This window comes from Apostichopus japonicus, chromosome 14 (assembly GCF_037975245.1).
Source record: "Apostichopus japonicus isolate 1M-3 chromosome 14, ASM3797524v1, whole genome shotgun sequence".
NCBI lineage: Eukaryota > Metazoa > Echinodermata > Holothuroidea > Aspidochirotida > Stichopodidae > Apostichopus > Apostichopus japonicus.
This window is the reverse complement of record NC_092574.1, coordinates 14,145,376-14,217,464: the sequence shown is the minus strand read 5'-3', so window position 1 is coordinate 14,217,464 and position 72,089 is coordinate 14,145,376. Positions and strand designations below refer to the sequence as shown.

The 72,089-nt window shown below is 37.9% G+C and overlaps 3 protein-coding genes across 6 annotated transcripts in view; 1 reads left to right on the top strand and 2 right to left on the bottom strand.

Annotated features, from left to right (window-relative positions):
• LOC139980386 (uncharacterized) overlaps positions 1 to 6,732 on the bottom strand; it is a 32,251-nt gene extending 25,519 nt beyond the window's left edge. For all 3 annotated transcript variants that reach the window (XM_071992024.1, XM_071992026.1, XM_071992025.1), the window contains exon 1: positions 6,206 to 6,732. In XM_071992024.1, the coding sequence (XP_071848125.1) occupies positions 6,206 to 6,325 (120 nt within the window). In that variant the 5' untranslated portion in view covers positions 6,326 to 6,732. The remainder of the gene's footprint in view (positions 1 to 6,205) is intronic.
• Positions 6,733 to 12,073: 5,341 nt separating this feature from the next.
• On the top strand, positions 12,074 to 64,199 carry LOC139979604 (uncharacterized). 2 transcript variants are annotated; one of them, XM_071990571.1, is made up of 25 exons: positions 12,074 to 12,254; positions 13,163 to 13,499; positions 13,874 to 14,015; positions 14,763 to 15,019; positions 15,812 to 15,826; positions 16,950 to 17,117; positions 17,979 to 20,697; positions 21,607 to 26,295; positions 26,677 to 26,781; positions 28,104 to 28,188; positions 30,480 to 30,627; positions 31,216 to 31,332; positions 32,284 to 32,471; positions 34,393 to 34,521; positions 48,407 to 48,632; positions 51,850 to 52,002; positions 53,041 to 53,220; positions 54,407 to 54,557; positions 56,184 to 56,305; positions 56,951 to 57,070; positions 57,431 to 57,615; positions 58,680 to 58,886; positions 59,077 to 59,149; positions 60,172 to 60,345; positions 61,535 to 64,199. In XM_071990571.1, exons 2-25 carry the CDS (start codon positions 13,185 to 13,187, stop codon positions 62,999 to 63,001), a joined length of 12,135 nt encoding a protein of 4,044 aa, XP_071846672.1. In that variant the 5' UTR covers positions 12,074 to 12,254; positions 13,163 to 13,184; the 3' UTR covers positions 63,002 to 64,199. The 2 variants fall into 2 exon arrangements, with proteins under 2 accessions (XP_071846672.1, XP_071846673.1); XM_071990572.1 differs by lacking the exon at positions 15,812 to 15,826.
• On the bottom strand, positions 34,590 to 45,643 carry LOC139979605 (uncharacterized). Its single transcript, XM_071990573.1, has 3 exons — positions 45,256 to 45,643; positions 37,337 to 37,636; positions 34,590 to 36,043 (listed from the first exon to the last, which is right to left on the bottom strand). The coding sequence occupies exons 1-3, from the start codon at positions 45,311 to 45,313 to the stop codon at positions 35,685 to 35,687; spliced, it is 717 nt and encodes a 238-aa protein (XP_071846674.1). The 5' UTR covers positions 45,314 to 45,643; the 3' UTR covers positions 34,590 to 35,684.
• Positions 64,200 to 72,089: the final 7,890 nt, after the last annotated feature.

Here is a 72,089-nt window from a genome sequence, read left to right as displayed (position 1 = left end):
TCCTGTAGGAAAAAGGACAGGATAGCAGTCAGGTGGCAAGGTGGAAGACAGGCGAGGGAGTTGGTGGGGTATGCTCTTGCCTGCTGGACAAGAATAGAAGGACCCAACATGCCAGCTAGCTTGTGATTCCTTGAAATACAGAACTTTTGCTCAAAATTCAAATAACTATCATACTAATATATTTAGAGCAAGTTAGTTAAATTGTCAAAGAATTAAGTGAGAACCAGAAAAGATTTATATCAACCCCTTGTGGGCATCAACCATGTAATTCACTGATAAGGATTTTACAACATAGAATTTTAAACCAAAATGTTTCAATATCCAGAAAGAAGTCTGCCTATAGACATATTTTATAGTGTATGCACTATGAAGCAGATTTCATTACCTGGATGCCCAGTATGTTTCGTTGAAGGCCTATAGAGCCCCTTCACAGAACTATAACTGAACTGAATTTTAACCAAACTATGTTCACCAAAAGAAAGTCATAAATTTGCAGAATTCACAGAATACTTGTAGCTTCAATTTTGGATTATCATGTTTAAATGGTTTTCAGCATTTGATGCCTGTTGACCTCATGTGACCTTTGACCTCTACCAATTTCAACAGGATTCTTTAACTCACCAAGTTGGATCTACATACTAAGTATGAAGTTAAAGATAGATGTATCTTGTTCACAAAGTTTGATCATTGAACTACAGAGAAAACAATAGGCTTCTCGTACTCAATAAGACGGATCCACATACAAGTATGAAGTTAATCCATCATTAACTTTTTGAGTTATCGCTTTTACACACAAGTGTCACATACATATATACACACAGCCATCACCATTGCATAGATTCCTTTGCCTCTGGCAAATGAAATATGAACACATGAACAATGTAAGTTTGCATCATCAAATATCACATATCATCAAATAGGACTAAAAATGGGGAAAAACATCTTTCCTAACCCTTAGGATTCATTAGCCTATGAGTCACCAACTGTTTTGTACAAGCACTGACACCTATGTATTAGAACACGCGAGACTAGTAGTCTAGATCTATTGTACTGGCTGGGATACAAAGTCGAGAGTAACTCCAAAGTCCATGATCAATGGTACTTACTATAATGGCAATAGTTCTGTTCAATTTGTGTCAAGAATTCAACATGCTCAAACAAGGTCAAACTTTACATTCACAACAGTTTGAAATACTTTAATGTTTACTGTAGGTATTGTCCCTGTATCACAATTGGTCTCAGTTATGGATATAATGAATGAAATGCAGTATGTTGTTTCTTACTTCAATAATATGTAAGGTATGTAGAGGTTACAAGAAAACTAGTAACATTGTAAGACTCGATGCACGCTTTTAACATCCACAACACTTTTGTCTACAAATTGTGCCACACTCACCTCAATTCCCATTAACAGAATTGATTATCAGGGAATACTTTAGTTTCCAACTTTTTGTAGCAATTTTTGTAGACCCTGAATTTTGTCTCTTATAAAACACATTCTTGTGTACTAAAAACTGCTATGCATCTTTTGACATATACTAGTGCTGAAAATCAACTCTTTCCTTTGTAGTCGACTAATCGCATAGCTCTTCTCGTGATTACGGTGATTACTCGGTCACAGTTATGACGTCATCACTGTCATTTTTACATTGCCAAAATACAGTCAAAACAAATCTTTCTTCATGGTGCAGTCTTTATTTTCTTTTTAAAGTGTCTTAATGTGTGTTGTCTAAATCATGTTAAAACATCTACCCAACTAAAACTGTGAACAATTTTCAATCTAAAACGTGCTTAAAATCCTTCATAATAAATAAAAAACTTAAGAATGAATCTACGAGGCTACTACAACTACTAGCACTAATAAAAGCAAATGTGCAAACAATGAATAGATGTAACACCTTGTAGTGGTGTGATGATTAGTATGCAAGAGTTTTCTGTAGGACATTCAACATTCTAGGCTAGGCTCTAGCCTAGTGCAATATTTAGCAGGCACATATTTTGCTCATTGAAATTAAACTACACTGCAATCGACATACTCGATCAGACATCCGATAATTTATGTGAGCCAGGCTAGTAATGAAGTAAATGTAAACATGTTTGAAGACATGACTAATACTTTGGCAATCGCAAAAGATCTATAACTTATGAATTTGCGATTAGGCGCAAGGATTAAACATTGCTAGGACTGAATGTTGCACTGCAGAACAAGCGATATAATATACTGACAAGCAAATATAACGGGGGCAGGTGCTTGCCGATTTTTAACACAGCACAGTGCTAGTGTAGCATTGTGAGAACCAGTACTTTGTGATTTTTGCTGACAAACTGCTTTAGTGTTGTTTTTGATAGGTTAGGCTATTTTTCAAAAGCAAGTTTTGTGTAGTGCTAGCTTGTAGTCGATTAAATCAAACTTCCAAAGTGTAATCGCGACTACTGGTGATGAATCGATTACGACTATTAGCAATAATATATACATCTATTCACTTCTGTAAAGCAGTTTCAACATTTTAGCATGCGATACTGGAGGATTTTATTCCCAGATTAGCGGTCAGTAGCTATTTGCAAAACAGTAAAGTTTGCCTCCAAAAGGCACAGCAGCCAATATCCCCCCTTATTTTTATTCCCTCCCCCACCCATACACATGCTAAAAATGTCCAAAAGGAAGCAGATAGAGAGAACTCTTGAAGATAAGGTGAACATTGGTTCAAGTACTTTAAGTACTGCACAGTACTATTGGAAACTTGATTTCAATTTTGAATTGAAATTGTCCCATTAAAAAGAATTGCAATAGATGTATTGTAATTTATACATGGAAACTGATATCTGAAGGAATCCTTGTAGCGATATCATGCATACTTCATAGATTGTGTTCTATTTCACTGACATGGAAGAACCATTGAACTCCACTCACTACTGTAGAACTTAGGCACTTTGCACTTCAGTAGACTTTGACACAACTGATGAGAAGATGTCACACACCATACAAGAAAACCATCCGATATAGTCTATGTTTACAACAGATCATAAAAATATTCCAGATAAACTGTTGTTTGTCTTGTAAACTGTTACTCCATGCTCTGTGCAATAACACAAGCTTGTCAAAACCTACAAAGGTTACAATACCTTTGAAAGGGGAACACTTTCAAAGATTTTGTGAAGCTTAGCTCTGCTTTGAACTGATATGTTGTTGGCTTGAATTTGCATGCTGTGAATTGTACAGTTTTGCAATTCTTACCCATTTGCAGGTCCAAAGTTCATTCACCCCTGTATAATACCATATGCTAACAAAGTATCAACAACCTGCCCTCGGTTGGTGGCTCTAGAACTCATAACATCACACACAAACCTTCCAATGAAAACAACCTCTCCCACTCTTTGTGACAAAATGCTGAGAAAACAACTACAGTTAACTAGTAGCTATCAGTGTATAAATTTAAGAAATTTCAAGTGGTTGTCCCCAGAACAACCAGCTCACCAATTTTTGGTTGTCCTGCTGCAATTTTGGTTGTCCTGCAGTGGAAACATGTAAAGTAGGTTATATGTTTTTGGGATAGCCATAGGTACTCCAATAAGGAGAAGATAAATTAGTTTACGTCCATGTTGCTAACGTATCGCCACATGTTGCTATTTCGCTCTGATTCGTGCGTACAATCTTCTGTGAAGTGTAATGCTTGAGTATTTGTAGGCTAATGATGTTAACTTTGCATTGCAGACATACCTCTATTGGCTTCACAGAAATATGAGAGATGAGTATAAATTACATGATGTATTAAACTTTGGGGGGGGGGGGGAATGACTAGTTGGTATAAGTTTTCCTAAGTTGACCACTTTTAATATTTCATTTTTTATCAAAACACCAACCATATTGCTTACATAGAACTGCAGGCTTGTTACAAGACTGAGGGCAAAACTTTAACTGAATTGCCCAGAAAAGATTCCAGTCATATTAACCGTATCTTTTAAGAACCAACCTTCCGATGAATAACACACAACTCAAATCATACATATGGTTGTAATACACAGAGTCATGTCTCTTGACACAAGTTGACAGTAACCTTCTGTACATGCATTAGTACTTTATGTTGTCAGATTCATGACAAAACTTCATTGACTTTAGCGTGCTGCTTCATTGCATGCTGCCAACAGGCTACTCTATGTACATATTGCAAGTACAAAGTACAAAAGGGGTCTGGATAGCCCCTGCAAAGGCAGATCCTGGTTTTAAGCAATCATCTGTGACTTTCAAGTTTCAACACAAACCAAGTGGATACACACCTTTCCTGGGCAAATTCTTGTTGCTCAAATTAACAGTCAAACCAATACAAATCACATGCATGCTTTGACTGCAATATACAATAATGAAAAACGTTGTAGTCAACACAGTGAACAATATTTTTCTGGCACAGATCGAGCTATGTAATCAACTGGCGGTGGAGAATATGACTGGAGAGTATGTGTCCATACACCCGCTCTCTCTGCTAGAGAAGTGTTACTTGAAAGGTCCTTGATTATGTAAAATATGCAGCCATCATAGAGCCTAGTTTACATTTTTCAAGGTCAAACATTTGCCCCTGCATGCATCCAAGTATTATAACAAAAATATTCCCAAATCTATGCAAACAAGTACATGGTCATCTTTGTGTGCTTATATACTAGGCTTAAACAATAGTATGATGGTATAAATTTGCAATTAGTCTTTGGCATTGATGTTCTTTAACAAGATAGAGGTGATGAGGCTGATTTTGCGGTTAAGTTCTATCATCCAGCTATGTTACTTTTCAATAGTTTGACCAGATTCCCTCCAAAGAAACACCTATGTATACTTGTAAGGTCAGGAGTCAAACTGCTCAAAGTAAGGAAAAATATCCCTTACTTTGTGCATGTGTTTTATTTTACTGTATAATTCCGCTAATTGGGAAGAATAATCCACGAAAGTGTCTCAAGATACAATATTAATGTATCGTTGTATCATTATGGTAATTTCGGCCATTTTAGCTAAGACTGTGTACAGTAGATTAAGATTGCAATTGAAAAAGTGGTTACAAATTGACTTACGAACACAGCAACTACAGTGTCTATCAGTGCAGTTACATATACTGCATGTAAAACACACTACCCAGAGTAAGGAGTCACACAAATTTCTTGTACATCAGCATACCATAAAAACATTGTTTAAACTTTCAAGATTGAAATGCATAAGGAGGAATAAAACTACATTGAACTTTAAGCGAGCTGCATCATTTTATCAAAAGTTTGGATTTTAATCAAATTTTAGGAATTCTTGACATAGTTTTACTCTTGGAATGAAGGATATTAATTTGTAGTGATGCAATACAATCAAAATAGTTTTCGCTGTTTCGATAGTCACCCTCACTCTTTTGTACTGTAATTCCTCCAGTGTACCCCTCTGAGTCATGGATGACGCTGCCTTTTTTAAGGATTTCGAAGAAAAGAAAAATGACCAATTTTAATGTGGCTGCATGATATATAGAGGTTTATTTAGCACCCTCTCGTCTGTGTAACATATAACCTACAGGAAATATGTGTTTTCCTTGGAAATTACACTTGCCACCAATCTAATCTTTACTGGAGAGTCACAACCTTCATAATTTGTTTTCATCGCTGATATTGTTATAATGTTTATTTCGTGCCGGCTGGGACACTCTTCCTATTTCTGGACTTCGGAAGGTCTGCTGTAATTATTCAAGAGGCTATCTAAATTGTAACTTGGTTAGTTACAGTTAAGTTAATAGAATATCCCCTAGTAATACCTCTAGGCTACTATCCATTTCACTAAAACTTAGACATTTCTTGCTGATTTGGTAAGACTGACTGAAAAGTGAAATTAATACTATGTCGATCCTGTGGAATTGGTACCAATACTGACAGAACTGTAGCCAAATTAGCTTTGATCAGTTTTTGTACTGTCACTTGTGAAAACATAGCTTAAAATTGTCTGCCAATCTGCATATATAGCAATTTTAACCTGGCTTAAGCATTTGCAACTTAAAATTAAAAGTCTATTCAGACCGAAAACGGCTTAAAAACTTGTCAGACAATGATAATACTAGGTCTAACCTATGTCAATATATATGCCAAGAAAGTTTGTAAAGCGAATGCCAAGAAAGCCTGTTAGGCTGATATCAGGCTATAACTAAAACTAATGTTTAACCTATACTGTAAGCCTAATGTTAAGTTCATGTACCTGCTCTGCGACAGCCCTAAATAGGCAAGAGCCATCCTTTGCTGTTATCTTCCTGTACAACCCAACGGAGCTGAGATACTGGTCGATAGGTTCCGTCTTGTAATTGTAATTACGTCTCATTGTGAATTGTACTACTGTAGCTATATTAAAATGGCAAATTCCCTACATAAAATGGAGGCTGCGATCATTGTGCGAAGGCCACTGAAAGTTAAAAAATTAAAAAAATGAAACTCAGGGAAAAGGGAATTTCCAGCTAGTCTGCGGTGTCTGTACCTCCTCGCATGGCTCTTCACGTGTGGGGACAGTGTTTACATTATCCGCATGCACTGTGCTAAGCAGGTATGGTCTAGTTTCGTGATTGGTCATGAAAAACAGTGTAAACGAACATCACTGTTGCAATTTTAGAAAAGCCACAAATGAGGAACACTCGCATTTATAGACTAAGAAGTTATTTTACATCTTTTCTTTACAAAAATAGATATCACTGCTATGTAATAGTGCAATATGCAATTTTGACGACCGCAATGTCCATTCCCAATAGCCAATGAGATCTCACGTTTGTAGGAAATTAAAGGGGATTTTATGTGTTGCAATACCTTCCTTGGTCTGCTTTGGATGCACAGCAGACGACAGATGTCGTCTGATAACGTTACTCCACAGTGTTTTACATTGCACAGTGTTCCTACATTACGTATGAATAAGTAAATCGAACATGTTACATTGACACATCTATTCTCGAAAGACACAAAACTATCCAAATTGTGAAGAAGGTTTTGGCCTCAGCCTTGATTTCTCAGCTTACTGCTTACAATTTTTGCTTTTAATTTCCTTCAGTGTATCGAAAAGACGCATATGAAGTAATATCTATATTCTTTGGCTTGCCTCCATTGCTTGAACCTCTATACTTCTTTTACATGTCTTGATATACTGCGATGAAAGTTGGCAATGGTTTTATTATTAAAACGAGGTCGTCCAGTTAGGTCCCTCATAAAGTGTATGGACTTTTGTCGAGCTTGGAGGGTATAGTTTGGAAGCCGCAATTGTATACAGACGTTCTATTAAGTATAGCATGCTGATAAAACGTATTTAGGTGATCTCAAATGATGGATATGAGCCTCTCAAGTGCAAATCGTCATACAATATGGCATACAGAAAGGAATATGTACTACCAGAGACATATTTAAAAATGCAGGTGTATGGTTAGCATAACAATAAAACTACTATACTTAAAATATAGGCGGTACCAACACTGTTCCTACCTACCTTACAATATCATCATTGGGGATCAGATCTTGTTCGGCCAATATTTTATAATGACTTTTGTGTTTGCATGCCAAAATTGTTATGCATGGTATTTTAATAATGCCTATCAAAAGCCCGATGATCCCTTAAACAGAAATTTTATCACAATTAATAGGTGTTTGGTTCTATGACGTAGTGACTCCATGACTAATCGTGCTACTGACATCCAATACAGTGAAGTATATTATCTGATAACGTAACAATGAGACCATGTTGTGGTTTACCGTCTTGTTTAAGCATAACTTACTCAGTAAACATATGCAAGATCACAACTGATCTATAGTTACTGTTCGACGGAGAAACCGTAAGAAGCCTGGACAGGGGTGGATTAGCCTAAAGTACCACGGTTTACCTGCTTAGAACTGGTACACCGCTTGGTGACTAAAGGCCTCTAAGTATGGAACGCCAAAAGGACCACATCTGGCGCTACTACTCTAAACTGGAGGTGCTACTACCCTAAACAGGAGGTGCTACTACCCTAAACAGGGGTGCTACTACTCTTATTAGGAAGTGCTACTACTCTAAACAGGAGGTGCTACTACTCTAAACAGGAGGTGCTACTACTCTAAATAGGAGGTGCTACTACTCCTAAGTGACGATACTGCTAAGGTCAATGTGCCTCAATGCAGCACCTCTACAGGGTGAGATGGCGAAGGCGTCAATTTCATGATGCGCCATCGCTTCCCAGGGCCGCCGTTTGGATAACTGAGCCGTGTAACAATTAATTTGGTCCCTTGTTACATTAGTAACGTCCGGCCAGACAATATATACCACGAAAAAATGTCCGTCCGGACACTATTTAACTGGAAAGTATGTCCCGGCCTATGTAGCAGTATATTTTGTCCCTTGTAGAAAGTATTCATATTTGCTAAGGAAATATTGTCCGGTGAGACTAACTATCAGGTGTGTAGCGAGGAATTTACCAAGGGAGGAGCGAAGCATGTAGGCAAACTATCTAAGCGTAGCGCCATCATAAGTTGGCACGAAGCGTACAAGAAAATTTAGCCGGAAATGCCCCCCAGATCGCTGGAAATGGCACTTCCCAGGCCTTTTAATTTGCATCTAACCATTTTTGTTGTTGAAATTACTAGCGATATCAAAAAATCATTAAAAAAATATGCTCAAGGGGGGGGGGGGGCGGTCGCCCCCTTCGCCCCCTTGGCTACGCGCCTGCTAAATATCCTTGTAAATTTGGTCCACATTCAATAGTACACAACAGTGCATGTAAGCATGACTCCATGTTTTCCTACTAAAATGATGTTTTGCAACAATTCAAGTCAGGCATGTGTGTCGATAACACACAACGAAGGAACGAGAAACATGTTCTCTATTGCAATAAGAGAAAGAAACATATTGTCCGTACAGTAGGCTAGCTCACTCGATCAGTATAACAACAGGTATGAGTTGTGATTGAATGTCGTGATAATTGTTTCAAATGAAACAACATGTAAATAGTTCTTTCATTCAAAATGCAATCACCGCTCACCATGAATGATATGGATTTAATCGTGAATAACTTGCTATTGAGACACATTAATAGCATCAATACCAATATATTTAATGTCATTGTACGACCTGGGAGCCTTATTCAAATCACAAAATCTAAAGCTGGAATTCGGTTGCACATAAGAACGTCCTAGTTCAGAACATGATGTTTGGTCCGTCAAAAGGCAGGTTGAAGCAGCAAACACAATCCCCCTCTTTGACCAACTTATTGTTTCAAACCAACAATATTTAAAAAAAAAACCTTTTCCTCGACCCCTTAATTCAAAATCTCCTTAAGGAGAGGATTTCAAATATTTTTGAGTAGGTGTTCAATAACACCTACTCAAAAATAATTTGAAATCCTCTCTAGATAAGCTAGATTATTTAAACTGGGAGGAGGCTTCAGCTTTAGCAGAGGGAGGGGCCTCCTGCTTAGGAACCCGGTGTCCAGAGGGCTTCTGAGTAAACCTCTGGAAGCATGCTCTTCCGGGGAACAGCCCATCCACCAGAGACGGATTTCTTTTTTTTCTTTGCTTAGTTCTCCTCCCGGGAGGATGGGGTTGCCACGTCTGGAGCGGCCTCTCAATATTTAAGCTTCCCCTCATTGTAGTTTTAAATCTTCCATCATGTGAATATTGCTTGTTTTCTTTACCCTTTACGTTGTATCAATATTTAATAGTCTGCATTAAAATATTTATTGCTAATTCCCCACCCACCCCCTCTCACAATATGTTTGGTCCGTATACTGCACAACTATATATCACCATATATATACACCTGCAATATGTACAAAGCTGTGCATTTGTTTGGGAATGTTAGGTCTACACTCATGGTTGTGTAGATTAAACAGTTCCATTTCTCGTGTGAGTTTGAAAGGGGAGGGGTGTACAGGCGCGTATCCAGGATTTTCAAATCCTGGGGGCGCGAATTACTATCTAAGCGGAGCGCCACCATCGGTTGGCGCGCAGCGTACAAGAAAATTTCTGGTTTTGAAACCCCCCAGATCACCGGAAACGGCACTTCTCGGGCTTGAAATGACCAACCAGATGTACACTTTTTGCCTGAGAACCAAGTATTTCCTAATAGTTTTTTTTTCCATCCATAACCTTTTTGAAGATTGTCAACTCGGCACACATCATGTTCGACCTGATCGCATCTCCTGTGGGTCTTTGCTTTTGTAGGTGATTCTACGTCGCGGCCCACAATACCCATCAGCCCCACTTTTCAAGGTTTTAAGCCCCATATTTGTTCAGAATTTGAAAATTCACATTTCTCGTGAATACACTCACTTCAAAACATACCCATAATGTTGTACAAAATTTCATCTATGGACAACCAATATAGAAAAAACTTCCTTCAACCCCTAACAGACCGGTCAAAATTGCACGAGTAGAGGGAAGTGTGATGTAGAATGTTGGTCAGAAATTTTCTAAAATTCAGACACAGTTAATTTATTGGTGTACAAATATTAAAACCTGTTATAACGGCTATCATAAAACTTGGTTGAAGGAAATGAAAAAATAGCAGATATTTCCGAAACCGAACACTACACACATAGGCGTAGGAGGCGCGGCGGCAGTGGCGGAGATAGGGGTATTGGTCAGGAGTGGCGAGAATGGTCTGAATGGGCCCTTTCGACACTATCTAAGCGGAGCGCCACCACTGGTTGGCGCGTAGCGTACAGAAAATTTTTGAGTAAAGATACTCCCTAGATCGCCGGAAATGACCCTTTCCGGGCCTGGCTAATTTGCAGATAAACGAAGAATAAGGTTTCATCGCCAAATTACACCAACAAAATGTGACAAATGTCAATAAGTAGATGAGAGCGCAATAAAAAAGTCAATGATCTAGAATAAGTAAAAAGTGGTAAAGAGCTGAAAAAGGCGTCAGCAGTCCATTTGAGTCCGTCAGGGGGGCATCCGCCCCCCTGACCATATGGACGCTCCACCACTGCGCGGCGGGGGTGTAGGCCCTAATTCGCCATTACTAATATAAAAGAGAGTTTTGACATAATTGGACCTCCATGCTTTTTATACATCTACTTGAGACATGTCGTTGTTTACATTAGCATCCCGCGATATACTGCGCAATTTGAACGGACCGTACGGTACATGATGGCATGCGATGTAATAACCGATGCTTGCGTATATGATATTGACATGAACACGTTGAACGCGCGCTTCGCGCGCGAAAATTTTTGGTTATTTTTTCAGGCAAGTCGGACAGTTTTGAGGCTTTTCATCCTGGAACGCCATTTTCATGCTCACTGATATGATGTGATATCTGCTGTTTGCGTTACAAATTCGAACAGGCGCGTAGCGAGGAATTTGCCAAGGGAGGGGCGAAGCCTGTAGGCAAATTATCTAAGCGTAGCGCCACCATAGGTTGGCGCGAAGCGTACAAGCAAATTTTGGCCGAAAATGTCTCCCAGATCGCTGGAAATGACACTTCCCATGCCTTGTAAGTTGCCTCTAAGCACTTTCTATTTTGAAATTACTTAGCGATATCATTTAAAAAATGCTGAATGGGGGGGGGGCGGGCGGTTGCCCCCATCCCAAAATGCGTCATGTTCCCCGACGACACGGTCGAGTTCGAGACCAGCCACAGTTGGTTTCATAGCACAATTCTACACACGCGTTATGATAGACCATATATAGTATATATATAGATCATTAGTGACAGAGGAAAATGGAAACGTCAAAAACTGGAGTTGTCGGTGTAAGGGGTAGGGTGAGTCACACTTTTACGAAATCATTGATCCGTCACTGGCTGCCCTTCAGTGCTGTAATGATGTCACTGTTCTTCTTTCTCTTCCCGGTGTCTTCGCGTTTTGCTTTTACTCCCTCTTTTTCTCTCTTTCTTCTTTTTCTTTTCCCTTCCTTCCTCTCCTCCTCCTCTTTTTCCCCCTCTTTTTTCCTTTTTTCTTCTCTGTTTTTCTCTTCTCTTTTTCTTACCCGGGGGGCGCGCGCCCCCAACGCCCCCCCCCCCCTGGATACGCACCTGGTGTATACCTCCACACATCCCTGAGTCCGCGTCTGATATATCGTAAATATATTTGTATACTCATACGTTGTTAAAACGGCATCCCATATATCGAGATTAGACTTACATGTACGATGGCGCGAGTTCTAAAACTTGTGGAAATCAGACGATGGGCACCCAGATAAGCAAACTCATGAGTGCAACAATTAATCTCAACCCTGATATTAGTCATATTGTGCTGCTAATTTGTTATTTCGAAGTTTGCTTAGGGTACAGCAAGGTAATTAGGCAAGACATGTATATCTAAGAACATAAGTCACACGTTTTCGCAACGTACTTACAGTTACACTATGTTCTAGGCCTTACATAAAATAAATAGCCTAAGCTGGATATAGCATAGGCGTATGCATCTGTAGGTATATCTCAGCGGTTGCTATACGCAATACCGTTGGTTTAATCACCTTTGGTTAGGAAATCCATGTTAGGCAGTTACAGTAGCCTTACTCCAGTGTCTAACTTTTGAAACATCTCTGGGTGTTAGGTTCTAAACCTTAAGTGCAAGTCTACTGTGCAACATAGCATCTAGGCTAGATCTGAATCCTGAAGGGATCCTAATTTTGTTGTTATTGGTTCAACATGCCGTTGGGAGACTTTCATCCAGATGATAGGGTGTAAATACCCTTCCCCCTTTTCAATATCCCCCTCCCATAATACATAAAAGTATAAAGCCCATTTACTGACTAATTATGCCTCAGAAAGTCAGAACATTGCACTATTTCACATCATTTGTTTTCATTGGGAGGATCCCATAACACCATAGCCTACACTGGAGTCTGCTTCACGGACCTCAGGGCCATACCTCCTCCTAGTGCTTACAATCATAGTTGATAAAATATATAATTTCTTTGGGCATGCTCTTTGGTATTTTGTACAATACACTAAAATTTATGCAATACAAGATAGTTTGATGCATCTGAACAGTACACACAACTCTCTGGCTTGATGAATCTCTCAGCTCACAGACCGTGATCGGGTGAATAAGCAATTAAGGCATTAACCATTGCTCCCAAATATGCTTAACAGCCAAATAATGATCACATCAACAAAAACAAATATGGCAGAGTGTAGTTTGCCCTGACAGATTAGCTTGCTATGTCATCAATTTCTATATCTTATAATATATCTTAGGATACCAAGGATGTGACAAGCAATGCAACGGTTTTCACCGCACAGTTTCTTCCTAAACACTGAAATCTTGGATGTGACTTCAGACAGTTCCAAGCTAGTTCAGTTTTGTCAGCTCGAAACCAGAAATGACAAACTCGGCTCTGTGCTGACAGAGAGGGATCGTTGCCATTTAGGGGAGATCAGCAAATCTTGGTTTGAAGATGTGAATGCCCAAAGACAGCTGTCAGTTGGTAAAGAAGACACCAAGCATGAATTAACAGAATTGGAGAATAATGAGGAGGTGAAACTGGACAGGAGTGAATCAATTGGGAGAAAGCAAAATGCAGTGCCTGTGCAGGTGAGCATACTCCAGTGTATTTTCAAGCCTAATTATTAATGAAAACATATGCATGAATCATATACATATATATCTATATATATATATATATCTATATATATATATCTATATATATATATATATATACATATATATATATATATATATAGAGTTGGTTGGTTGGTGTCTATCTTGGCGCAGAGTGCTCTATGTTCGGTGGACAGAGCGTGATATATGTTGAGACTAGTGGAACACTAGTAGTTGTAACTCAGAGTTTCACGCGTTGAGCGATCATCAGACAACTCTTGTTTCAGACAACTCATGTTTTAATATAAATGGGGTGTAATTATAGTTAGTATCTAAGACCAGGCTGATTCTTTTGTCACTTTTAACAGACACCACTAAAGACAGATGAAGGTTTGCTCCCTCATGAGGTCTTTTCTTCGCAACCTCTCTTCACTCCTGACCAACGAGACAAGACAGGAGTCAGCGAAACTGTCAGTGATGAAAATAATACAAAGGATGATGGAATCAGTGGTAATCTGAATTTTGCTATTAACTTTCTCTCTGTCAAATACAGGCTTTTTTATAATTTACTTAGGTAATAAGGATATTGAATCAAATCAGTTTGTTTTTGTTTACTCTGTAGTTTATTGTAAGGAACATCACCTGCTCACAGGATGAAGTTCACCATTCAAGTTATCATGAAACTGATAGGGTTCCTCATTTATAGAAAACTTGAAATTTTGAATACTAAGCTTAAGAGAAATTAAGCAATACAGACTAGATATGTCACTAGTCATGGAAAACTGAATGATTTCCTTAAGTTGTTCCTTACCAAGTCTTTAAATTTTGTCACAGAAATTTGACAGTACAGACATATTCCCTGCAGAAGGTGATAGATCCTCATTGTTTTGTCATCGAAAAATCATGAACTTTTAATTTTCAAGAAAAACTTAGGAACCCTTGAAACTAGAAAGAGAAAAATTTCAAACTCGGACTCATGTCTTTGGACATGATAAGTGTTTATGCAACACAGTGGTTGGAACTGTCTACTGTCTTATCAAGTCCAAGAACCCTATTCCTTTCTGTGAAGTTCAATGGTCATTTGGGGTCAACAGAGGTCAAAGTCTGAAATTTTCTAAACCCGATAACTCAAGAAGTACATCTTTGTTGAACACTAATACTTGGTATGTTGATCCAGCTTGATGAGTACAAGAACTGTATTGAAATAAGTGCAGGTTATTTCTAATCGTTGCCTTTCATTGTTTCATCTTCGATTAGGTTCATCCTCCGCAGCCTGCCACAGCACTCCGGAAGTGGAGTCACAAAATTTTACGCTGTCGACCAGCCACAGACAAGGCTCAGTGGTACATAGGACTGAGTCTGCTGTAAAGCTTCCAGCACTAGCTATCAGCCCTTTGCACCGTCAACAGGAGGAGACCCCTCAGTTTGTCAGAGGTTTGCTTCAGCTACAGACACCGTCTACCATCAATAAAACCCAGGAAACCTTGTCATTTAGTGCTTTTCAAGCCAGTCAGGTAACTTAGCTATTTATTATTCATTGTAGATTGTTTTCCATCTATAAACTATTCATTATAGCGATACGCAGTGTGTAAGGTCAAAATGTTTGGCCTTTAATCTTGAAGTAAATTGAATGATCCCAGAAAGCCTACAGTATATGTTTGCGTTGCAATATGTCAGTATAAATCTTGAAAAGGCATTTTTTCATTTAGTGTTTTTGGACCTTATTTTAGTCATTCAAACAATATTTGTGTTTTTGATGTGACACAGGGTATAATTTATCCGGTATCTAAAGCAAAATGCTAGATTAATGGTCAAATTGCTACACAAGTATAACAGGTTTGTACAAAGTATCCATCGTATTTAATGAGAGACCAAATTCAGAGCCCAAAAAACTGCTACACAAAATTGGATCTCCAAATTAACCTGTATCCTTAGTCTTATCCTACCCCAATTTATATTTTGGTCTTAGAAGCTGTACTCTTACTACAATGGTCCATCCATTGCAGGCTAACCTTATCCATTTACCTATAAAATCATGTTTACCTGAATCATTCATTCAAGTCTAAGAAGTCTATACTAAAAACTGTTCTGATTTATATTGTAAAAATAGATGTATTTAGACTTGTAAGGTAACATTTTATTCTTGAGAAATAAACCATTAAAAGGTATAAAAGACACATTGATAGCTCTTAGTTTATGGAGCTGTTGATATTTAAATTCTAAACTAACTTGCTTTCATGCTATGTATAGACATTTCATTTATTTTACCATTTCCTCCTCTCTTCTGCAATCATTTTGAACACAAGGCTAAACATTTCAGGGTAAGAAGTCTTCATATCACATGTTTGTGCATGATGTGAGTGTGCCTGTAGATAGTAATGTGTGCCAGATGCCTTGCGTGCTGTAACTTCTCCTTTGCCTTTTAGGAGAATATTTATTTCTCTCAGTCCTTGTCTCTTCTGCACTCTCATTCTACTGTGCGTCGAGCATTTGATGACCTGATTGACCAGTCTACCCCTGTTGACCGACCCATTTTGAACCACCAACTTCCTTCTCTTTCTAAAGAAGTCTTTGAGTCTTGAGCCTTTTAGAAGAGGAAGATTGTGATATGGAGGGGGGGGGGGGTGTTGAGGAGAAGTCCACCTAAAACTGTGTAGTGGGACCAGGGAGTTGTTCCATAACAACTCCCTGATAGAACCAACAATGTTTACAGCAGACTCAATCTTTGTTGATATGTTCAGTATCATTATCTGAAGAAAAGTAGCATTGTTAGTAAAGTTTCCCTACACACCAGTGAGTTTCATTTTTCGTAAATATGGTAGAGGGAACTTGGTACTCTGTGAGCCTCATTTTCTTTTTCTGCTTGCCGTGCTCAATGTTGCTTTGCATGCACCTTCCACCATGCAGTCTAATCTGCTCTCCTCATGTTGAATATTACTTTGAGAATGTATCAGTCCGGTCATGGTAAATAGACAGGGTTACACCTAAAGATGGTTTACTCACTGACCCAAACTTCTAGCAATTAAAAATTACATTGTGATTAGAAAAACTCAAAAATTCATGCATTTTCAACACCCCCCACAATGAATCTCATATGCGATGACTAGTTGTTTACACCAAATTCAGATTGAATTGTTCAACTAAAAAAGAAAAGAGTTTTACTAGACCAAAGCTAGTGTTCCTACCCATCTCTCCTAGGAGTACATATTGGTCATTATTTGTTATTTTGCTAACTAGATTTGCTGTTTAGACAACCATCGATAAGACCTGATATTCTAACTGTCCATCCAGAAAAAGAAATGCTTAAAAATGTGCCCTGAAAAGGATGACAAGATAATAACCAGTTTAAAAGTCAGACAACATCCATGGTAGGGTATGATGATGATGATGATGATGATGATAAATCGAAATGCTTTTGATCTTCATCTGATTTCACTTTTACAGCCCACACCTCAAAGGTTATTAAAGAGTCTTGGTGCTGAACATGACCTGAACCTATCATGGACCAGTTCCATGGCCACACCACAGTCTGCAAGAGAGACTACCATTATCAACACATCCTATGCTCACCTGTCATGTACAAATATGGATAGCCCTCAAACTTGGAAACCTGTAAGTTTGCTGCATCATGTGTTTATACTGGTCTTGACAATCAATTAACATCAAAATCCACCCTGAATGGAGAAGTGTGTGAGGTTGCCCACTGCCTGTCAGAGATTTGTCCAATGTGTTTGTATTCAGATGTTCTCTAGTTGTGGCAAAAATAGGAAGTTTTCAGATGCCATTCTACCCTCAAGCAGTTCATTCTGTTGCCATTTCAAAGCCTCAAGAAAGCCTCCTTTACCTTTTTCAACTCATCAATGAGCACTTAACCGATGTAGAGTCCTAGAACACTTTTTCAGCAGATCTGCACATAACCTTATTAGCATATTAGAATTGGGTTGAAGTTACTATTGTCATGAACTTGTTAATCAGCAGTTAGTATGACATTCTACTAGCTTCTTTTAGTATTCAGGCAGTGTATATGAAATCTGTTAGAAATTTGTGATTTTATCTAGTAGTTTTATTTAACAGGAAGTTAGTCAGTGTTGGAGCACAGAAATCAAAATTCACTTTGCGAAGTCACTTTGCGAACCAAACACATTAATTATAGTATGAAACAAGTGCATAGTCTGTGCTTACAATTACATATCTTTTTCCAAAAATGTGAAAAACAAATTGAAGTTAATGTGAGGCAATATAGTATGTTATATCTTGGTATTACTGGGCTACTATAACTTTGAGGAACAATAGTGGATTTATTTTGTCACAATGTGGGAGGTCTCATAAGTTAAAGTAATGGCACCATTGTTTTTATTTTTCACCAAAACTTACCAGTAACTGCCATGACATAGTAAATCCTGGAATCCTGCTTTTCAACCTGAAATATGCTTCAGATTTTATTTGTTTTCTCTTGTATTGTTTTTGCTTTAGATGGTTGCTAAAGTACTCTTTGCTAGTTCAACAGTCAAACCCAAGAAGGAAAGGAAAATATCATTTAAAGAAACCTCCAGTGAAGCATTGGAGACACTTCATTTTTCCTCAACTGAGGATGAAGCAGACATAGCTGATCGTCCACCATTAAAGGAGAGGATGAAAAGGACAAATAACAACCAAGAGGATGAAGGCAGTCTGAAAAATGAGGACAATCAAGATATGATGGGTGATAAAGCTGGTGAGCCATCTACAACTGCACCTGAAGGATCCTCTCTCATAGTGGAAGAACTAGACGAGAAAGATGAAGAGCTGATGGAACAGAGAAACAGTTTTAAAGAACATAATATGGAGCCAGAAGAAAGAGGTATCAACCAATTGAAGATGTCTGAATCTATGGATACCACAGGTGGACCTGATGCAAGAATTAAGAAGAGAAATGAGATTACAAAGATCTTGAGTTTAGATGGAGAGACAAAAATGCATCATCTGGGGAAAGAATTCTCCTCTTGTAAAAATAAGAGAAAAGTGGATAAGATTGAGATGGATTTGAATGAAGCCATGCAGAAGAAGTTCAAGAAAGAAGCCAATTCTGCTTCTGCTGAGATTTACAGGTTAGAGGATAAGAGTAATGTTAAGTCAGAAAATTGTCCTGATTGCTGTGTATCTGACAGATGTACCACCACAGAAGAAAATGACATTCTTCTGGACCGCAACTTCAAGAGAGAAGAAAACGAAATGGGGCTATTGACTAGTCAGAAAGACAAAGCTAGAGTAATAATGCAAGGAGAAAGCAAATCTAAAGAAAATGATTCAAGGATGGAGAAGTCTGGAAAAATTGAGGAGAGTAATTTGATGAAAGTGGAGAATGGTTCTAATTTAGGGAAAGAGATAGATCATCAAAGAACAGATTTTGGCAAATCTCTTAGTCATGGAGACACTGCTAATAAAAGTGAAGAGGGAATGTTCAAAAAATCAGTGGAGGTGGATCCTCTAGCGAGAGATGGAAATTGTGAACAAGAGGTGAAACAAGAAGAAGATACGATTGTGGAGGATTGTTTTGGTGTAGCTGGAGATTTGAAAGATTCAACTCATGATCATTCAGAGAGGTCTAAAAGACAAACAATGGAAGGAATTTTAGGAGGAGGAATGGTAACATCGATGAACAGCAAAGGCAGTTCTGAGAAAAACCAAAAAATTGTAGAAGAGGGTAAACCTGACAGCTGTTCAACATGCAAGGATGAGAACGTATTTCAAGAGAAAGTGGATTCATGTTTGGATTCCTTTGATGACATAAAAAAGGAGAATGTAGAAAATGTTGTAGGACAGTCAGATGGATTGGGCCAAGACGGAGTAGAAGAAGAATTAGTTTCAGATATTAACGGTGCTGAGAATAGTGAGATGGTATCTGACTTTGAAGATGGACTGTCGGATAGATTAGCAATATTAGCTGAAACTTTGAACATTCCTTTTGCTCAGATGGTTGCCGCAGACAAGAAAGCCAGAGAATTACAGAGATCTTCGAGGAGACGGAGGAGTAAAACAAAGACACAAGAAGACAAAGGAAGGGTCGTTAGCATTGAGGAAAGCATTGGTGATAAAGAAGCATCAATTAATAATATAAGAGAGGAAAAGACTGGAGGAGATGATGCGGTTGGTGGGAAAATACCACCACCACCTACTGGAAATTGTGAGCATCCTAACCAGCACAAGGAGAATTATTACTCAGAAGACGATAATCATAACTCTTCTTCTCAAAAGCAGTACTCACCCCCAAGTTTACAACTCAGTGGGTCTCTTCCCAAAGAGACTGTTAATCCTTCAAATATAGAAGATACACTAGCTTTTCTCTTAGCCACTCCCCCTCTTGTTCAGCAGAAAAGATTGTCAGTTTCAAACTTAGCCTCAGGTGTTAAAGTAAATGAAGATACAAAGAATGGTCAGTCATTAATTGAGGCAGTTGAGGAGAGACCATCTAGAGAACAGGGAACCTCAAAAGATACCCTTAAATGTTTCCAATCTCCTCCGGGGAATTGCTTGAAATCAGAATTGAAGGTCACTCCACCCATGACTGACTCTGCTCCCGAAGGTTGTATCTTCTCACCGCTCACTCCAAACATGACAGAAGCAATTTTGAGAGTCACAGAGGAAGTCTCATCTAGTCTAGAAAACAGCAGAGATATTGATGAGGAGAGAACTCCAAAACTCAAGAATAGCAGCAAAGCTGTTTCTGAGCTACCCGTGGAAATGGAAAGGAATCAAGAAGAAGACATGAGTGTGTCTGGCCCAAATTCCCTCCATAATCTTGATGAAGAAAATACTGAAACAACTCTTAAGAAAAGTTCGAATTCGAGTAATAATTCGGAGGGTGAAGAAAGTCTTCACGAAAGTTCAAGAAGAGGGCTTGATTTATCTGATAAAGGGAAGGAACCTAGCTCAGGAGCGGTCAGAGAGGAAAAGGAATCTTCTGTTATGTCTCTCTTGCAATTGAAACCCAAGGGCTTGGCTACTAAATTGATGTACTCTGCATTAGAAAAGCCAGCCAGCAAACCAAAAGTTTTCGAGTGGCAGAAGGCTGCCGTAGTAGATGAGGCTTTTCTAGAAAATGAAGAGAAGAAAAATGCTGCAAATAAAGAAAACAACAACACAACTATGGATCTCCCATCGTCTGCTGGTTGCTTGCCAAAGAAGAGAAAGTTTATATACGATTCTAGAAACAGTAAGTATGGTATATATACAGTATATATATTTTATGTTATGTTTATGTTAACTACTACATGTGTACCTGTGGTAGTCCCTGGGTGAGGTCATGTTGTAAATTGTATTGTAACTGTTGTGTCTTGTGTAGCTGTTGTGTGCTGTATTTGTGTTGTTTACCTACTGAAATTAGAGTGTAAATAACTAAATACAATGAAGCTGATGTGTCCCTTAGTTACTTATTTTGAGTGAGTGATTTATGCTATAGTTCATGATCTCCGTTCTTCCTAACACTGAAGGAGCAGTTCGACTGTAGGTGAATTTATTTACCGTTTGGAATGTGAAAGGGCCTCTCATTTAATTCAGTAATATTGTGTGTTGTTTATTCTATGTACAGTAGCATTGCTAATTAGCAAATAGAGATGTTTGCAGTATTCTCTCATTTGTTGCAGTACATGAATGTTTAGGAGATGTCCTATCTCTAGAGACTCGACAACATATGATACCTTATATTCCAGGCAGGGATAGATGTATCCTTGTCTTGTGTTCTGACCAAAGTGTAACAAGTAAAAGTGTTGTCTGGTCTATGCTTCAATTGTGCTAAGTTGCTGATGATGTCTGTCTCTTACATTTTCTGCCGAGTTACGTTTATACAAGTGTCCTGAGCATTTAACCTCAGCTAAAACGGTTGGGAATAGAACAGGGAAGTAGATGTTTAGTATTCATTAAATTCAATCACTTTGATGTTTCTTTGGCAGAGATTCTAAGTTTGATGTTTGATCTTGGTGGGACGTCTAACAGACACATATGACTGTTATAATGATACAAAGCATCTTGGACAGTCCTATTATGAAAATTATTTTGAATCGTATGTTAGGATAATTGTCATGAGGATGTCATGCCAAATTTTTCTTTCTTTTCTCATTTTTAGGTCATTTTCAAACGTTCAACACCTTTCATCGAAAAGAATTCCAGCTAACCGAAACACACCATCAATCTGAAGATTTCAGCCGGGACGAACCGCAATCTAAGAAAGTGAAAATAAGGGAAGGCATCACCACGTCAGATATGTGCAATAAGAAAAATGCCAAAAGAAAACTGATCGATCAACTAGAAGAAGAGGAGAAGGAAGCTGAAGATGATCTTGAGAAGTATAATGATGAAGAAAGACATCAGCGAACCAACATGGGTCACATGGGACCTGGAGGAGATTCATTGGTCCAGAAGAAATTCATGAATATTGATGATTTATCAATAACTAAGAATTCTCCTTGCAAAGAAGTTGATATGACACATGAAAGCCATAGTGAAAATTTCCTTCTCCCAGATGTAACTCTGCTCCAGCGAGAATCAAAGAATGATGTCCTGATTTCGTCAGAAAAATGTGGGAACTTGTTAAATCGCGGTTTCTACAAAGAGACTACTTTGAAATTAGGAGACTCGGCAGGCAAGGACTGTGCTGATATAACGGAATCGGTTGATACAGAGAGTGTCTCGACTGTTGCCATGGAAACTAGCAGTTTTAGCAGTTGTGCAGCAGTGGGTTTTAAAAGTGCATCTGGCAAAAATATTTCAATTTCTGCTTCTGCTTTAGAGAGAGCAAAAGCTCTGATGGAGGAAACAATGGAAGTGAATGATTATAATTTGGAAGACACAGGCAACTCAAAAGGAAGTGATAGAAGTGGACAGAAATTTGGGAAATGTTTACTGCAGGATGACTCCACAGAGAAGACACATATCATTGAGACTGAGAAAACAGCCCAGGTGCCAGTGCTAACAGGGTTCTCAAATGCTTCAGGTAAACCTATTCAAGTATCTGTCAAAGCTCTCAGGGATGCAGAGATGAAAATGCAAGAATTGGATTCAGATGATACCAGCAAAGACATAACTTCAAATATCAGGTATGAGAATAAAATGGAGGAATTGGTTAAAGCGTGTGATAATCACGAAAATAAAACCAAAGAAGCAACGAATCTCAACAAACAGTCATTACATGATAAAACAAGGTCCACAGACTCACACCAGCCAAACTCTAAAAGAAGTGAACTATTTGCTGTACCAAAACCTGTAAAGCAAGGTCCTAAAAGATTTGATTCGTCGAAAGATTACAGCCACATTCCTAAAGGATTCCGTCCATTCAAACCGCCCACTCAAATCGCCAAGAATAAAAAGCTGCTAGGAGAAGAAAAGAGGAAGGAGGATTCAACTTGCATAGATATTGGGAGAGACCAGATTGTTAAAATTTCAAGAACCGCGTCAAGTGTGGACGAAAAGCCAGATGAAGTCATCGACACTAAGTCAGGAGACGCGACAGTGAGGGAATTTGGAGCGGAAGAGAGCGACACTCAAGAGGTGCGAGAGATTGCAGCCGCAGAAGAAGCGGAGATGCTTTACAATTTTATGATCGACGAAGAAGACATGGTAGATACCCAACTCGATAATATTTTGACGGCGTCTTCCCATAAGTTTATTCGTTTTGACAAAGGAAAAGAAATGCAGAGAGGATATACTGTAGACGATATTGTGCCAAACAGCTCTTTGGAGAAAGACAAAAGATTGTCCTCTTTGAATTCACTCTCTGTCGAGGAGGAAGGTGGTGAGGTTAACAAACTCATGGAAGGGGATAGGTTTAACTCAAGTAATGGTAATCTTAATGAGGATGAAGGTGGATTGCAATTTAACGGTTTTCAAACAGCCAACGGTGCCAAAATTCATATCTCTGACGATGCCATCGAGAGAGCTCGTAAGATGCTCGAAGATAATGAGAACATAAGTGAAAATTCTGTCAAGGAGTGTTTGACAGAAGATAAGCAAATTGAACATGAAATCACCTCTGTAGATAAGAAAAAAAGAAAAAAGAATGTAAGATTTTCTGAAGAATCAATTTTGAAGACAAGAAGTGAATTGAAGGGGATAAAAGACAAAGTTAATGTTATTGTTAGTGATGTAGTAGATGGTGGAATCAATAAGGAGTGGAAGTTGTCCTCAAAGGATAACAAAGATTTGTCATCAAAGTTAAGACAAGATAAAGAACCTTTATCAAATGGTAAAAGTGAGCTGTATCACAGGTCAGATCAACAAAACCATCAAAACGTTTTTGATAAAAGTTTTACTCCAGGTTTCCAAACTGCGAGTGGTAGTGAAGTCTTGATTTCTAGAGCCGCCTTAGACAAGGCAAAGAGAATGTGGGCAGATGATGGCTGCGATGTCGCAGAAGTTACGAAAATTGACAAGAAACCTCTTAGGACAAACATGGAAAGCAAAAGCGATACATTTAGTGGATTTCACTCTGCAAGTGGCATTAAGGTAAACATTTCTGATGCTGCTCTTGAAAATGCCAAACAGCTTTGGTCAGATGAAAAAACCAGCGTTTCTTTTCCAGACTCTGGGTTTGAAACTGCAAGTGGTACAAAGATGACCGTTTCTTCAACAGCTTTGGAGAGAGCACAAAAGGAGTGGACAGATGATTCGGTTCCTGTGAATACTACAGAAAATATGGATGCTAAAAGTCATGTTCATACTGCTGGCATTGTGTCAAAACACAACAAAGTAATGCCTGACTCTTTCACTGGCTCAGAGGTGGAGGTAACTATAACAGCTATGGAGGAAGCAAGACAACTACCAGAAGATACAGACAAGCAAGAGTCAGTCAGAAACAAAGTGATGGATAGTTGTCCAGTATCGAAAATGAATTCTCATGGTGCTAATATTACATCAGGCTTCCAAACTGCTTCTGGTACTAAAGTGAAAATATCTCAGAATGCTTTGAAGAAGGCCAAAGAGCTGATGTCAGATGACTCACTTAATGTAAATGAAAATGACAAAATGTTTGAAACTACTGCCGAAAGGAAACTGGCAAAACTTGATAGTAATTTTAAATCTGGCTTCCAAACTGCTTCTGGTACTAAAGTGAAAATATCTCAAAATGCTCTAAAGAAGGCCAAAGAGCTGATGTCAGATGACTCACTTACTGTCAGTGGAAATAACAAAATGTTTGAAACTTCTGGTGAAAGGAAACTGGAAACACTTGATGGTAATTTTACATCTGGCTTCCAAACTGCTTCTGGTACTATTGTAAAAATATCTCAAAATGCTTTGAAGAAAGCCAAAGAACTGATGTCAGATGACTCACTTACTGTAAGTGAAAATGACAAAATGTTTGAAACTACTGCTGAAAGGAAACTGGCAACACTTGATGGTAATATTACATCTGGCTTCCAAACTGCTTCTGGTTCTAAAGTTAAAATATCTCAAAATGCTTTGAAGAAGGCCAAAGAGCTGATGTCAGAAGACTTACTTACTGTTAATGGAAAAGATGTAAAGTTACCAACTATTCAGGGAAGCAAATGGGTAGAACCGGATTCTAAGTTTCAGACTTTTGATGGAAGAAGATCATCTACAGATGGCAATACCAGCGCAAAGACCAAAGTGAAAGGACATGTGTCATCATCTGGTTTCCAAACTGCATCAGGATCAGAAGTGAAAATATCTCTAAGTGCTCTAGAACAGGCACAAAAGCTCATGATATCTGAGGAGAATATCTCTGAAGTTGGACACAAATATATTGATGGGAAGCTGCAAAATTGCAATAAAAGTAGACCAGAACAGTCTAAGATTGCTAGAGCAAGATGCGTCCCTTCCTTCCAAACTGCAAATGGATCAAAAGTTGACGTCTCTGAATCAGCTCTTCTGAAGGCTAAGAAGCTAATAGCGGAGGATCTTGAACCTCCCGTTGGATGCATGACGGCAGGTAAGGGCTTTGAGGAAACTCATCTCACCAATAAAACTGCCAATATTATGGAGGGGAATGGAAAATTCTGTGGCTTTCAAACTGCCAGTGGCTCACATGTTAAGATCTCTGAGGCTGCATTAGAAAAGGCCAAAAGACTGTGGGCGGATGAAGGTTCGTTACAAGAGGCAGATGAGGAAACAGGGACTGGAATATATCCCTCGTCATCACATGAGAGGTTAGAGAGGTGCCCCTCTGGGTTTGCAACAGCCAGTGGAGGTAAAGTGACGATTTCTAGTACATCATTAGAGAGAGCTAAGGATTTACTCACTGATGGAGATGAAGAGATGCAAATGGGTCAAGGGTCGAGGAAACTCTCCGCAGGCCAACGTCTGTGTGGAACGTCATGGAAGGAAGATCGTCCGGACGAAGGAAGACTTGCAACAGGAGGATTCATGACAGGTAAAGGCAAAGCTGTGGCCATCTCAGAATTAGCCTTGAAACAAGCTAGTGAGAGATGGGATGATAATGCCGGTATGGAGGAGCAATCTGCTAGTGGTCTTGAGAATGGCAATAAAAAGCTGACGATAACAGGACACACTGAACAGGTGAATGGACTATATCAGAACAGTGCTTCAGGAGTTCCTTCACTGGAGGTGTCTGAAAATGGGAGGTGTAATATCAGGAATGTGATGAAAGAAGATGGGAGTTTGACAGCGCATGAGAGAGGAAGGGCTGAAAGTATGTCAACCATGCAGGGAAAGGTTTCAACTCATCACTGCGATGTAACCGTGGTAACTCCTTCACAGGATGACCGGACAACACCAAGAAGGGCAACACCACAAACACGGCAGGCTTTCACTTCCCAGTTTAAGCAGAAAATTAAAAATGGTAAAATGATTTGTTTTAATCTATGTCGTTTATAGTGACTGAATATGTTGGTATTGTGTATTTGCAGCACTCGGATCATGAGATACTCATTGTGGGATTAAGCAACATATCTTACCACCACTTGTTGTCGATTGTTATCAACAGATTCTTTTCTTGCCCTTTTGCTGATGAAATAAAACTTTGGCTAACTAAATCCATTGTTTGAACCTAAAACGAACTGCTTGATTGGAATGATATAATAAGTGTGAGACACAGTCAAAATATGCTTGTTCTAAATATTTGTTTGAAAAGTGGTAAGAAATTAAGATGATAAAATTATAATTTTATAGACAAGTATCTTTAATACCTCTGATTGGTAATATCCTCTTTCGTTCATTGCAGCACAAAATGCTCCTCTTCCAACTGGCGATAAGGAGATGGGTAACCCATCAGCAATCAGTCCGCAGCTATCTATTAATCATCAACCAATGAGAATGCACCCAGCAAGTGAGTACAACCTTTAACCAGCCGTTTCATTCTTTCTGTCACCAATGTCTTCTATTAAACAGATAGATACAGGTAAACTTTAATGCAACCATTTTTGTATGGTCAACAACTCTACTGGATTCACCAAGTGTTTCTTAGTTCAGCTAACGATTGGTCATAATTAAATCCAGCCTGGGTTTCCAATATGTGAAGGTTAAAATGAGCGATACTGAATGAGTTTGATTGGGTTTTCAACATTTTGTCGCTCTGGGTACCTTTTTTTTGTTTGACAACATGTATTGTAAAATGCAAGTTGGAAAACTACAAGTTGTTCAACTTTTGAAATTTTCAACAATTAAAATAAAACTTGACTAATCAAACTCATGAACTAGTTATGTGTTGTCAAAGTCAATTGAGAAATTTGTCAAAATCAACTCAGCTTTTAAAATATGAACACAATAGGGAATTCAAAGCGTGAAGATGTTACTGCTATTTGCCCACTCAGATTCTTGGTGTCACTGTTTGTCAGTAGTGTCGTGGTATATAGATCGTCATGATAACCCACAAATATTCTAGAAATAATGGTTACTCATGCTTATACTTAAACATTCATTTAAACTTGATGCAGTTTCCTCCATTGAGATATTTATTTGTCAAGTTAACAGTCTAAATTTTTTTGGCAGAAATTGTTTGAATGCATTTGTAGGGTTTGAAACTTCAAGAAGGAATGTTTAAAAACCGTTACAAATTATAGCATGCTAAAATTTGGGATGGATATGACTCCAAAAAGGTTGAGAAATCTATGTTTTTTTTTTATATATATTACTGAAAAAGGCTGAGGTATTCTATGTGATTTTTTTAATTTTCTATTTTAATTTATTCTATGTATGTACTTCCACTATCAACTAATGCCTGTTCGTGACTTATTACATGAGATATAAAAATGTTAAAACATTAAAACTATTTTTTTTTAATCCCAACGCCACGGTTGTATATACAATATATATACAATAACATTTCAACAAAAATTCAGTTGATGCCTGTGAGTTGAGTACTGATGGCGCTCTAGTTTAATATATTATTACTAGTCTATGTGTATGTACCTCCCATACCCATGCACCAATGCATTTAACTATTTCTTCATCATTAAATGGACTGTGAATAAAAGAAATAATTGACAGACTGAATGAAGGTACTATTAATTAACGTAAAATATAATGCCAAGCAGACTGGCTGTGTAGCAAGGGTCATAAGGGTTATGTAGTAATTATTCTATTGATATGTAACAAATTAACGGACATTGACTGATAAGCAGCTATATGTTTTTTTTTTTAATCTTTAAGGTTGTCTAACAGACCGTATCCTGACGTCTGGCCCTCTGAAACCGCTGAATTCAAAGCTCCGGGTTGACGAACAGACAGTTATCAGGTTGGTGTTTAACTTAGAGACTTGCAGTAATATTCATTCATTCATTCATTCATTCATGCATTTATTTGTTTCTTCACAATATAAATACAGAGAAGTTAACTAAGTGACAAAACATATGAACAAGAGGGAAAATTGTGAAAGGAAGCACTCAAAAAAATCCAGACGGCTTGTCTAGTAGAGCTCTCCCATAAGTAAATAGAGAGAACAATACAAGAAAACAGTAACACTTATATTCACCCACACACCAACCCAACATGTATAACCCACCCACCCCACCACCCACAATACATAAATATACACATATACATACATACAAAATTGAATACAAATACACAGACGATATGTACATACATACACCCATGTTACTATAAGAATGTATGCTTACTTACACACACAAAAAATACTATCATGTATATACATATATGTTAGGGGGAAAAAAAGGGATGGCTACAGCATGCAAAATACAAAATGAAAACTTCAAACCTTAGTATAGGTTTATAAGGGATCTAGAAAAGTTGTAACGAAAGGAGTGTACATTATGCTTAGAACCTAAACTCTCTGGAATGGAATTCCAGGTGCTGATGGCTCGATAATGCAAGCTTGTCTTCCAAAAAGTTGGCCAATTGCCAGAAAGACTAAGACGATTGTTTTGACGTGTGTGATAATTGTGAACTAGGGAATTCCGAATGAATAAATTAGGAAAACCTAAAGGTAAGAGACTGTTGAAGAAACGATAGGTGAAGGTTGCAATATTAACTTTGATTATGCCATCTAATTTTAACAAGTTAAGGGACTTAAAAAGTGCACTGGTGTGTTCGCGTGGTGCAGAATACGTAATATGTCTGATAGCTCATTTTTGGAGAACAAATAACTTTCTTAAAGCGAAGTTACTAGTGCCCGACCAAGCAAGACTACAGTAGCAGAGATGCAGATAAACAAAAGTTAGATAAATAGTACGAAGGAATATGTTTTGGCAATATCTTTTTAAGTCTACCGATTATTCCAACACCCTTAGCAACTCGTGAACACAGATGAGAAGTATGTTCATGCCAATAGGCTTTGAGTCAATAAGGTCACCAAGAAATTTAACACTGGTAGCAGCTTCAAGTGGGTGGTTATTAATGATAATACTAAAATTGGGGTTATGAGTATGAGGCATGTTAAAGACCATAGAGTTTGTTTTGATAACATTCAGCGAAAGCTTATTTGAAGCAAACCAATCAGAGTATAACACAAGTTCACTGCAAGCAGTACTCTCAAGGTGTTGTACATCTGTCTTTGAAAAAAATACTGGTGTCGCTTGCAAACATCACTATTGATGAAATTTAGATAAAATCGTGGTTATGTTGTTCATGTAGATGACAAAGAGTAGTGGCCCAAGAACGGAACCTCTGGGAACACCACCAGAGATTATTTGAAAGTTAGAATTTTTGTTTTTGAAAGAAGTAAATTGTTTCATTCCTGTCAAATAACTTGTGATCCAGTCATACGTTAAGCCGCGAAATCAATATGCAAATAATTTATCTAGTAAGATAGAATGGTCAATAGTATCAAACGTATTATAAAGATCAAGGAAGACACCTAGAGAAGTTTAAATTGTCACTTGCTGCTTTACTTAGCTTATCAATCACGTTGGCTAGCGCGAGTTCAGTGGTTTATCCTGGACGCAAACCCTACTGGCTGTTTGACAAAATGTGGTGTTTGTTAAGAAAAACTAGGATCTTGTTGAACATGGTTCTTTCTATGATTTTTGAAAAGCATGGTAGCACAGAGATTAGGCGGTAGTTAATAAACTGACAGCGAGCGCCTTTTCATAAATGGGTATAACCTTTGCGATTTTTAATAAATCAGGAAAAGTACCACCAGCAAACGATAGATTGCAGATATGAGTTGGCGGCTTTGAAATGATATGAATAACACTACAAACCATAGCCAGGGGTATTTCATCATAACCAGCAGCGGTTTTTGGTTTCAGACAATCAATTGCCACTTTAACAATGTCATTGCTGCTAACTGGAGATAGAAGGATGGAATGTCAATGATTTCCTGTTGTTACTTTTCTGTGACTACAATGCTTTTAGTTATTTTGCCTATTGTAAGCATTTCTTAATATTTCGTTAAATTTGTTTGCAGTATATATAAGAATGCAAAAGTGCAGAGAGAGTGTCCTCTACCTTACCCCTCCACATCCAACCGTCCTCCAAAAATTCATTATTGTGTTTTTCTGCCTATTTTTTTTACCTTGTAGAAAATTCATGGCTTTTCCTTCATTTTTTTCTTACTACACATAGACAACCTCCTAAAGAAGCAAAGATATTTGAGAGACGACGACACATAAAAGAACATTTGAAAGAAGAGGCTGAGAATGAAGATGTAGACATGAAGTTAATTTGGCAGATTGCGAGACTGGCTCAAACCAAGAGAATTCAGAGTAAAAAGGTGAGTCTGTAACTTGAACCTAATATTACTTACTATTGTCTCGTATGAGCTTGCTTGCTGTTATTTTGTTGTTGTGTGAGTTTCTCTGATAAAAGATAAAGATGCTTCTCGATATCAAAAACCAGGTACAAACTTTTTTTCAAACTTTCTTCATAGTTCACCGTCACTTAATTTCATCGTTCGGATGTGAGACCCAAGCTGGTTTCTCCAGGTTGCGTGTAACTGGTCCAAGATTATACCAAGAGTGTTTTGCATTTCTAATTTGGCACATAAGAAGGCAATGATTCAACAAAGGGTCAGGATACTTTAAAACAGAATCAGAATTTTGATTGGTTATTGACAAGTGGAAACAAACTGACATTCCTGTTTTGTAACTTGAATTTTGCTTGTGTGTGTCACATATGCGATGGGATGTTGGCATGAAAGATGGTCTTGTAATTTAATATTGACCATTTTATAGTTTGGTTATTTCATTTTAAAGTTTTAAAATTTTGTGTTTTAAAGTAACTTCATTGTACCTACAAACATTTGTACCAGGATGCTCTAAGGAAGATGTTTAATAGCATTTTTATCCTTGTTTTCATCCAGAAACTTCTGATCAAACCAGTGAAAGGTGCTCTCAGTAAACTGAAGGCTGATAAAGACAGAATTACCCTCAGGGAGGCTGTAAACCATGAACTACCAAGAAACCACAGTGAGGGAGAGGTGAGAATTTGTCTGTTTACTGTACTAAGTGTCATATTGTTTTCTTGCTACCTTTAACCTAACTCTATCCCTCCATCCCTCATTGCCTTCTCCTTAACTTTGAAATATAAAGTACATTTAAAGTTTCTATCATTCTATGGTTCTGTATCGTGAATTTGAAGTACACCTGTTACTCTCTAAATGAATTGAATTTTTTATAGCATAGTATGAGACCAGGGTGTTATTTGTTGCTTTGAAGTGTGGTTTGTTAATGTGTGAGTCAGGACCAACAAATACATATTATTCCTTGTTCAGAGAATGTACTGGGTATTAAACAGCCTGACTATTGTTTTCTTTTTTTTTTGCATGTACACATTAGTTGATAAAATTAGGAAATTTATAAATTTTGTTGAATTGTTTCTTTGTATCCTCTGATGTACTGCCCTGCAGAACAGGATGGTGTGAGTTATCAAATGCTGGTATACAAATTATATACGCATATCACCACAATAGTATCAACCCCTGGCACACGACGACGTCACACTTGTATCAATGATAAACATTGTCCGTGAACGTCGCATCAACTTTTAACTGCAAAGGGACACAAACCGAGCTATGATCATTGGTTTATGTGACAGACATCTCTGTGAAGAACAACTCCCTCCCTCCCCCCCACCCAAACAGCTAGAAAATACTTGTTATGTTTGGGAGTTATACTACTTTAAAAGTCATATCTGGGAGCTGTCATTTTGTAAATGTGTGATGTCATAGTGCCAATCTGAAACCTCACACTTTCTGTTTCTCTTTTTCATATTTTTACAAGCTGGAACGTTAACAGTGTTGACACCGAAAACACTGCCATCATTAGTAGTTCAAGTTAAGAAGTTCAATATGTCTAGCTTCAGCATTCCAAACCCCCCAATCCCCATTACCGTAAAATTGACATATTTTTTTTGTTCTGATTCTCGACAGATTTTTTCCGCTGGTGTCCTCCCTAGCACCTTGCTTATTTCTGCTGAGTCCGCATCATCTTACAGGTTTGAGGGGGCGGAGTTTTACGGTCGGGAGCCTCTAGCGAGTTCAGACGGCATCCTATCTGGAGATGGAGGGAGGCTCATTCTCGGTGATGATGGCGCAGCGGGTGTAAAGGAATTTACGAGGTAAGTCAACGGTAAAAAACTAAGAGCGACAGTCCTGCCCTGGAGAGACTGCTCGTGAAGATACTTAAATACTTGGACCATGTGGGGATTACTGTTACGTTGGAATGCAAGAGGTCTCGATAACTAATTTTTAACGAGACACAAGCCTGGGTTCGTTTCCGTAAGGAACACAGACAAATTGACAAGTCTAGAGATTTTAAATGAGAACGTAAACTATATTGAACAATGGATTTCGAACCAACAACAACAAGTGGTAATTACAAATATATAGAAAATTACTCACAAACTTAACAAGATAGGATACACTTTAAAACACGCTGGTCTCTTCCAACGGCGATATCCCACAGCGGCCACGACCTTGATGACGACGATTCTCGGTCCGTTGTACCGCGAAATTCACTGGTCCTCGACGAAGTTTCTCGCGATCCCAGAAACAGCAGTCACCTTCTTTCCGGCGATGCTCCAAAATAGAAGACGGACTTCCAGCCACAATCGAGTGAAGCACAAGTCGAACTTCTCGCCGACTAAATATTACCAGAGTCAGTCCAAAATCAGCTTTATAGCCACTAACTCCTGGCCTAACGAACTTCCTCAACGGAGACAGAAATTCTTCACCTTCTCCGAAATAAAGACTGGCAAAACTGTAGTTTCACAGCAAAGTCCTCTTCAAACTTCTGAGTGGAAGTGTAGAATCAATCTTAGTATCGATATCTCAATCCCTCAGAAACTACTGGTAGTTGAGCACTGACGATATATAGTAGAATGGTATAATAAGTGTCGTCGCTTGTATTCGTACAGAAACTGAGAAACTCTCCGATCTGGGCGGGCTTTTATACTATTCGCCATGTCAAGAATCATCTAGATCTTTCTCGTTACACCTGACCCAGTTTCTCTATTCTTGGAAGTCCTTTGCATCGCTCGCAAACATTCCAGAAAATCCACGAAGATGTGTACAGCTTACACGCGATCTCACGTAAACCGACGTCAACCCGAGACCAGCGCGTCATCATAAGGAATATACCAGAACAATCGAGTATTATAACATTGTGACACGGTAACCCGACCTAATTTCTCAAATACTGATTTATCACGTAGGCAATTTCAATTACTCTCCACATTATAACATTAGGTTTCTCACTAGCAGTGACTAGCGTTAGGCTACAATGGGCCCTCGTAACAATTACCAACTTTTGACCTGGAGAGCCTGGTCTTGATACTTCATTTTTGGACCATATAAATGTGCCAATTTTTGCCCTGGAAGAGCCTGCTCGTGAAGATACTTAAATTTTTGAACCATATAGGCAGTACCAATTTTTTTGCCCTGGAGAGTCTGGTCTTGAAGATACTTAAATTTTTTAACCATGTAGGAGTACTAATTTCTTCACTAGACTCAAACACTGATCAATGTAATTTTTTCTTGACTTAAGTATTATTTGTACAGTGCAACCACAGAGGATACAACTCATAATCATCATCTATGCAGAACAAGAAATACCGACTGTTTTTGATTTATAGTTTAACTACCTACCACCTGTCTTCATGCTTACAATCTATCTGTTATTTTCTTAATGACAAAAGTTTAAAATTTCTCCAAGTTTCTGTGTTTAAAGTAAGATACTTTCCTTGAAAAGTTATCAAATTCAACATCCTCTTTTCAAAATGTACAAACATCTCACCATGTCTCATCACTTCAAAGCATATTCATTTATCTCATGACGACAAACATTATTATGTTTTGGCTTAAAAGAAGGCAGAACATTTGCTTTTATTTATATCTCTTGAAAAGTGCGTTCATGGACACTTCCGGTGTCGATCCATCACTTGTTTCTTCTGAGTGGGTGGAGAATCATTAAAAGAAGGCAGAAACTTTGATTAAATTTATATTAATCTTTCGTTCATATTTTGTTCCATATTTGAACAGTGCGTTCATGGACACTCCTGGTGTTGATCCATCTCTGATTTCTTCGGAGTGGGTGGAGAATCATTACAAGTGGATTGTATGGAAATTAGCATCCATGGAAGTAGCCTACCCACATCATTTTGGTGGCAGGTAAGTCTGAAAACTTCAAGTTTTTTATTGGCAGAGAAAGAGAGATATTCTGATGAAAAACACAAACATTTGGTTAAATTCCTTTACAAGTGTAAAGATGTATTGCAGTTATTGACACAGGAACCTCAACCCACAGTATTTTTTATAAGAGATTAAAATTCTACTGCTTCACAATATTTGAGCACTAAATTTATTGCTGGAATGAAGCCATTTAACTTGATTGATATTAGGGAATGTGGAATAATAGCAATAATTATACTATATTCTCTATATACTATGCACTAGGTAGGTGAAATAAATAGCAAAGTTTAGTCAGTGTATTTCAGCAAAATACATATTAAACTCATTACAGACAAACTAACCTTCTAAAATTCCCCTCCCCCCCCTCATGAAAGAGTCAAACTTAGATGGTTTTGTGTGTAACAGGGATACAGAGAATAATTTAGAAACGTTAGACCCCTTTTTCATATTTTGGAATAACCCTGGTAGAGAAATATCTTTTCCTTGCACATTATTATTATTATGAATATTATTTGAGATAAATCACACATACAAAGCAAATATTCATACAAACAATATATTCCTTACTAACTTATGAAACAACTAGTAGAAATTCATTAAAAACTATGAAAATATTGTGTTTCTTTTATTTAAATTGATATACATATACTTGTAGAAAAAGAAAAAAAACATGTTTATACATTTAAACAACAGGTTTGGAAGAACAGTAAAACTTGATCAGATCTCAAATCATCATCATCATTGTTAAATCAAATTTTATTATTTTATTAATAAAGCTTGATGGTACATTTCATATAAAGTTTCAGTGTAAAGGGGGAGTAGATTCTAATGCAACGTCCACACTATGATGGTATTGTACTTTGTAAATGTTTGTCGATAAAAATATACCTATATGAAAGCTTTCATCAACGTCCTATATTTTCACACTTTTTATATTACTGTTCTCCTCTCCAATTTTTGTTTCATTTGTATGCTTTCTTTTAATAAAAATAAAACAGTTTATGTATTGTCATAAAATCTTAATAAGTTTGGCATGTATCACGAGAAAAAAATATACAAAATTTTATTTATATTTCCAATTATTACTTTTTCAAAAGTTTAAAAGTTGCATAATTTTGGATTTCCATTGGCAAGAATACCCATCAGGTGGTCTCTTCTTCATGAATCTCTGCCAAGGTTTGATTGCACTCTCCGTACGAAGGTGGTATTTCTTCTCTGCCTACTAACTCTAACTCTGAGGCACTTGAGCTTGGATTTCTCCCCACGACACTAATGGTGTGTTCCAGATTGGGAGCATGTGTCTCACCAGATGGGGGGTGTTCATTGGGGCATTCTTCCTCTTCCTCGCAATAATAGCAGCATATTCCCAGCAGCACTGGGGTGAGGAATGCTCCCAGAAATATGGCGATGGCAAGATATTTCAGAACCTCACGGTTGATATCTGGTTCACTGGTCTGGTTGCTAAGAGCATCCTCTTGTGACTGTATAGAGTTGGAAAAGTCTGTGAATAAAAGCAAAAATATACATTTTTTTTCTTTTTTTCAAAAATTTTGTTGTTATGGCTTTAAGAGGAGAATAGGAGCAATGGTACATTTTGTTGACAATCCTGAGCCAATATGTGGTTTAAGTAGAGAGTATTGATAGAAGAAAACCAAGAAGAAATGCATTTAATTTGGAAGACTGTAAAGCACAATTATAGTGATTCTATCAGCTAAAGTTATGTTAAACATGTCTGTCGCGTTGAAAGTCTAAGAAATAGAAAACATGCATGAGTGACAACACCATCATTTAAGGAAAGAACACATACCTGGACAGTGGATACAAACCAAAACAGGTGACAAGAATGATGAAATAAAGCAAAACAATTTAACCAAATTAAACCAGAAAACCCATTGTCATACAATAATTCCCTGAGTTTCCCTTAAACCGGACTGATCGGGCATGGGAGTTAGAAGAAAGTCAGAAGATTAAAGATTTCGTGCCCCATTGACCATTACAGAGATACTTAGTATCATTCATACATGTGGACACAGAACCAATTAAGCCACTGATAAAGATATCACAGTGTACAATTCTTTTACCTCATTCTGAAAAATACTTCAGCAATTTAATAACAAATCCCATTTTCTCTTATTAAAATCATCCAGAATAATTCTATGACGTCCAGCTGTAGTCAAGTTAATGGGCTTTGAATATCCTTAGTTTGAATAGCTATGCAGTGGACAAAGGTTTTTTCCCTTTATACCAAATTACATACACAACTAGGCAGCAAAGACCAGGGGGAGTTACATGACAGATGAGACCCGCACTTAGTGTTTGGCCGTAAAGGGTGTGAAGACTCGCGCACAAAGAAACGTCTCATGCCAGTAATCTGACCTAGTTTCGAATGAGGTGTAACAGAAATGTTAGACACCACCGTCGATCCCAGAATATACTCAAACAGCTTGCTATCGTCGGTTATTAGACACTGGTGTACAGTCAGTACATACAGCTGCGGTCAATACCCACAGCACAGTGTATAAACGATACAGCGATGGACATCTCAGGTCCAGCTTAAGATAATAAGGTATCACGTTTCATTACTGTCTGCATTATGTAGCGACAAGAACAAAACTGCACTTGCAAGCAACGGAAAGTTAATTTTTTCAGAACGCGGCACACGGTTTGGGGGGAGTCTTCAATGCCTTTAAACTGATTTTGAACCCTCCTAATTCTGTGTGTGGTATCTGCAGCCATAAATCAAATGACAGGATATGAATATTGATATATACCTAATATATTCATATTTGCTTACCACATATATGGCCAACATAGCTAAACATGTGACACAGGCAAGAAGAGTCTGGCGGTGTCATGTAACACCGTCTTGATAATCGATTGTCGTCGTTGTCACAATAGACTGACCAACCATTTCTACTGTCCTTGTGGCCAAGTAATAAAAAGTTTTGGTAGTATCCATGGTAACACACAAGCTGATCTTCCAAATCCCAGTCTGGCGTGCAAATCTGGAAGATGCGATTTAAATCCCTTGTTTGGTTGGAGATTGCACCAGGTCTTACTGATGGCAGTTTTATGGAATGATGATAAGTTTCAACTGACGAGGAAAAGAGATAAAGGCATTCTGTTCAGAGAAAATCAATATATATATTACACATTTCTACAAAGTTATGAAGAAATATTACAGAGTAGAACAAGTTATAACAGATTAAAACCTTTAGAGAAAGATCCAGTTAATAGTGTACCAAATGCATCCAGCTTAGTACAAGATATGTAGATGCACATTTGTATAGGTGAGGAAGATCCATTAAATAATTTATTCCATTGCATAGATTACTTGTGCACATTTGCATCAAAATGTTGCTGTTTTGCTAAGTCATGATCAAAAAGTTCTAAATGTATTAAAACAACAAATTATGTCAGAATTTTGGGTTGTGTATCATTTTCAAAAGTAGTTCTAAACTACATTACTAATGATGCAGGGCATAAATTAACATTTTACTAGTAGGCCCTTGGTAATAATATGTGAGCATTAACCCAACTTAGGTGAAATGCCACTTCATTTATATGTATACAGGGTGTATATATACCATGTTATAACTGTGTCTTGTACTGGATTGTTGTAATATCACACAATGTGTACTGCTTTATTTAAACTAAAAACCTCATTGTGACAGCCTTACTGGCAGAGCATTTTGTTGAAAAGTAGAAAAATCTCTTTTAAATTTAAACAATGCACATGTACATAAACTTGTGTACCCTGCCCACACAGCGTAAATGTTCTGTTATGGCATTCATGGAGTCATACAGTTTGAGTATAGGCTTTATAACAAAGCATAGAAAAGAAGGCAAAACTGGTTCCATGGCATAACCTTGAATTACTTTCTTTATGAAAGGTTACTGTTTGGCTGATCTCAGTGGTATTTTGTCTTAAAGTTATGTTTTGGCTCCATTGAAGAAGTGTAGTTTTGGTATTGTGTCTTTTTCAAAGTATTGTATTGACAAAAGTCTGTTTTCATTTTAACTAAAAACCTCATTGTGACAACCTTACAGGCAGAGCATTTTGTTGAAAAGTAGAAAAAATTCTCTTTTAAATTTAAACAATGCACATGTACATAAACTTGTGTACCCTGCCCACACAGCGTAAATGTTCTGTAATGGCTTTCATGACGTCATGAGGTTTGAATATAGGCTTTATTACAAAGCATAGAAAAGAAGGCAAAACTGGTTCCATGGCATAACCTTGAATTACTTTCTTTATGAAAGGTTACTGTTTGGCTGATCTCAGCGGTATTTTGTCTTAAAGTTATGTTTTGACTCCGTTGAAGAAGTGTAATTTTGGTATTGTGTCTTTTTCAAAGTATTGTATTGACAAAAGTCTGTTTTAATTTTAACTAAAAATCTCATTGTGACAGCCTTACAGGCAGAGCATTTTGTTGAAAAGTAGAAAATTCTCTTTTAAACTTAAACAATGCACATGTACATAAACTTGTGTACCCTGCCCACACAGCATAAATGTTCTGTAATGGCATTCATGACGTCATGAGGTTTGAGTATAGGCTTTATAACAAAGCATAGAAAAGATGGCAAAACTGGTTCCCATGGCATAACCTTGAATTACTCTGAGAATTTATTGTAAAGTGTTTAAAAAGGGAAAGAAAAATAGCATAGGTTTCAAGGTAAAGGATGAACTTGAAATGACCCACAGAGTAATTAGGGATAATTTAGTGTTCAAATATTGTGTAGCCATTTTGAACACACACATATACTAAAATCTTCCACCAGACAATTCCTTGAATCATCGCCTCTCTTCACCCGGGTGTATAGGGACCTGCAGGGTAACTTGTAAATGTAGCTGCTACACCAGTTTGTGGCACATGGCGGTTTGTAGCACGTGATGGCACCCTATGGGAAGACACCCAGAGGACACATAGATGGTGCACACTGTAGTAACCTGGGAGGGAGCTTCTGCGTGAATTACACACACTTGTGTGTAAAGGGTATTAAAAGTTACAAATGACCAGGCAATAATTGTTGAAAAGTCATGTGAGAAGGCCTTGCATTGATACAAGACCTTCGACTTTTATAAGTATATTGCCCCTTTGAAGTGATACTATCATGCAATATAGAGGTAAACATGCAGAACACAATATATATATATATATATATACTACTGTATATATATATATATATATATATATATACTACTGTATACATATATATATATCATACTATCATGTGATCCAACCAAACATTTCTTTGTTTTCCAGGTGTGCACGATTTTTCTATTTTGCAATTTTTCATAGTTCTTGGAATATTTGCCCAAGGAATGAGGGAATACTGGTGTCTATATATAAATATCTCCAAACATTGTATTCTCCATGCCTACTACCAATGTTTCCCTGAGGGGGAGAGACCTAACCAGATAATAGGTCAATCCCCTCCTACTAAGGTCACACTTCTTATGTATGCAACACAATCAGCTTTATAGAACAGGGTGCTGTACTCCATAGACGAGGTCAGTTCATTGTGTCTATTGAAATATCTTTGGCAATTGTTTGTCACAATGAAAGTTTTGAAAACTTGCTTTACAGCCATATTTATGCCACAAAATATAATAATAATTGAGCACTGGTTTTATATTGACAAGATATGTGTCTAATAGCACCAAATAATTCCAATGGGATGTCTATAGGGTTCATTAAATATGACCAGAAGACCCATCCTCTCCCAGTCTCCCCCCATTCCCACTCCTAGGAGACAAATAATTTTAAAACTTGACTAATATATTTTGGCACTTGACCATAGGTAGGCTATCCCCCCTATTTATTTTACCCACCTACTCAATTTAATACTAAACTTGTGTGAAGGTATAGTCCAGAGAAAAACTCTTGTGCATGGTCATTCAGAAGTGAGTACCTTTAATAGGAGCATGAGCCTACACATACCAGACCTCCAAGATTTTGTCTGTTTTTAATGCAACTTTGCCATAGGCTGAGTAAACTATTGTGTAGGAAGGGGGGGGGTGCCCTGAGTGTCGTACCTTATAACAAGTCCTATAGACCTTAAGGAAGTTTTGTCGTGGTGTCATCCCATACTATAAGTTACAGTACCTTTAAGTGTGTTGTAAATTTAGATTCTCCACTGTTGTTCACGGTCAGTCACTTTATGATACTATCATCCACAGGTAAACAGTTACTATAAATCAAAAGGTCAACTTGAAAAACATCTGGTATTATTTATAAATTAAATTTAAAAAAAAACCTGAACGGAATTTTAGTTAATATTTTGAAGCAGACAAATATCCATGATGAATATGTAATTGGAGAACTTTTGCAGCTGTATGATAGACCACCTGTTAGTAGAACCATTCCATCTTAGAGGGGGGGGGGGTGGTATGGTCAGTTGGTCTGGTAAAGTTGATATTTAAAGCTTCATTCTGCCCTTTCTAACTTACAGTAATAGTTGTATTGAAATTTAGAAAAAGCCTGAGAGACTTGAGGTTTAAGTGCTGTAAGGTTAATCCTTTGTGTGTAGTTTTGTGACCAGGTCACAAGCAAAAAAACAAATATGGAGATTTGTGCATAGGCCTAGAGCAACCAGCTATAAATAATGATTGGGTCCTCAAGTACTGTGTAGCTCTTCCAAATTTATCACTTTTACTTTTACTAATCAAATCTTGTCCAACTGAATGAGTGGAAGACCATGTATATACTATTACTTCATAGCTACATGGTTTTGTGTGGTTCACTGGTAAACTTTGCCCTGATTTTTATTCTGTAACATACCTGATTGATATACCCTATTATCATTTGGATGGTATCATATTTACATATTTATATTGCTCATAGGGGTGTTAATTTCAGTTCATGGAGGTCACAATGCTGTGATCATGAGTAATTCTGTACCAATCCTTGCAAACACACATAGTCATATACCAAGTACTCTACCCGTTGATGTTAGCAGGATATCAGTTATCATTTATGTAGTTTAACAGTTTTAAGTTTTGTTTGTCTTCTGTTGTTTCATCTATGAATGTTTGGTTTCTCATTAAATACTGAAAATAGAATTGAAGGTTCTGTAACTTTTTATAGCAAATTTACCCATTTTGGCTTTTTGCATATTTTCTCACATACCAAGTAAAGTGTGCCCTGCTTTGATATGTCACAACAGATGATATATAAAGTTCTCATTTATTATCATTTGATTTATTGTGCATATGCGTACATGATCTTTTACTGCGTCAAGTTGTTGGAATGACACAAATGATTGAAACTGGTAAGATTACCGCTTTTACAGATCACTCACTACATAGCAGCCAAAACTACTTTCAGAAAATTGGTACTTATACAAGAGCATGTGTGCTTTCTGATTCCTTGCCAGAGGCAAAAGGAATCTATGCGATGGCAATGGCATGTGTGTGTGTGATGCCTTCGCTTGTGAACAGGATAACTCATTAAAAGGTGGGTGAACTTCATATTTGGTTTGTGGATGCACTTTATAGAATAGAAGAAACCCTATTGTTTCTGTGGAGGTCAACAGAGGTCAAAGTCTGAAAACCTTGTCAACATCATAACTAAAAAACTGTAAGGTGGGTGAATATTATTAGTATGTGGATGCACCAGTAGAAGAACTCAGATTTTTCTGTGATGGTGGACAGTCATTTGAGGTCAAACATAGGCCAAATTCTGAAAACTTTGTAAGATCGTAAACTCATTTCTTTCATAAATGGCTTTTCTATGTCTCTAATTGTCACAAGATTTGACCTTATGCTCTTTTAAGTGGCTGAGAGGATTTTCCGACTTCACTAATGACTGTTATCTTTCATCAACTTTCCACAGGGTTACGGTAATACATTTGCAATGGTCAAGGTATCTGGAACTCTTTTCTGATGTTCTTGTATTTGACTTCAGGACACGTTCCTCATTTTCTTCAGCTCTATCAAATAAGGTCATTCCATTTAGTGGGGAGGAGGAGGAGGGGGGTTAGAGTGGGAGGTGGATCTTTCGTATGACTGTTCAAACTTAGAAAAAGCACCCTTGACCTTCATTCTATTGTGATGGATTTATCTGCTCTAGCTTATTCATGACTGAATTAAGTTATTCATGAACATGTTGAATTCATTTTATTTTGCTGCAATAGGAGTAATGATTGACATGTGTTTGATATAGTCATGTTCACGTCTATGATATGCAAACTCACATCTGGGAACAATTCTCAATGTCTTTGATACTAAAAAATAAACATACATACTTACATGTACGTACACGTGTACGTACACGCAAACACACATACATGCATGCGTACAGCCACGCAAGCACGTATAATTGCACACATACCCGCACACACACATACATATAGTTGAGTTTTGTGTGGCATCTGAGGAACAGACCTAATGGCCTGTGTGTTAATAGACCCACCAAGTAGTCCAGGCATTTTAATGAGGAGTCTCACTGTCCCAGATGTCGAAGGGTTCATATTCTCAGAAATTAATAGTGATATAGAAACACAACCATTAATACGCTAGCAGTGTGATCGTCAATCTACAACATACAGTATAAACATTAATCTTGCGAGTAAGGCCATCCTTCAAGGTAACGATCCAGGAGTTTAAATTGTCTTACAAATGATGTATTTATCCAGGGAGTTTGCTGATCACTGAATCGCGCTTACAAGGAATGGTACAATTAATGTCATGAGAATCTCTCTTTTAAGTTTGAAAATAAAATATAAGATATTTAGCCCTGTCGGCATTCATAATCATGTCTGAATGGTTTATCTCTTAAAGATGAGGACTTTATTTGCTTTGGAAGTTTCCATATTAGCATTTAATATATTTACAATTGATGCTGTGAAGGGTTATGGAGTGGTTTAGATTACCATATCAGAGATCTTGTTGACTAAATCCTCAGTTTATGATTGCTGTGTTTTTACCTTTCACCAAGTTAAGTTACCCTTGGGAGGCTCATCATGTAATTAGTCACTGTGAAAAACCATGTGACTTACTGACATTGTGATATCAAATATGTATGCAGTTTAAACGTACAGCAATGTTGTCTTAAATCTAGGGATTATTCAATTGTTGTCGTTGGTACCATACCAAACGTTCAAACTGGCGCAACCTAACTTTAATCATTTTTTTTTCATGGTGAGTGAATTTTTTGAAATTGTTGAAAGCCAGAAATCAACCCTCATGGACATGTTTATACCAGGGAGTTGTTTATACACTGTAGCTTGCAATAACCGTGGAGATATAAATAGCTCCCTGCAATAACCATCCATGCCAATTAACACAGTTATTCTTTGTAATGAAACTTACCCTCAAGCCAAAAGAAAACTTTACTGGTGAACTATAACCTTGAAGCTGTATTTTGCCTCGGGTTGTATACTAACTTTGTGTAGCAAAACTTAAAATGGAAACCGATAGGAATTCATCAGTCTAGCTAGTCTTGTGTAAGGAATAATTTTAATTATGACAATCGGTTAATTATGTAAATAGTCATTCACATTGGTAAATAATTAGAAATCATCTTTTGTACATCTTCTGTACACAGACACTACCTTATTTTCACATTAAATTTCAAAATCTCAGAATTGCTACATTATGCCCTATCATAACGTATGCTAAGTTGGGGGAGGGGGAGTGTTGGGCTCATTGACCCCTTTGCAATCCATTTCCTGCCTTCCTCTTCTCCATCACCTAACTCCCCATTTCCCACCCTATCCCTCCTCCCCCCATCCCCACTCCCCCTCCGAGAAAAAAAATGTAAAGCTAGATTTCCAAGAAATTTGTAGTTGGATGTAATTGATGTCCACGACTAAACATTTAATTGAATTTCAAAATCGAAAGGAAAATGTTATTGTGAGGCATTTCTATAACTTGCATAGATCTAAGCTTTTTTTTAATTTTGTTATATTTTTTTTTATTTATCTTCCAACCAGTAAGTACTCTCTTACTGAGCACTATTCAATCCTCAATGCCTATAAAATTACGGTCATAGGTGTGACTGGAAATGTTTCATTTCTATTTGTGAAGAAAGAGTAGATTTTTGTGAGCAACTTGTTTTCAACTCCCCTTCAACCTTCCAACATGTGGTGTTAAATTAAGCAGACAGGCTGCATGACAACAAATTAATATCTATAACTGATGTTGGTTTTTACTCAAATTTAGGCTGATTTTTTATTTTCATAGGTCTAATGTAATTAAATTGATCAGTTTAAGCCAAGAGAAGAAGGCACAGATCTATGTACAGTATTTGGTGGAATGGTACAGTAGAAGCACAAAGAGAGATAAGACTTAAAATCTAGATACATGCCTACTATTAAGCGATGTTTGTCCCGGTTTGGAGAAATATTAAGTTTCCTATTCCTGCATCTTGGAATCAATTAATAAAAAAATACAAAATCAATTTTCAAACCAACAAAGTCATCTGAAGTAATAACTACTGTACCACAGTATTTTCAACAAACTTATTGGTGCTTGAGTTTTTTTGTAGATCAATTGCATGCAGAAAGATACTCAGACATACTACTGTCTTTTTTTGTATCTTCAGTTTTCCAATTTAATCAGAATTGTTTCCTGCCCTGAAACGTGGTATAAGTATGGAAACTTTTTGGAACATTAAACAAAACTTTGAAGAAAAGAAAAAGAAAAGGAAAGAAGAAGAGGAAGAGTGAAGTAAATTATACCCATGCAGATACGATTATAAAACTCACCAAGTTTGGTTGTTATTGCCAGCCATGGTAGAAGCCAAATGAAGAACTGACAATACATACTACACAGTTGTCTTCTCTTCAAAAATCATTCATTTGTCCCAAGGAATTGATAAAGAAGAAAAAAACAGGCCCGAAAAAGGTAGTGCCTATCTCTCTTCCTTTGAAACAGTTCAGGCAGAAATTGTGTTTGACAGTATAAGCATGCAGAAGTATACCCTACTATATATCATGGATGGATGAGTGGGTATATTAGTTGGTGAAGACTGACTTGACTGTGCTGTTCAGATCCCAAGTCACTCTTTCTCTGTCAAAGCAGCATGCAGTGAGTACCGTTGAATGACCTTCACAGACACTAGCAAATGAAATGCACCTGTTGCTGAGAGTCTACACAGGGTTGCTGTACAAACCATTCAGAAGCAGTCTATTAAGGATTGCTGGTGGTGGCTGCTTTATGAAATATGTAAATAAGGTTTTGCAAACAGAAGACAATGAGTTTTTGTCTACACATGTAAGCTACTGGTTCTGGTGAGTCCTTTCCCCAACTTTTCCAACATGTGCTGAGCATATCAACTACTTTTCATGAAGTTGAGTGTGAAAATATCAAGAAAATCTGTGGATTCTATTGTTTGTTACATGTTGAGTTGAGTAGGTTAGCTTGGTGGCCGGCCGGCTGTGGATTGTGTTATTGTCATTTCTATTGTGTTTTGATGTTTTGCTTTGAATCCATGTATGATACACAACATTCTAGTTTGCTTTGACAGACTTGATTAGTGCTCAGCCAACAAAGTCTATAAAGTTTTCCTCATGTAGAAACCACAGACAGAAGCCAATTTTACTACTTACAGATGGATTCAATACTCATTATTTCTTACCTTTCAAAGCATATTCAGGAATCTGGAATACTTAACTAATTAAATTTAAAATGTCTTGGTATATAATATTTTTGACTTTTTTGTTCAACCTAGTGACAAATATGACCGTATCGAAATAAAATTGTTTTTAACTCCATATAAGCCAACCATAATGTCTATCTATCCATATAGTCAATTTCACCTATTTCTGGAATTTTACTTTAAATTAAGTATTTAACCTTTATCATTGTTCATGTAACCTTTAATGGTTTTCTAAGCAATTATGACTATCAACCTTTATCCATGACTCTTCTAAAACTAATTTTAATACCACATGGTACAAAGTGGTAACATTTTACTGCACCCTTCATCCCCCCCCCCCTCACCGCAAAGACCCTTCTCGAGGTCACTAGCCTCTTCCTCCCAGATTATACCTGATTCCAACACTTGTGACACATTTTCCGGCTGGAAATTACCATCCAAATCCACCTTTGTTTTCCATCATCAGAGTGAGAGTTTCTGAGGTCGGAAGATTTCCTTCATCCTTCTTTTCTTACCTAAGAGGAGCACACTGCTTATAGGTATCCTTGACAATTTCTGTGCTTGTATCAGTTTTTTTTTTTAGAGTCTTTTTTAAACCTATTTCATTCCGTTACGCCTATTTATCTGTTACCATCTATCTGTATGAGTACCCGTTAATACATCTGGTATGGTTGTGAAGTACAATATATATTTAAGCAACAGATGAAAGACTAGGGTGGTATTCTCTACAGACTTGTCTACACAAAGGTTAATGGTCATTTTGACATGCAAAGTTTAAGTACCAGCAATAGCACGTACACCTACCCACTTGTGGTGCACTTCAAAAACTCACTCTACCATAATTTTGTGTGTGACAATTTACTGCCCCCCCCCCCTAAAAGTTAATGATCATGCATGTTAAGGTGAAAGGGCATCATCGCTTGGTAAAAGTAGCCACCTTTATATGGTAGTTAATAATAGTATTGATAACCATCTTTTTATTGCTGTCAAGTAGGGCATGCAACTACTACCCAAGTTTTGGGTCAAAGACCCTCACTGGCATAAGCCTTGTGTATGCATACTGTAGTAAGCACGGTTTTAAACTTTAAAGTGACTTGTGTCCATGGAAGTTGAGTTTGTTAGTTTTACAGCATAGCTCAACAACATATAGAGGGCAGGAATATATACCCAACAGAAATATCACTAAATTTTCAGTACATATAAGTTTAGATTCAAAAGGTAGGTTGTAATCAAAGAAACAGAAACATCAACAAGGATACCAGAGAAAGTTTGAGAAGTAACAAACATTTTTATTGCATGTATAGTACATGCATTGTGGCTTCCATGAGATATGGGTCATAGGTCGTCACAGAACAATCAACTCTAACAAGTGCAATGGGTAGCAAAAATTATACGTGATGGTATCACAGTCCCCCAGAACAATTTACAGCGATTCAAATTAAGTCTGTATCTCGCATGATGCATTAAGAAAAGAAACCATGTTTAAAATATCCTGACCATTAGCATACTTAACTCGTTTAAATAAATAGAACTGAAGAATAAAATTAGTGTGTACAAAGTACAGCTGGTTTTTGGTGTAGATGTCAGTTTGGGGAATTTGAGGTTGAAGTGAAGAAGTCATGGAAGATTCTTTAGGAGGCACCTGGTTCTGTGCTGATTTGCCAAGGGAGGGGCGAACCTGTAGGCAAATTATCAGAGCCGTAGATTCGGCATTGGAAACTTTCTAAGCAAAGCGTGAACAAGGTTGGCGCGAAGCGTACAAACAAATTTTGGCCGAAAATGCCTCCCAGAACGATGGAAATGGCACTTCCCAGGCCTTGCAAGATGCATCTAAGCATTTTCTATTTGAAATTACTAGCAATATAAAAACGTACGAAAAAATATGCTCAAGGGGGGGCGGCCGCCCCCTTCCCCCCCCCCCCTTGGCTACGCGCCTGCTTTTGAAGGCTCGGATATCAGTCTGAAAATACTATGGTTCCTGTGTAAAGCACTGCTATGCATCTTTGAACTTGTGTAGCAGTTTGACTATTTTTACAGAGCATTTTGAAATGTTATACTTGATAAGTTATTCCCTGAGTTCATGTATATATAATGGAAAAAATAGCTTTTAAAAGGAAATTTTAAAGCAGAAGTTAAAGGAGGATATCATTTATGGTTGGATCAAGCATAATTTTCATCACAATTGCAGCGAGTGACGAACGTTATATTCATGCCATATTTTTTCCTATAAAATAAGATTTACCGTCTTTCTTAAACAGACTATTGACACCAGATAAAGTACTGCTACAGTTGAAGCATCGTTATGACAGAGAGGTCGACCAAAGCCAGAGGTCCGCTCTTAAGAAGATCCTGGAGAGAGATGAAGCCGCATCCCGTAGGATGGTCCTCTGTGTAGCAGGGGTGTGCGACTCCCACGATGAGAAGAGAGAGACGGGGAACAGAGATGACCAACAGCCTAGAGACGGAGAGAAGAGAGACAAACATGTGAGTGTTGCCGTGGGATCCCAGAATGACATGATAATCCTAAACCAATAATCCCATCTTTATATTTAAAGCTGTGATTGTCTTTTAGACCTTGCCAAGGTTTTTCACTCTTATTTGAAAGTTGAAACGGTTTAAATTTTTTTTATCATTATTTTAGGTCTAGGAATTAATGAAAATTCTTCCATTAAAGTTGTTTGATTTGTTTGATTTGTTTTTTATTTTTGAAGAGAATACTGTAGAGTTCGTAATCGATTTCCTGATCACTGTTTTGAATTAGACAACATGACTGACAAAACCATGGTAAAATTGTGGTATGGTAACAAATTTGTTGTAAAAATCAATGTAAATGATGATACTGATATGTAAAAATATAAATAAACAATCATGCATATTGCATCTAAAAAGTTTAGATCCTAAGTTTGAGACTATGAGGCATTACCTTTAGACAACCTGGCCTTACTTTCTTCTGTCTGAACAGCAAATTTTTGGGTTTTTTGGAAGAAATGTAGTAATATAACAAAGAATGACCAATATGTAAGCAGGTAGGAGAGAGATGTGTAGGTTGGTGAATAGAAAACCAGCTTTAAGGATGATATCAAAATGTCATTTTACCCATTTTTTTATTTTTTATAGTTACAATGCAATCTGAATGTGATGTAAGTGACTAGTCTTCCCTCAGAAAACCTTCCAAGGTTGATTTTGGTTGTCGAAACAGAAAGTTGGTAGTCTCTGGCGACCAGAAGGGTGTTAAATATTTGTCCCTTTGATATTTTTGTATAGATTTATAGAAATGTAAAGTGAAAAATATTGCTTTTCTGCAAACATTACAGGTTAAGTGTGACCAAAGTAGAACCTTGAGTATAGAATGGCATTCAATAGTACTTACTGTAGTACACAAAAACAAAATTCAAAGAATTTAAGTTTTATTGGATATGAGATCCGGTTCTCTTAGAATGAATGAAATCGAAAGATATGTACTCTCATACCGCAAAATTGTTGAATCTAAAGAAAAAGTATATAAATGGGGACCTTTTGTACACATGAGCTATTTTCTAAGCTAACAGTATCTTTGTCTGGATCAAGTCATGGTAAACATACACTGTGACAGAATTCATTTGAATAGTATATAAGTATATATTCACATCGCCAATAACAAGATTGCGGTTATTCAACACCATGCATATGTACCGTGATAGTGCGATTCTTCTGTGAATCTCTTCCATTGAAAATAAAAGAGAACTTTTTTTTTCCATTTTCAAGATTGCCAAAGCAAATGAATGAATGCACCATTCTATTTTATAGACTGTTGTAGCTCACTTGACTACGTAGTCCTGTTTGTGTAATTGTGGTCATATTGGCTAGCATGAGCCAGCCCTTCCTTTTTTTTCTTGTATTTTTGTTTTTTGAAACACACATTGTCTCTTTTTTTTAAGGTTAGGCAACCTTTGGATTGAAAACAGATTATTGTGGTGTTGGCCTGTTAACTTTTGAACTTAGAGAAGCAAGAAAACTTGTATGGCCCTATTATGCATACCATTATAGACGCACACAAGCACATGCATATCATATGCAGTACAATGTAAACAGCCTATTTAAAATGGTCTTTTTCACTTTTTGAAAGGTTCCCTTTAATCACAAACATTTATTATGTTGAGGTACTCCTTTTCCACAGGAATTAACAAAGGAATGAGCAAATTAACTTTTTGCGGCTCTATTTGTGCAGACACCACCTGCAAGAGCAAGTGTAGTATAGGCTATGTACGACTGTCCTGTACATTATTGAGACTAGCGATTGCTGGATACACTGTGTATTACAAGTATCTATACCTTTACAAACATATTTGTGCCCACTGACTTACACAAAACTTTCATTTGCTCATTCTTCACCAAAGGGCTAATTCCTGCGCAAAAGAAGTACCTTATCAGAATAAAGGTGATTGAAGGGAACCAGTCAAATGTGAATGAGATGATTTAGATAGGCCGTTGTGATAGTCATCGCATTGTGCCTCTCTTTATGATGGAATGCATAATACAGCTTTAATCTAGAGAACATGAGAGAGAGACTGTTGGTTCAAGTCCTGCTTGGTTGGGCTCTTAAATATGGTTGGGTAATGTCCTTCAGGAATGATCTCATTGCTTTCGGGTTTGAAATGGCTTTCAAATTGGTAAAATACAAAATGAGCTGGTAATATAATAGAATAGTCCAGAGGTAAAATTTAGTTTAGACTTATCATAAAGGGTTATATTTATCATTTTGGTGATATTTGAATTTGATTCCTACCAGGTATCATTTTTGAGATATTGATTGTTGAAAGTGCCTCAGTTTTGTAACATATAGATGAACTTGAAAACAAGTAAGCATGTCATATTTTCAACATTGACATGATTTTTTTTGGGGGGGGGGGGGGGTTTAGCTCTATTTTGCTTTCTGTTCTTTTGAACTTGCATTGGTAAAGGTTAAAACTTGAACTTTATTTTTCAGGAATATTAATGCAAGTTTAACATGGATAGAAATGCATATTCACATTTGAAAGTTCATGATCCCATCTTATACCAAAGTGAACTTGAATCAAACTAGGTGTGATGAAATTGATATAATTTACTTCGTTCCTGGCTTACCTGTCTCCTCACAACCTTAGCACCCGTTCTACCGTGCCTATAATGTCCATGGTAACCTTTTAACACTGTGCACCATTCATGTCCCTCCTTCTCATTCTACCATCTTAAGTGCCTACATGCATGTTTCGATTGGGATTTTTTCCTTCGAATTTAGTCCTTTCAGTAGCAGAAGTTTCGGGAGTTCTTTCTTCCATCAGATTCTGGAACTCTTTGACGTCTTTCCAGCCCGATAAGTATCCTTTTCTGGTATAAGGGTGTGATTTGGGTGCTGAAGGTGTGATGAAATAGATATAGACAATTAGTATTAAATGACTGGGATTTCATCAAAGTGGAGCAACTTGTTACAACTTTGCTTTACATCCTAGTTTTTCCTCCTCATTTGATTTTGAACATTATGATAATGGAATGAAGACCTAATGTAACATACTTTATTTTCAGTTCTGTGATGGTGTTTTGTCCGTTGCGAAGACTTTTTTCGTGAATAGATATGTCTTATGTAATATTTTCCAAGTTTTCTCCTCTCCTTTCCCTCTTCCACACACCTACATTAATGTTGCATCGATCTTAATGCTTTATTGCTGTTTTTGTTGTTTAACAGATGGTGCTTACAGATGGCTGGTACTCTCTGAAAACAATCATGGACGCCCCCATTACCGGTCTATTCGATGCTGGTAAAATAACTGTCGGAACAAAGCTTTGTCTGTTTGGTAGCGAGCTGATAGGGTCACAGGATGCCTGCTCTCCTTTAGAGGTTTGTTTAATAACATCGCATTATTTCTTGAACTCTTAAAGATTTTTATCAGATTTGTGTGGTGGTTTGAAAAATAATTAATTTCTTGTTAGACGATTTGTGTGGTGGTTTGAAAAATAATTAATTTCTTGTCAGACCACCAATACTGGATTCATGGCTTTTTAGTGGAACTTCAGATGGGTTGGGGGAGGGCAGGGGAGGGGGAGCATCACCTTTACTGTAACCAGGAGTCATCGGCATTTATGTATACTCATTTATATACTCCTGTTGTTGTACAGAATGTTTGGGTAGCATCAAGATTGCATATGAGTCATTCTTGCTGTTTACTTTCCTGTGAAAAGAAGAAAGATTATCCAAGAGTGGCTGACTGGCCACTGCTAATTCTTACAAAATGTCTCCTGGCGTATTTTCTCATTAATCTAAGCAGGTTTTTTTGTCCAGTTAATAGGAGAAATTGGCCCCTTCCCCTCTTGATCAGATCTTGTAGAACATGAATGATGCCGGTGCAATACATGGTTTTCCCATTTGAAATGATCTGTACTAAATTGTAAAATATTCCAAAATGTGATAAAACTATAGCCCATCTGATGTGAAGTGTATCCCAATTTTGAAGAATACCTGCCTTCATGAACAGTATTAATATCTTCCAGGCTGGTATTGATGTTGTTCCTTTTGGATTTTATATATATATATTGTTTATATATATTTAAAATATGTTCTTTGTCATATAAGCATATGAATCAAATGAATTGAAATAAGTTTGCTTTCAGATTGTAAGTTTTTAAGTATATGGTATCATAAAGCAGTCTTCATAGAATTTTTTTTTCCTCTAGTAAATATTTGAGAAAAACTTGACTGAGATAACCACGGCATATAGTCACATTCTTTTAACAAGAGCTGTCCTAAATTGTTCACTCATGTAGAAATTTTGGTAAATACTTTCCATTGCACTTTGGTAGTTCATATCAGATTAAATTATATCCCTGGGACATTCCTCATTTTCCTTTTATTTCTAAATTGCTTTTCTTCTCTCACCAGGCTCCGGATTCTCTGGCTCTAAAGATCTCATACAACTCGACACGGAGGGCGAGGTTTGACGCACGTCTAGGCATCCAGTCGGATCCTAGACCATTCCCAGTCCCGCTGAAATCAGTCCGTGGTAACGGAGGTGCGGTGGGGTGTGTCGATGTCATCATTGCCAGAGTCTATCCTATGCAGGTGAGCAGAACTCATTTTAACTGTACTGGTAGAGTATGCACAGCCAGACCAGTTACTGCCATGAAAGTATTTAAATATATTAAAAAATGCCATTTGGGCTTAATTAAAGCGCCCTGATTGGTCAATCTTGGTTTAACACAATTTTGATGTTTGTTTTTGATTACCATACTTTACTTCTCCAGTGTATTCCAATAAACATCTTTTGCAAAATGTTTATTAGCTAGTCAATGAAGGGAATAGGGGGGGAGGGGTTTAGCAAATATCCACTTTTGTTGTTGACCCTACTCAAAGTGATCTTCTGTGACAGACAACATAACAATAACATTGAAAGGAAAAATATTCCACACTGTGATAGTTGTAAACTCCATCTTGTTCCTAACTCATTTTGTTCCTAACTCAAGATATGTTTGATGGAATGGAACCAATTTTGTGCTGACCAAACCCTTGATTCTTCCCCAGGAGTAAGGATTAGAGCACCATGAAACAAGCATACTCTGAGCAATTTCAGTGGTATTTGCTTCAAAATTATCCTATATTTACAGTATGACTGTCTAAGTTTCCCATTTTCCAGCCAAGTGACATTTTTTGGCATTTTCTTTATTTTTGAGGTCCTATTTCTCAGCAATTGAAGATCCCACTTAGATTTCCAGGGGATGGGTTATTTCATGGTGCTCTAATCATGTCAGGAGTGTGGTAATTTTTTCTTGGAGAGGGTGGAGCAGCAGCTATCTGTGATTTGACACGGAAATGTCCCAGATATCTGATCAAGCACCTGTTAGTCATTGAGTTAAAACTACCTCCCAGGTTATTAAAAGACTTCAGTTACCATACAAGAAACATCAATGGCACTCCATACCTACTGAACTTGTGATTGCATTGCCAAGCAATGTATGAATTATGCCCAGAATAATAATAATATTTGCTTTTTATATAGCGCTTTATACCATCAATAGGTCTCAAAGTGCTTTACAGATGTTATATTACCCCTGGTCAATGATAACCTGTCCCAGAGACAATCCCTCCAGTCGACAGCAGTTATATACTGCGCCCAATGACAAGTTACCTCACAGGTACCCATTTAACCCCTGGGTGGAGAGAGGCAAGTGAGATAAAGCATCTTGCCCAAGGACACAACGTAATGAATAGAGATGGGTTATGCAATGTGTCGTGATTGGTCTCTCTTCAGTACATGGAGAAATACCCGGACGGCTCATCGGTGTTCAGGAGTCTGAGAGCGGAGGAAAGAGCAGCGGCTGAGTTCCTGAAGACAAAACAAAGGAAGATGGAGATAATCTACAGCCAGATTCAAAAGAAATTTGAAGAGAAGAATTCAAAAGGTACTACTTCAATGTCATGTTACGGTTCAGTTAACCGCAGCAGGGATAACCTTGGTTTAGAACCTTTGGCTGCGTTTTTGTGGCGTAAGTTCACTCGCCATCATAGATGCCCGAAGAGAGGCTTTTTGGTTAGTTTATTGTCTTACAGTCGTAACAGATGATTAAGAATCTGCAAAATTCTTGTTCTTCTCAAGGCAAACATCAACCCTTAGGCCTACCTTACTGTCATAGCAGATGTACCTAGCCTATATGCAAGCCACATTGTATATAAATATGATAAGATAGTAATGATGGTTGTGCTGGCAACACCGATGGTACGCAGTTATCCAGAAAGAAAGTTATGTGCTCAACATGCCTGAGAAACTAACAAAACAAGCTGTAACATTCACATTTTACATCTCAAAACAAAGTTTTGAAAAGAGTGCTTCCTTTAAAAGTCTTTCCTGGAAAGAGTCTGCCCAGATTGTGGATTTGATCTGTTGAGGCAAAGAATATTTAAGGGATTGGGACTGAAGTTGGCATTGCTGTCACATATTGTCTCTAAATACTGGCTATTTACCACTCTTTGGAAAGAAAGAAAAATTTCCTAGACTTTTGTATTACTGGTATGAATCTGGTGACAACGACAACAAACAAAATCAAGTCTGAATTAAAACTAAGAGTTGGATCAAGTGAAAGGAGGGCTTTCTTTCTAAAAAATATGCTCAGAGGAAGGGGTTTGAAGGAAGGAGACTTAAAGGGTATCCTTGGTTGTTCTATAAACCAATCAGATGTCACATTTTTATGCCTTTAGTTATTTCTGTTGTTGTTCGATCGTAAATGGTGTTATATTTCGTACATTTTCACCTCTTTAACCTTACGTATGAGACTGTTTAAGAAGCCAACTGGTCTTGGTAGCAAACCCAGTGTAATTAGCCTGTTGATTTAAACAACACTATTTGTCAAAGTAATGTGATCCTTCCAAGTACATTTAACATGTTCCTCTGAGACAAGCTACTTTTCTGCTTAAAGCTGGACTTATTGATGTCACATTCAAGTCATTGCATACATCATACTTTGAGCTATGTGAGGAGGAAGGTTTTGTGTGCTAACATGAACTATTAATCTCATATAGCACTCCTTTTTATCCAATGTATGTCATCAAAAGACAAAACATAGTTAAAATTGATTTAAACTGCCTCAAATTGTACAGCACCTTTTCATCCCTGAATGTCCGTACACATTGTTGACGATAAAAAATGCATCTAAGCAAAGAAAGCATCTACAGTAGTATGCATAGCAGACAGTTAAATAAGAAAGTAAAATTTACAGATGGCGCTATTCATGAATGGAGAGTAATGATCTCACATAGTTCAATGAAAGCTGTATGGTTGCTTTTATGGCAGGTTCTATTCAAAATCCACTGGCAACCCCCCCCCCCCCTCTCTTCCCTGCACAGAATTGGCTATGTAGGGATCACCAACCCCATCTAAGGGCTCAGTTGGCAGACTGCAGGGCTTGTAAACCTGAAAGTTATTGATTTGAATCCCATTGTTTGTGTATTACCCAGTCATGTTTCTGCTTTTCATTTGCTTATACCTGTATCCAGTGCCTATTGACAATTCCTTCTGTTTTTTGTTGTTGTAGCTCTTGTGAAAAAGAATACCAAACAAGCTAGGAAGTTCACACAAGAAGAGGTAAAGTCTATGACAACGGGAGCAGACTTGTTTACTGCCCTCTCAGGGGCATGTGACCCAGGATCTTTGGAGGTAAACAAACATGTGTTGCATGGGAATCCCCCAACCCCACCCCGCCCTCACCCCCTTTCCTCTCCCTCTCAAAAAAGTGCAGATATTAACAGTTCAGAAATGACACTGCCACCAGAAGAACCTAGTACATTGTAGTAGCACACTTTCAGGTTGGATCTTTTCAGGATATAACTGAGCTTCGTATGTAGGATTTTGATGTAAAATAATTTTTACGGTCATTCGGTGGGCAAAAAATATCTGTATTTATCTTTATTAATCTGTCTGTTTATATCATGATAAGTTCCACTCTCTGTTTTCTGTGATGCATTCAAATATTTTGCAGTATAAGAAGACAGTTTGAAGTAACTCACCACGATGAACCTTCCATCCATCGTATTCTGAAATGAAGGAGCGAGAAGTCTCCCATCCAGATGACCTTTGTGCCTCTCCCTGCCAATAACTTTTCCGATGATATCTGCTCCCAGTGTTTCTCCTGATGCATACAGAGGTGCAGAGGGGGATGGGGATATGGGGTTTGGATGGAGTGTCAGAATTTTGAAATCTGAATTTAATTTCTGTTCTAATGTTATTTGCCATGGCAGTGGTATCATGACTTAATGTTGATGTTAATGGTTAATGTTAACATGGTTAATGTTTCCTCTGCAGGCATGTCTAAATCCACGACAGATACGTGTTCTTCAGGATCATCAGCAATCTCTCCGAGAGAAGCAGAACCGAGATCTTCAGGAGGAACTGAGGAATACGATGGCCAAACAAGGTGCAGAGGTGAGATGAGTGGGAAAGTATTTGATGGATTTGTCGATTTGAATAAAAAAGTAGTGAATGAAATCATGTCGAGATTCTGTTGAGTAAGAGAGGTTATTAGTCGATTTGAATAAAAAGTAGTGAAAGAATTCCTGTTGAGAGAGAGAGAGTTTATTAGTAAACAAGCATTTATGGAGAAGCAAACTTCTGTTGAGAAATATTTCCATTTTTGCTTTGTGTGTTACATTATTACCAAAATGCCACGAAGTATGGACCTTGCTCTTAACAATCCAATTTTTACAATAGAATTTGCAGGAAAAGTGTTTCTCATAAAGCTGTTTTTGTTTAATCCTTTGGTGTCTCTTGACTTTGATGCTGCAGGGTGCTCTGGAGAGGAAAGTGACAACGGTGGTGAAAATGAGAATCAGTGACTATTATGGGAAGAAACAGGGATACCCACCTGCTTCATCAATGTTGACCATCTGGAGACCATCAGAAGACCTGATGACTCAGCTGACAGAAGGAAAGAGATTTCAAATTACTAGTCTTTCTGCATCTAATGCCAGGTGAGGACATGTTAAGCACTGCTAATACAGTTCCAATTCCTGCCCCCCCCCTCTCAGACTACCCTCACCTCCTCATTCCTCAAATTACTAGTCTGTCTGCATCTGGTGCCAGGTGAGGACATGTTAAGCACTGCTTATACAGCTCCAATTTCTGCCCCCCCCCCTAGACTACCCCCAACTCCTCATTCCTCAAATTACTAGTGACCTGTCTGCATCTAATGCCAGGTGAGGACATCTTAGGCACTGATAATACAGCTCCAATTCCTGCCCCCCCCCCTAGACTACCCCAACTCCTCATTCCTCAAATTACTAGTGACCTGTCTGCATCTAATGCCAGGTGAGGACATCTTAGGCACTGATAATACAGCTCCAATTCCTGCCCCCCCCCCTAGACTACCCCCAACTCCTCATTCCTAAAATTACTAGTGACCTGTATGCATCTAATGCCAGGTGAGGACATCTTAGGCACTGCTTATACAGCTCCAGTTCCTGCCCCCCTCCCTGCCTAGACTACCCCCACCTCCTCATTCCTCAAATTACTAGTCTGTCTGCATCAGGTGCCAGGTGATGATATGTTAGGCACTGCTTGTACAGTTCCAATTCCTGCCCCCCCAACCCCGACTATCCCCACCTCATTCCTCAAATCTGCTAGAAAGTCAAGTAATTGTCATGTATGTTAGCCTTACAGGAATGCATGCTACTGCTCCACACAGCTCACTTTTTGTTACAAAGATAGTACTTGATATTTGTAGCTCATCTTTATGTTTGGAAATAAGTCGAGGGGTGGGGGTGGGTGGTTGGTTGGTTGTCACAAATTTTACAGTTGTTAGTTTTGCCAAATTTTACCAAGCTAAAGTATGGGGACATTACTAATGATATTGAAAGGTCTTTTTAATCCATGCACTTTCCTTAAATAAGTCCATCTCTCTCAAGGATATAAAGTTCTCATTCTCAGAGAGTCCACAATCTGTGAGGGAAACACTTAGGTTTGCCACGTTGCAAAACGAAATCACGTTAATATTAAACTGAGGTAAATTTTAATACGTCTTTCAACACTTACACAGATTTCAGTCGGGTTCATGCAGTGCCCATTTGTCATCTACCAGATCAACCCGATATATGGAACGGTCGAACCAAGAGAACGTGCTGGAAAAGATTTACCATGCTAGACAGGTCACATCATTATCTGACCTGACAAACGGATGCCATCAGTCAGTATACGGAGAAGTGGATGTGGTAGGACTGGTGGTATCAGTCCAAAATGATAGAGGGTAAGAACCATCATATGAAAGAGTATTTGTCTGTATCTGTTGTAGCGATTTCAAGGAAGATGCTTTTATTATATTTGTCCTCAGTTGTCTTCCTCTTTCAGTAGTTGTGTATCATAGAGAATTTTTACACAACCATTTTCTGTTTGTTTTACAACTACTCTACCTATCATTTGTTATGTCTTTTTCTCAGTCACTCACAGAAAGTGTACATCTCCGATCATACTGGTAACTTTGTTGAGATCAGAGTCTGGAATGGACTGAGGGTAGGTCAATTATCTCTGTAATCATTCTTCTTAAGTACTTAACATAGTTTTCTGTATTCTTGTACTTTCATTTCCGTTGGTCAAAAGTAGCTGGTTTTATTTCATCACTACATTTTGATTTGTTATTTCAGTCAGACTAGATATTTCTGCAATGTACAAATCTTATGACGCTATTAACTGTTCCATGAAAAATTAGCAAGTAGGCTTTATTTTGCTACAGCAGTTAATGATGAGAAGAACTTTAACCTTGATTGTTATATGGGAAAAAGGTTAGACTGGTTACATTTTCCAACTAATTTTTGGTAGTTTTCAAGCCAAAATACTGATGGTTTTAAACTATCTCTTACCACATTAAAGGGTTATTCTGGTGGCAGTTAATGTGACACTTATATGGAAAAGAACAATATGCTACACAGTTAGATGCAAACCCCATATCAATATCTTGTCCCTTACTCAAGATATGGTTGATTTAATGGAAACTGTTTTGGCTGGCTTAGTCATTGACTCTTCCTGGTGTGAATCACTGTCGATGGTCTGTGATGTCATAATGTCAAGTTTTCCTATTAATTATTATCTTCTTGTTGATTTATCCTCGAAACATGATACCTTTAGAATGTTGACTTGAGCTGCTGAGGTTTTTTCTGTTTTAAAATTTTCATTCAAATCTGACAATATTTTCAATTTTCTAGAAATATGATATTCCTCTTTTAGAAGTGAATTAAATATAATAATAAAGAAGGAGAGGAAAAAAGACATCAATTACTAGGCAATCAAATATTTTGTCAAGAAAGCTATAATCCTAGAGCAAAGTGGCTGGTCAACTTCCTGATAGCTTACGACCTGGAAGATGCTGATGGTTTCTTTGACGTCCCAGTCGAGCCCAAGGGTGGACAAATCCACTCCATGCTCCTGGATAAATGTTTCTCTTCCATTAAATTCCTTCATAAATCACCTAACCAAGATTGCATTCTTTATGATATTCGAAAGTGAGAGACTGTTTACTTCTGTCATTCTACCTCCAGTCCCATCACCTTGAAGAAGTGGTTAAAGCCAGTCACTTCATAGCTGCCTCTAACCTCCAGATGAGGAGTTCCAGTTCAATCACTCTCCACGTTTCAGAACTGTCAGTGATATCTTCCAACCCTAAATCTAAGCTCTTTCAAGAAGCACTACAGGAACTGAGGAATCAAATCAAGGTATGTTTTCAGGATTAATTTTATGAACATGTATCTTGTCAGTTCCTTGTTGAAGTTGGTTTGTACTGTAATTATTATGTTGTCTCCTCCCCTGAATTTAGCTTCATATTACTGTTGCAGTGATATCTGAATGATCGACTAGGCCAGGGCTTTTTCATTAATTAGGGCCAGAGAAAGAAAAATCGGTTGGAGCAAAATTCCAGAAAGAATAAAAAATCTCATCATACTAGATTGAGCAATGTGCAAGGTAGGCTGTTAGGGGACTCAAACCCAGGTCCTTAATGGTCTGCATAGCCGGGTTAGTGTAGGACTGCTGCTCCATTTCTTTTATTATACAGGCTTTAATGAAATCTTTGGTGGGCAGGTCCCTTTGTTGAGAACCTCTGGAATAGGTTAAGTTGCAATTTGTCTTTTATTTTGTTACAAACTTGTGGTCCATATTTTGACCAATGGACAGATGAGTTTAAGACCTTCTCTGTCTGTTATTTAAGGCCACCAAGATGCCACCAGGAACAACAGATTTTAAAACATAGTTTGCAATACAGCAATGTAATCACTACGATACATTTGTGGGACACAACTAATTTTCTGTATGGGATTAAGTGGTAACTACTTCACTGTTAGAAGCAAGGAACTGGTAGCTACTTCAAAAGTCTACGTAGGATGAGAGGTATCCAGTCATGTGTGAACCTATATGGTTTAGTGATAGCAACAACCCATTACAGAATGCTGATTGGTATTTAAAATCACACAAGGTATTTAACACTGTTGTTTTAGTGGCACACTGTCCATCTCTGCATTATCCTTCTGCCTTGTGAAATCTGAATTTCCTAGATAGTTTGCTCAGTCAGAGATACTAATAGTGAATGATTTTCAATTTCAAGAAGTGTGTAGTCAGTTCCTTTATCTTGCCACCATGTATTTTTTCTTTCCAATTCTAGGGTTGCCAAAATTGACTGCAATATAACTTTCCTGAAGATACACATCCCTCACCCCTCCTCTTAAATCTGAATTATTTGTCATGCAGGGTTGAAGTTACCTGGTATATATAGCAAAAGTTTACCTATTAAACCTAAACATTACATAACATAACACTAATTGAACACACACACAAACAGCATTGCCACATTTAATATTTAAATTATCTGTCATATCATGATACTAAACTTCTTTCCTTCTTTTCAAACAGGACGTCAAAGAGCTGTTGCAGACGACTGAGGGCAGGATTTCACAACTAGCTAACGGGGAAAGTAGACAAGTAATGAGAACACCCAGTAGTGTGAATAGATTACAGAGGGGGGCTGGTTCAACGGAGAGATCTGTTAGTCCAACGAAACACTTTGTACCGTTTCAAAGGGTGCAGAGGACACCGAGAAGCTCCACTCAACAACGAGAACTGGAGAATGTAACCCCTGTAAGAGGTCACATCACTGACGAGGGCCTCTCCTCTAGTACCCCAGAAGAGGGCATTTCAGCTAAGAAGGAGGACATTGAAAGAAGGAGCAGTCTGCTGGCTAGAATACCCTCCCCTCCCCCTTTGACCCCTCTACCAAACAAGCCATCTTCTCGTCTCAGGAGAGGGTTCAAAACACCGAGGAGAAGTTGTGAGACAGAAAATGAGATGAAGTTAAGCGAGAAAATGCTGAACCTACCGTTGGATCAAAAGAACAGCGCTGGTAACAGGAACAGCAATAAGCAAAATGATATTTCAATGTCGCCCTCTGTTTGTGATGAAGAATTACCTGACACTCTACCAAGCATTACAAAGGATCAAGTGGTGGGGAATTCCCCTGAGGTAATGACAGACACCCAACAAGCTAGAGAGGAGATATCTGAACTAACAGATGGGGAACTTTTGGAGCTGCAAGAGGGTTGGTCTGAATCTCTTTCGTCCCCATCCTCCAAGGAAACCGAGGAGACCAGAGTCAACTGTTCCTATAAAGGAGCTAGCAAGGATAAGAGTGATGAGAAGAAATCATCGGTTGAAGGGGGAGAGGCGGAGGAGAAAGAGAAAGATGAATCTTTGGTCTCAGACATGAACGGGAGCAACGTGGATGAAGGTGTAGTGAAAGAGGAGAAAGGTCCTGTTGAGGTCACTAGGGATGACCGTAGTCACACTGGAGTGAAATCCTTGTCTAGGAGAAAAAGAACCAGAAAAATTGTAACAGAGGAAGAAGGAAATAAGAGAAGAAAACAGTGTCAAGATTCTTGCCAACTTTTATCAAGCACTAATAATGATTTATCTTCTGGGCTTGCTACCTTTAAAGAGGGTTTTCACGGACAGATATTGCAAAGCAAAGAGGAGAAATCAGTCAGGAATCAGGAAGAAAAAGTTAAAGAAATTTGTGTCGATACGAGCAAGATGCCTTCAGGGGCCAAGATGGAAAACTGCGAGAAGGCAAACGGGAATTTGAAGAATCAGGATTCAGTTTCGTCTGACTTTGAATCTCAAAACATTGAGATGAGAGATGATTCAGAGGCATCCCAGAGCCAGAGCCGTGAAGCTCCATCTCAGAAAGGGAAGAGGCAGAGAAAGACTAAAAGGTCAAACGTTAACCTTGCACTCTTGGATGAGATTAATCTACAGGAATCTCCTGAAAATGAAGGACTCTCTCGCAGACTAAGAAGAAAACCAAGACCTTGTTACAGAGAATGAAAAATGCTCGTCTTTAAAACAATCTTTATGGTTTGATAGGCAATTTAGTGAGATAGTGCAGACACGACCAGTTCCAAGTAAACGGTACACTAGGAAGTCCAAGCAACACAAACACAAAGGTTTTTGCTTTGGGAAGTTAAACTCCTTATCATTTGATAAATATGTGTTACAAGGGTAGACCTCAGTATGACGATTTTCATCATTCGGAGATGCCAACGGTGGGGGAGGGGGTGGGGGAGGAGGGGAAGGATGGTAGGTAAAACCACATTCAAACACAGATCTGTTGAAAGGATTCTAAAGTTACAAACGTGTGTATCCTCATTTCAATGTTATTCAAAATTGCTTGATTTTCAAACCATGACAACAACCAATGGTGCACTTAGTTACGAAAACCTAACATGTTTCTTACCAACGGTTTTCTTTAAAGATCTGTTTTCCCTTCAAGCCACACTCCTAAAAAAGGACGGAAATTTCACTATGTGCAATTAAGTATGAAAAAAAGTGAGATTTTTCCCATAGAGATGGAGAAAGCAACATTTTTTAATTACTTAGTACTAGACTAGTGTAGAGTAGATTTTTTTTTAACCGAATTATTGTATAATTGAGGGTTTACTGAATTGTTAGAACGTGTTTTTCTTATATCAGTTTCTCTTCAATCATTATTTACAAACTACTAAAAAAAGCACATAATTCCTGCCAATATCTTACATTTATGCAAATATAATTTCCTTATTTTTTTTTTTATTATAGAGTTTTAGAAATTCGTTATTCGCACAAAAGTTTGAAATAAACATTTAATCGAAATATGTCGAAGAAACAACCAAAGTATGTGTTTTTGCTTCTTTTTTTTTCTTTCTTTGTTTTTTGTGTTTGAAAATTTATGTAATTTACTGAAAAAAATATCAGCTTTAATGGGATATGAAAGTCTGAAATTTCGAACACGTGTATTAAAAGAGTTCGTGAATTGAAGTATATAAATCCAATCCCCCAGCTTCATAATTTCGTTATTCGTGCAAAAGTTCGAAATAAACATTAAATCGAAATATGTCGAAAAAACAACCAAAGTATGTGTTTTTGCTTCTTCTTGCTTATCTTTGTTTTTGAAAATTTATGTAATTTACTGAAATAATCACATTTAATGGGATATGAAAGTCTGAAATTTCGAACACGTGTTTTAAAAGAGTTTGTGAATTGAAATATATAAATCAAATCCTCCAGCTTCATTATTTGTTTCTTTGTTGTGATATAAAATATTAAAAGAAATTCATTTTTCGATAAGGTCATTGTCGCCTGTGATGCTTTACATAGACTACTGTAGTAGTCCGGAAACTTTTAGGCCCATGCCCATACCCTTTTTGAAAGAATTTGGCCCTTCCTTCACCTTTGAAATCTTGTGCAATTCACTGGTCCGATATGTTGCTTTTTATTTGCTCTGTATCCTGGGCCTTCTATAAAATAAAGACTTCGTTTTATAGAACAGGGTTGGCGATCTTATACCGTGCAGGAAGTGACATGTTGAAGACCCCCTTAATTTCGCACTTATTGTTCTATGTCAGGGGTTCCCTAATTGGGGTGCATGAACCCCCACGGGGTGCGTGAGTCCATCCCAGGGGGTTCGTGAGACGTTTCTGAAAGTCAAAACTAGAGTACTGTTTGTTGAACTAAAAATCTGATATATCATATAATTTGGTAATGTTACCTATTGACCAACTCTTTTCGCGTTCAATACGCATATGTTGCCATAGTAGTACCGTACCGTGCATGTTTTAAAAAAACAGGAGCATCCGTCTCATCGTGTGTGATGGGTGATCGATGCGTTATACAATTCGTGATCTGATCTTCAAGTTTCCAAATAAATATTTGTTCATCTCTTGTTTTAATACACTATGAACCTGATCTTTTACGAAGCACTGTTACGCGTGTTATAGTATAATAATGACTCAGATCGAGTCTCGAAAAGTTGGGGGTTCATGGATAACTCTGACATCCACAGGGGGGTTCGTGGGGGGATAAAGTTAGGGAAACCCTGTTCTATGTGCTTACCTTCATAGATGCGTAGTCTGTCGATCTCATTTGTCACACATGTGACGTCATGTAAGGGCAGGTCATCAATCACAGTGTTCACAGTAGCGACAAATGGTAAACAAAAGAATGAAGTACTTTTCATTGATCTCCATTCAGCATCGTTTGCTCTGGTTTATGTTTTTATTTTATTTTATTTATTTTTCTCGTGATATAAAGAAACATGAAAAGAAAGAATCAGTCAGAACTCTGGAAGTAAGTGGGATGGTTGATGTTGATGACAGATAACATAGTGGGGGTGTACGGGGCTTCGGGGAAAAATTCTCAGTTCCATCCGATGATGAAGGTAGTAGGGGCATGAACATGCGCCAGATGCGAATGAAGGATTTTTGTAAAGATAGTGAGGGCCCTGGGGTCGTTGAAGCATTTTACCATGTAGGTGGTGTCTGTGGTCCCCCCCCACCAATAAACAAAATAGAACTGTTCGTTGAGGGTATATTGCAAAATATTGTGAGAACCATTCAAATGTGTATCCTATGCCGTGTGATTACATTGACTGGTTTCTGTAGTGTTTTCTGTGACGTCATGCGAGATTATGAGGCCGACATTATTATTATTAAACCACTATCCTTTAAAACTGACTAATCTAAAGTACTCTTTCCCTTCCTTGCCGTCCTGTATATATACCGTCGTGCAATTGTTCAACAATGAGTTCCCCCTCCCGCCTCTTCAAGCTCCTGTTTTATTTCGGAATACTGCCGCTTTATCATGTGGTAACGTCATTTCGGGGGAACAGGTAACGATCCATGCAATATCATCGCAGGATCCCAGTCCAACACCTGGCCCATACTGAGCCAGAAATTCTGAGTTGGATGCACATGGGTACCAACATATATAGAGGGGCACCAACAATTTATGGAGGTGGGCAAACGTATTTAAGGTGGGTAAAAATACTCGTGTTCTGTAACTTGTGAAGCTTTAGCACACATTTCGGTTGACACGGATCGATGAAGGTGGGATATGGGAGTAGGTCAGTAGTCTGCATTGGGAAGGGTACGGTTGTGCAACACCCCTTGTCTGAACGATCGCCTGGGTTGGGGTCATTTAGAACTTTTAATAGGCAAAACGACTGAAAGAAAGTAATAAAACGAAACTTCGCGCCAGATGACGTCACGCACTGATTTATATGAATCCATTGTTACATCGATTTTAATGAACTCCAACTTAAACGGTTTCCCACGGAAACGGTATAAACAATTTAAAAACAGACCGTTGTGAAAGTACTTAAAATATGCAACTTTCAAAAATAAATAAGTTAAAAACACACTCATTAAGGATTTTTGTCTTTTTTCTTTTAAAAGTTTATTACATTCTTCACTCACAGCTGCCCACACTTCAGTGGTTCCCACGGCTTTTCTTCATCTTGTGTGTGTGTGTGTCTAAATCGACTCCCATCGACTAGGCTTTATTTTGATCGGCACTGCAGGGTGTAAGCGTCTACTATACATTCATATAACTTGATCAAATCTTTAACTTCTATTGTTACCCTAATCCTCATTAATTATCTTCATACTTAGTGATTACGCCCCACGAGCAGTGAAGAAGATAATCCCTTTAATTGTGTAGTCCTGACCGTTAAATGAACATCACCCGGCCCAAACTCAGACGAACCATTTGACGCCTAACCACGGGTGGTATGATGTTTACATTGAAATGTCCGGATTTTTTGTCATTGTGTGTATGTATATCTACTATTGTTGAAATGCAAAATGTAAACCGGTCACCACTGATAGGCATGTTCCCGATTATATTTAATTGATCTACGCTTTCAGGTCATAGTCCAGATTTCTTGACCAAAAAAAGAGAAAAAAAAAGCTGTATTATTTATTATTACTGTCTTCATGGGTTATAAGTTTCTTACGAACAGAAATAGTGCAGATTTTGTTCTTATTCTTTTCGTTTTATTTTTTGTTTTTTTGGTGGTCACTAGTCGTGGTGGATCTAGGCTTTCTCAGAAGATGGAGCCCGTGAGTCACGTATCGATCAATTTTACCGCTTTGTACATTTTTTTTTTAAGAAACGTATGTTTGTAGCTGCTTGTTTGTACCAAGAAACTTATCAGACTATGCGGGCCAGGCCCCTGGGTCCTCTACCTGGACCTGCCCCTGAATAGTTTTGTTGTTTTGGGGGTTAAAGGTTAGACATAAGGAATAGTCAAGGATTAAAAGAAGCCTAGGGGCACATGTGTTAAACGCATGCAGAACCTTGAATAATATTTCAATATAAGCTGTGGGAAACGTCCCGAATGACCAATACAGTTTATGATTAATGAGCCCTCTCACAGAGAATTACGTTAGCCATATCCAAGGGCACAAAATGCATGGAGGGACCCCAGGCGCAGATCCAGGGTGTGTAGGACATACACACCGCCCACCCCACGCCCACCCCCCCCCCCCAACACAAAATGTAAACGACCTTCCGTGTATAGACTTAATTATAGACCTAATTATATCCTAAAATATCCGCCATTTATCTTCCAAATTTCATTGGGGTGGGGTGGGGGCGGAGGACTCCACACTCGTAGACCTACATGTGAATCGACTTTAACGACTCCAGGGCTACACCCTCACGTATTTGAAGTCCTGAATCAGCCTCTGATCCCTGCCTGCTCCCCCCACCCCTCCCTTCACATTCCTGAATAAGTGTTACGCCTAATGTGCAAAACGAAAGACAGGAGAGATGCTGCAAGAAAAAAGGAATGAATTAGTTATTTATGACAACAGTAATAGTTCTGCCTCCCTTTGGTGTGATTTGTCGACAGAATTCTAATCAAACTTTAACCTTAAGTTTTGTTTTAATTAGAGAATTATAATATCCCTTAACTACAAACACTACCTCTTTAAAGGCGTTCTTCATGTCGACAAACTATCTACCATGAAAGAGGAATAAGCGGTAACGGGTTTTCATGGCAACAACGACTTCAGCCCGGACTGTTGCTATGCCAAAAAAATGGCTAGATACATTTCCTAAATACATGGCGATGCGTTTGTCAGTACAAGTGAAGAGCCATTTTCACTTTCTTATGAGTTTTAGTGGTGTAAGAGCCATGTGATCAAACCATTGTCTCTTGCGAGCTTTTTTCTTAACATGAAGGGAAAACACGATAGAGAAGATAAACAAACAACATTTAACAGAAATTAAATTTAAATTCAGAGCCAATCGATCAAAAAGTTTGAAATTGAAAAGGATTAGCCAGACAGTAAATTTTGATTGATAAAGCTTAAAGTCTTAGTGAAATCTTGTTTATCCATGTCACTGACACGTACCCAATGTATGTTAATGTGGTAGTTGTATATGTTTGTTGTTAAAAGTAACATACTAATCCTTTTCGTGATTTAAAACATCTGTTGAGACATTAATGTATACACATTATACAATGTAATGTTTGATCATGCGTATTAGGTGACGAGAGAAAGTACGCTTCAAACACAACCAGTTGCTTTATTAATCTCTCACCAGAATGAACAAACATGACGGTGTTATATACCTATATAAGTATAGGACTTGAAAGATTCTTCGATCGTAAAAGAAAATGGTCACCCATAGCTATTTTCAGATCTGTTTAAGTAGTGGTATGCGCACGGGAGGTGGGGGAGGGGGCAGGGGACCATGTCCCTCTATTATCAGTCGAGGAGGGAGAGAATGGTTCATTAGGGGGATTTTGTACATTCAGTCGTGGAAAATGATTTATAAATTATAGTCTATAACTTTGCCTCAGAATGCAACATTTGACGTGTAAACATGAGGACACCCAGGCCCAAACATCGATATCGGCTCCAATCACATCAGTGCCACGATCATCTCCATCATAGAACAATGATCATTCGCCTCTTGTCCTTATAGAAAACTGTATGAAAGAACATAGGTCTATGCTTACACATGATCTTAGTCGAAAGTGTCTCGGACTCTAACTAATAGCAGTCTTGTTTCAGTCCATCCGAGACTAACATGAAGGTAAAGAGGGAGACGAGACCATTGTATGGTTTTATACTGTAAACGCATATATACTACATAAATTCAGACACCCCACCCCCCCCCCTCCTCCCACTCCCCGTTCACAACGCACAACCAATACATGAAAACGACTTGGGCAAACAATTATGACATTCGACATACCATACTAGTCACGGTACACTGCGGTTTCGATGGCCGTAACGAAGTGTCTGTGTCAGGTATACATACAAAGTCAATGCTTCATAGATATAGCAAACATTAAAATATGGATTTGAATGTCATGGTCGGTTATCATCCTAGTTTAAAGAAACAAAAGCGACGGTACCTGGATAATCGCTTTCCATCTTTCTTTGTTTTCTTTTCTCTCTATTATTTTTATATATATACATTATCATTTAAAGTACAAAATAAATAGACTCGATCCGAAACACAACTGTTATCGGACAACAAAGCCTTTCTCTTCTGAGACCTAAACATTGCATCTCAGCAGGCAATCTTGTCCATACATTAATTTATGAAATCCATATTTTAGCCTTGAATGAAATCATATCTTGAAATTATAAACATTCACACCGGGAACATTGAAATTAAACTGGAGAATCGCTTTGTAGAATACGTTAGTAGCTTCTGGAACATCGGACTTCACGGGGTGAAGTTAGGCGGGTTATAGTTCGGTGTCCGAAAATAAATATTACAAACTTAAAGGGATACCATACACCTGTATCAACTTTCACGGGTTAAAACTGATATTTGGTCGAAAATAATAATAATACGTTTTTTACAACGGTCGGGCCTGGCGAAAGGTTGTGGATTAGGCAAACAGAACCCATGAGTCTAGGATCAATTAGGGGCGTGGAGAGAGGGCTGGATCAGGTAACAGAGCCCAGCATGGGCCCGGTATCAATACTGGGGGACGAGGGGAAATATGTTATAAAGAATGTATGCTCATTGTTATAATATAGGCTACTGATTAAGCGAAATGAAGACTGCAAATCGGAAGGTCGGTCACATAATTGCAACGCGGCCCGAATTAGCTCTCCTCGCAGCTTACTGCCAATTGGTTTATAGTTTTATGAGACATCATTGCTGGCTTTTTAAGTTTCGTTCATCCTCCCATGCCCTTAAGTAAGTAAACCCGGTCCTGATCCCGATCGTGAACAAGACATATTATATCCACAAATAACTAGCTATTTAACCTCCTAAAGTACGTTAATATCGTGTATTTTTTCTTGAATTATCATTATTACGTGTTTTCCTTTTGGCGTTCCATGTAAATCTTCACCGTGAACCCCAAACATATAGTTAATACCCCTACGTAACCCTAACCGAGGCCCATTTGTTGGTATTCTTATGAAAATGATTGTATGTCGAGCTTTGTTTCAGCTATAAACTTGGAAGCTGGAGTTAAAAATTAAAGACTAGCAAATTTGTTACTGTTCTTGTTGAATTAAAACTTGAAAACCAGACAGCTGTTTCACTTTTAAAATCCTCAGCTTAAGAATTTTGAATGTTTTTCATTTTTCTCAAATGCACTACTTTAATACCCGCCAAAAAAAACCTGTCATTCAATACCCCCCTCCCCCATTAAAAAAAGACGTATATTAAGTGTGTCCAGAATATAGTTATTCAGCTTAAATATTTAAATTAGTAATTTGTTCAATGTTTACAATTCAATCGACGCAGATTTATGACGTCATTTCTCCATACCATGAAATCAATGTAAAAATTATGACATTCTCTTAAGTTTTAAATACCAATTTTCTTTCCCACATATATAGGCTATCGTATGTCAAATTATCCTTCAACGCCCGTCCAAAACTATGATATCGAGAGGTCATCCATCCACTCATGTAAAAATAGGTCTCGCTTTAACGCACAAGTGAAATCTTAGCGTCAAATTCACTTAACAGGCAATTTGTTACGGTTAATTTACGAGAGAGTGTCAAAACTTTGGCCATAGATGAATCTCCATCAATTGATGCATCACCTGATCAATGGATGAGAGAAGAGGTTGATCTATATACTTGTGTTTTAGTTATAAGAAAGAGACCTAAAGGGAGAATGAGAAGGATAGAAAACGATAAAGCACGTCGTAATATTTAACGCCAGCTCACGGCCGCTTCTTCCTTAAACAGTCTTGGAAACCGCTTAATAACAATCTATCGTGTAAATGATTGAATAGTTAAATTTGTGATAAGTAAAACGGTTGTTATGGAGACCGAGGTAGAGAACTGGGACTGAGGCGAGTATATTAGTCTTCTCTCTCTCTCATCATGTGATTACAGTTTTTAATTACAATCAAAAAAAAATTGACCGGTCCTGCAGATATGAATTAAACATTAATACATGCATGATGTATGAATGTAAACATTCATTCTTCTTCTTCTTCTTTGTTCTTTTTTCTTCTCATCATTTATTACCACACTTTATTTTATGTTCTCTTATTATAACATTTTAATAACTTGATTGGACCTTTGAGTCTGTAAGATTTTTTTAAACAAATGGAGCATAAAAGTTTAATATGTGCTTCAAAACATGAATTGGTGTGATATGAAAATGATTGCACAACCCCCCCCGCCTCGCCCCCCCCCCCCCCGTTGTGGTAATGACCAGATGACATTCCCTGTATTTAAATATATGGAAATAAAGTTCAAAGGAACAATCACGAACTGTGTATACCTGTATAACTATATGTCACGTGACAAATGATAGTCAAAAGACTTTGTAACTCTCTTTATTTATATTTCATCTCACCGTCGAAGTTTAAACACCGGAAAGGAAACATCGGCTTTGGCGATGTTCAGCAGCTAGAGTAGTGTCGAGGTCGGTTATGGGCCAAGGAGAGGGAGGAGGGGGGTGGGGTGGGGGAAAACTATGGGCCAAGGAGAGGAAGGAGGGGGAGGGAGCAGCTATGGGCCAAGGAATAGGAGGAGGGGAGGGGATATGGGCCAAGGAATGGGGGAGGTGAGGGGGATATGGCAAAGGAGAGGAAGGGGGTGGGGTAGGGAAAACTATTTGCCAAGGAGAGGAAGAAGGGGGAGGGAGCAGCTAT

Bases quoted from the DNA above. Each gene is read 5' to 3' on its own strand.
- LOC139979604 (XM_071990571.1), top strand. From the start codon at position 13,185: ATGCAACGGTTTTCACCGCACAGTTTCTTCCTAAACACTGAAATCTTG. The intron at 57,616-58,679 runs GTGAGGACATGT...ACACTTACACAG, and splicing joins CTTTCTGCATCTAATGCCAG to ATTTCAGTCGGGTTCATGCA. The intron at 59,150-60,171 runs GTAGGTCAATTA...TTCTACCTCCAG, and splicing joins GAGTCTGGAATGGACTGAGG to TCCCATCACCTTGAAGAAGT.
- LOC139979605 (XM_071990573.1), bottom strand. From the start codon at position 45,313: ATGTATTGTCAGTTCTTCATTTGGCTTCTACCATGGCTGGCAATAACA. The intron at 37,637-45,255 runs GTGAGTTTTATA...TTTCCTCGTCAG, and splicing joins GGCAATAACAACCAAACTTG to TTGAAACTTATCATCATTCC. The intron at 36,044-37,336 runs GTAAGCAAATAT...TTTTATTCACAG, and splicing joins CTATGTTGGCCATATATGTG to ACTTTTCCAACTCTATACAG.